Source organism: Muscardinus avellanarius, assembly GCF_963383645.1.
Source record: "Muscardinus avellanarius genome assembly, chromosome: 16".
Lineage (NCBI taxonomy): Eukaryota > Metazoa > Chordata > Mammalia > Rodentia > Gliridae > Muscardinus > Muscardinus avellanarius.
Window position 1 is genome coordinate 51190884 of NC_137802.1, and position 71607 is coordinate 51262490.

A 71607-nucleotide genomic window follows, 5' to 3' on the forward strand; every position below is an offset into this window, starting at 1 on the left:
CTTCTTTGTAGCTCTCATCGCCCCTTGACTTCAGACAGGTGCAATCAAGGTAAGGACTTTGTCTCTTCACTGATGGATCCCCAGCACCCAGGGCAGTGTTTGGTATATAGGAGGTGCACAGTTAATAATTATTAAATGAACAAATGAGAACCTCTGAGAGCAGCTAAGAATGGCAGCCCTTATTGGTCATGGTAATTCAAAGAAATCACTACCTCTACTCAGGCATCCGGGAGATGTGGCCATGAGCAATAGATAACCAGCTGCTCTGAGTCACAACTACTCAGTGCAGACCTACTGGCCTCTTGGCAGGCTTTTCCCCATTGCCACACTCCTGCTCGAGCTGCAGCTTTGTCCTGAGGGTTCAAAAGTCAGCTCCTAAGAGGCTAATTCCAGCCAGAGCAAAAATGACTTAAATATTAGAGTTTGAAACTGGACCAGGGCAGAGTCAAATCTCATACCCTCTCTATAAGCAAGACATACTAATACCAATGACACCAAAGGAAGAAGACACAATTATTCATCTAAAGTGGCTAAAAATAAAAAGACTGACAATATCGAAGATATGGAACAGCTGGAATTCTCAGATGTTGCTGGTTGGAATACACAGTGGTGCAGTTGTTTTGCAAAACAATTAGGTAGGTTTGTATAAATGTAAATATTCATTTATCATTGACCATTTACTTAGCAGTTCAACTCCTAGGTATTTACCCAAAATAAATGAAAACATACATTCACACAAAAACTTTTGCATGAATCTTCATGCCAGTTTTATTCTCAATGGCCAGAAACTCAAAACAACCTAAATGCTCATATACAGGCAAATGCATCTTTAAATGTGGTTTCTTGTGCTGGGATGTAGCTCAGTGGTAAAGTGTTTGCCTTACAAGGGTAATGCCCCGGCTTTGGTTCCCAGTACCAGAAATAAATAATTAGAAATTTAAAAATAAATGTAGTGGCTTTATACAATGGAATACTATTTGATAAAAAGGGATGAACTTGCCAGGCATGGTGGCACATGCTTGTAATCCCAGCATTTGGGAGGCTGAGACGGGAGCATCACATTTCACAGCCAGCCTCAGCTACTTAGTGAGGCCCTCCGCAACTTAGTGAGACCCTGTTTCAAAATAAAGAATAAGTAGGTCATGGGCATGGTGGTGGCACACACTTGTAATCCCAGCATTTGGGAGGCTGAGACAGGAGGATCGCGGTTTGCAGCCAGCCTCAGCTACTTAGTGAGGCCCTTTGCAGTGAGACCCTGTTTCAAAATAAAGAATAAAAAATTAGGGCTGGAGGGTGTAACTCAGAAGTAGAATTCCCCTGAGTTTCATCCCCAGTACTGCAAAAAAAAAAAAAAAAGAATGAACTATTGATATGTGTAACAATAGAGATGAATATCAAAAATATTATACCAAGTGAAAAGTGAATTTACATCATATGATTTCTTTTATATGGAATTCTAAAACTGGCATGGGCTCTAATGACATAAAAATCAGATTAATGATTGCCAAAGGCTGGGGATGAGGAATTAACTAAAAGAGGGAAATGCAGAATTTGAGGGTGATAGAAAGTTTTATATATTAAGTGCAATACTGATAACATAGGTTTGTGGGGCTTTTTGTTTTAGGGCTTTTTTTGTGGGGTACTGGGGATGAACCCAGGGGCATTCTACCTCCAAGCATACTCCCAGTCCTTTTTCATTTTTGAAACAGGGTTTCACTAAGTTACTGAGCCTAACCTCAAACTTGTGATACTTCAGTCCCAGCCTCTCAAGTGCTGGGATTGCAGGCATGTACCACCCGGCTAGCATAAGTATTGTATATAAAGTTGTCAAGTCTCATCAAACTTTATGCTAAAATGGAAGCATTTATTATACGTAAATTATATCTCAACAAAGTCAGCTAATAAAAACGAAACAAAATTCTTAAAAAGCAAAACAGTGGAACCAATTTACTCCATTTTATTTGTAAATATGTTTACTAAAGAACCTGGAAAATTATATATATATATTGTAATAAACCCTGAACATTCAGAATACTATCCTTTCTCTTTTTTATTATATTTTTCATATTTTTAAAAATAATTTCCTGGCTTGCCGGGTGTGGTGGCGCACGCTTGTAATCCCCGCACTTGGGAGGCAGAGACAGGAGGATCGCGCAGGTTCGAAGCCAGCTGCGCTGGCTTAAGAGACCCTGTTTTCAAATAAAAAGTATAAAATAGGTCTGGGAGTGTAGCCTGGAGATAGAAGGGTTTCCAGGAACTCCAGTTCCACCAAAAAAGAAAGAAAGAAAGAAAGAAAGAATTTTCTGGCTTATAATCTGGAAAAATAATGTTTATCTGGTTTTCCAATGAAGTACTGTTTTATAGGAATAAAAATAAACCTTGTTCAGCCGGGTGTGGTGGCACACACTTGTAATCCCAGCATTTGGGAGGCTGAGATAGGAGAATCACAGGTTTGAGACCAGCCTCAGCTACTTAGTGAGGCTCTTTGCAACTTAGTGAGACCCTGTTTCAAAATTAAGAATAAAAAATCAGGCTGAGGATGTAGTTTGAAGGCAGAATGCCCCTGGGTTCCATCCCTAATACCGCAAAAAAAATAAAAATTAAAAATTATAAAATAAACATTGTTCTTCTTCTAAGAGGAGAGCAAAGTTAATTTTATTCTATATGTGACTTAATGACACTTTCAGCAAGAGACTGAATCAACTATCTTTTGGATTTTAACTTTCCAGCTGGGCTCACACTGTTGGGTCGGGCCCCACCTAGCAGGTGTGCACTCCCCAGCAGAAGAAATACAACTGGCTCCAGGTTGAGAAAAACCTAAAAGAGAAAAGTGAGACACAGTCAGAGTGTGAGACTGGGAGGAACTGGGATGCCCAGATCATCCCCAGAGCCTGTGCGTTCACACAGCCTGGCTGCGGGAATCCCTTCCATTCAAAACCAAGCTTGATTCACCAAAGCCTCCTCTGCTGCATTTTCCCTAAAGGTATGCCCTTCTGCAGAACTGTCCCAGGAAGAAGCACCATGAAAGGAAGCCAGACTCCTCCATCAGGAGGCAATTTGGCCAGCATGAGCATTTACTCCCAAGCTTTTAAAAATCCAGGTCCCAGGGCACCATGGGCCTCAGAGCCCATGGATTCATTGTCTAGTGGTGACACCCAAGGATTTATATTCTTAAAAGCCTCCCCAAGCAAATCTCTTGCAGTACATGGAAGCTTCCATCTACATCTATCTGTGCATCTCAGACCTCATTGCAAAAAATCACCTGAAGATCTAGCTAAAAACACAGATCCCCACAGCCAGGCACTATGGAAAATGCCTGCAATCCCAGTACTTGGGAGGCGGAGACATGAGAATTGCAAATTCAAGGCCAATGCATGGTAGCTTAGAAAGACCCTGTTTCAGCCGGGCATGATGGCGCACGCTTGTAATCCCCGCGCTTGGGAGGCGGAGACAGGAGGATCACGCAGGTTCAAAGCCAGCCGCGCGCTGGCTTAGAAGACCCTGTTTCCAAATAAAAATATAAAATAGATCTGGGAGTGTAGCCCGGAGGTAGAAGGGCTTCCAGGAACCCCAGTACCACCAAAAAATAAAATAAAAAAATATTAAAACTATAATAATAGTAAAAAGAGACTGGGGGCATAGTTCAGTGGTAGAATGTCCCTGGATTCAGGTCTCAGTACCACAAAAAATAAATAAATAAAAGATAACAGAAAAAGAGCTTGAGGGTAGAACTAAGAGTTAGACTGTACCTGGGTTTAACCCTCAGGACCAAAATAAATAAATAAAATAAAATTTAAGAGCCAGGCATGGCGGTGCACTTGTGTAATCCTAGTACTTGGGAGGCTGAGACAGAAGGATTGCGTAGGTTCACGGCCATCCCCAACTACTCAGTGAGGCCCTCTGCAACTTAGTGAGAACCTGTTTCAAAATAAAGAATAAAAAACAAGGCTGGGGGTGTAGCTCGGAGATAGAATGTACCTGAGTTCAATCCCTGCTACTGCAAAAAAAAAATAGAAATAAATCCCACAGATCCCCAGGCCACACCCCTGTGGATTCTAATCCTTTTCAGCATGTCCCGGGGAAGGTTCCAGAATCTCAGATTTTAACCAGCCCCCAGGTGATTCCAATGCCAGGGATCCACAGTAGGCATGGCAAAGACCCAATGTGGATGCCAAAGTAAATTTTCCTAACGTAATCCTGAGCAGGGGGTGAAGAACAAGGCAAGAGGACTGATCGCGTTAAGCCAGCACACCAGAATTTATTAAGAGGTTAACAGAGTTCTCTGAGTTTTGTTGTTTGCTTTTTTCCACTCAAAAGCATCAAAAAGCCAGAGAGGAGAATCAGTCCCAAAGACCCCTGGCATAAGAGGAGGGCTCATAGTGACCAGACACTTAACGTCATGCAGATAAAGCGATGGGAAATCGCCCCTTGACCTCGGGGATTGCTTCGCTGGGACCCAGCTTTAATTTCTCGCCAGGATATGGTTCCTGTTCTCGGTGCCTTGAAACACCAGGGCAGACGCTGGAGAACAAATCCTCCTCTACCCATATGAGAGGCAGGACGTCGTCGTGGGGGTGTGGCAGATTCTGGAGATGAAGGGGTCTCGGGCGGGAGCAGATGGAGGCCGTCCCTGGCAGGGCCTCAGTGGTGAGGGGAGAGGTCTTCATTTGGTGTCGCACACAGGTGTGGGCTGGCAGCACACTGGGCCGCAGCACCCCGAGCCGCCGCAGCACCCCGAGCCACAGCAGCTGGAGCCACAGCAGCTGGAGCCACAGCCCCCGCAGCCCCCGGAGCCCCCGCAGCCAGATCCACAGCAAGACGACCCGCAGCAGCCGCCTCCGCAGCCTGAGCCCCCGCAGCCGCAGCAGGAGCCGCAGCAGGAGCCGCAGCAGCCGCAGCAGGCCGGCTGGCAGCAGCACTCCTCACAGCAGTCCTGCTCTTGGGTGCAGCAGTTGAAGCAATCCCCTGGGCAGCACCCCATGGTCCCAGCCGGTCAGCTCGCAGGTCAGTAACGCGGCCGGAGTTCCCCCAGGTATGACAGCGGCCAGGAGGACCGCAGCTTTTATATCCCCTCACCCCGGGGTGTTGGCACGAGAGACAGGATGTTTGCTTTGTTATTATTTGTGCCAGTTTCCATAAGAACGTCTCATTAACTGGCTGTTTATTTTCCAGCCCCGAGTACCTCGACTCATAAAATGTCCCACTCGTCCCAACTACTATTTGTCCAGAGGGTAAAAATACATCTTTGAAAAGACCTGTCATTAGCCCAGGTTGAAGGAGAAGAAGGGGAAGGAAGCTGGCCATAGACTGGGGCTGGGGAGAGGCGGGCTCCTCTCCCACATCTCTGGTGGCCGGTAGACCCCTTCTTCCATGAATGCCAGTCCCGGGAGGCAGAGCAGTGGGCACTGGATGCCCTTGTTTCTTCTGCCACAAGCAGAGGCTTCGGTGGAAGGTCTGCGGTGTGGCTCCTCCCAGGTGGAAACAGCATCCTCACCCCAGCTCAGGTGAGCAAGGCAAATATTTTTGTCTGTGTGTGGTATGTAGAGTGCGCCGCACATTTGTTTGGGCTTGGTCGGCGAGCATCAATCATGAGTAATGAGCAACTTGTGAAATGAAAAAAGACTCGTCATAAAACTGCAGCTGACTGGGGAGGCACATCCTCTCTCATCCGCACTCTGAATTGAACAGGTATGTGTCTCCCTACAGGGGTGAGAAGAGCGGTGGTCAGAGGCCGCTCCCCCTGGACCCAGGCCTTTCCTTGGTGCAAGAAGGAAGAGATGCAGGAAGGAGAAAGGAAGGAAAGGGGGAAGGGAGGGAAAGAAGGGGAAGTGATCACTGAATATCCAAACTCGTGCATTAAAATGGGAATATTGTATGCCTTTTTTTTAAGCATACCAACTTATAGACCACCTGACAGAATTCCAGGTTAACAGGTAAAATACCCAGAGTGCCGTCCCAAGGAATCAGATGATTTTTTAAAAAATTTAAATTGAGCCGGGCGTGGTGGCGCACGCTTGTAATCCCCGCGCTTGGGAGGCAGAGACCGGAGGATTGCGCAGGTTCGAAGCCAGCCGCGCGCGCCGGCTTAGGAGACCCTGTTTCCAAATAAAAATGTAAAAATAGGTCTGGGAGTGTAGCCCGGAGGTAAAAGGGCTTCCAGGAACCCCAGTACCACAAAGAAAAATTTTTTAATTTATTTTATTTTAACTTTTATTAGTGCATTATATTCATACATCATATTGGGATAAAAAACTTGTGTGTACATACATGTACACATCACTGATTTAACCCCTACCCAATTCCCACCCCATTCCCTCCCCGTCCCTCCTTCCCTTGCTTGGCTTAGTGGTTGACTTCGATATGTTTAAGTACATTGTGTGTTTTAGAGATTTTCCTTCTTCTCCCCTCCCATCTCCTCATTTAGGTTGTCTTTTTTAAAAAAAAGACTAGAATCTATGGAGGATTCAGGTTCACAGAAAAATTCTGAGATGGGTCAAAATTTGCCTCCATTTGGGGATTTGCTACATTGTCATTCCCTTGGAATGATAATGGCAGCCCTAGAGCCTAGAGGCTCAGCCCTCCGGAATACAACGCCTGGGAGGGGTGGGGGTGGAGATGGGACTGGAAATCTAGATCAAAGGACACAGCCCTTCCCTTTTCATTTTCCTTTCCTTTTGGGCTGCAAAAATGGTATCCTCTAAGTAGAGCTAGAGGAGAGGGCAAAGATGGCATAAAGGATCGATGAGTTACTCCGATCTGGCACCCACTTCCCACTGGCACAGGATGTGGGATTATAGAGCTGGGAGGAGTTCCTGCATCATCTGGTGGTCCAGCATTTCTAAACCCAGTTTTATATCCAAATTACCTTGGGTAGTAGCATTTTTAAAAACACAGCTCCTCAAATAGGAATTCCAATCTTTATGTTAAATCAGAATATATGCTTATGGGAGTTTGAGAAGTAAAATACTTTAAAGTTTCCAAGGTAAGTTAGACTATCATATTGGTTAGGAAACACTGATATAATTTAATATCTCCATTACCATCCCCCTCCCAGCATTATATCTTATGGAAAATGATACCACAGTCCAGAGAAATAGATAGACCCATAACCAAATGGTCTGTTTCCTGATCCAGTGTTCCTTCCACAGTACAATGTTCATAGATAGACACTCTAGGGATTATAATATAGCAAGTGCTCTAAAGGCATATCCTTTTATTTACTTTTATGATAAGTAATACATCCGGGGTGCTGTGGTTTAGACAGTTTTTGTTGTTGTTGTTGGTGGTGGTGGTGGTGGGTTGTTTGGTTTTTTGGGGTTTTTTTTGTTTTGTTTTTTTTGCAGGTCTGGGAATGGAACCCAGGGGCATTTGACCACGGAGCCACACTCCCTGCCCTATTTTTTATTCTTTATTATTTTGAAACAGGGTCTCACTGAGTTGCAAAGGGCCTCACTAAGTAGCTGAGGCTGTCCGCAAACCGCGATCCTCCAATCTCAGCCACCTCACCCAACAGATTTTGAATGGGTCTCCCAAGGGTTCATGTGTTGGAAGCTTTGCCATGTGAGAGTGGTGACACCTTTAAGAGGTGGAGCCTAGTGGGAGGTTCTTAGGTCATTGGGGTGCTGCCCTCAGAAAGGAATGCTGGTCTCCTGGAGGAAGTCCTCTTGAGAGCTAGTTCTCATAAAAGCCTGAGCGTGCTACTTGAAGTGCTCTCTGGCTTCCTGTGTGGCAATGTGGTCTTTCCCTGTCACTGATTCCCCCGCAGTGTGTGATGCCGTCCAGCCAAAGGCCTTCCCCAGAGCTGCACTGACACTGACATCATGCCTGGAATCTTCAGAACTGTGAGCTAAATACACATATTTTCTTTATAACATCGCCCAATTTTGAGTATATTGTTATATTAGCAATAAATTAATACCTAGGATAAAAGATGCTGTGGAAAAAAATCCTCCTCATCTTTCTGTCCCATTAACAGTTCTCTTGTCTCTTACTCATTTTCTCTGTTCCCACACTTACTTGACCCCCGTGTGCCCCAATTTCCTTGCCTATACACTGGAGATTGTTATTATAATAATAATGCCAATCTCATAGAGCTATTATGATTTGATGAGTGAAGTTATATACTTACAGAACAATGACTGGCCCCGTGTCATCTGATAAACATTAGTATTATAGACATATCAGCAAATAGATACAGGTGTATTTTTCCCTTCCACAAATAGTAGCATAGTATCCATGCTGATTTTTTTTTCCAGAATAGGATTTTTTTAATTTAAGTAATTGCAAATAGGAAATCAGATGGGGAACCCCAGGTTAAGACAAACAATGGCTACCTTTCCCAGAAGCGTGAGGAAGGTGACCCCTGTACGCTAGGTGGTCAGTGTGGGGCACCTTCTTTGCTCTCAGCATCCCAGGGACAGCACCCAGACCCCTTCCCTACAAAGACTGTTGTAAGTGTGGACAGAAGAGGACGGGTAGATGAAGATGGACACTTTGCATTGGTAGCAGCAGGAAGGTCAGATGTCTGAGAATAAAATATTGGGGGGGAAAACAGCACACCTATCCAGGTCTTTTATGAATAGAAGAAAGAACAGAAACTTGGGGGCAAGGGAGTGGGCAGGGCTGGCTCCTCCTCGATATTAGTGCCCCTTGGAGAAAAGCTGAGACAGTCTAGAGTAGAGGCAGGTAGGGCCAGGTGAACTGCCCCCCACCTCAGGTGGCCCCAGGGAACCTGGGCCCTTCAATCTCACCTGATTATAAAAGGCGACTCGGCATCTCCATCAGTGCAATGGAGACTCTTGGGTAAGAGAAAGGTGGGCCAGGCCGCTGTGAAGAGCAGAGAAGAGGCTCCACCCTCTCCTCCCTTCCGGAACCCCAAAGGAGGCTGGCTGTCTAAGAGTAGGAAAGATAGCAAAGGGAGAAAGCACAGGATGAGCCCCACCTGGTGACAGAGATAGAGACGCGGGTTGGCCCCGGCATCTTCCTGACCAAGCAACGCCCTCCACTGGTCACACCTGCAGCTGCCACAGGGGCCAGGGCGTGCCCAAACAGATGAGGCTCTGATGCCTTTTAAGCCTCGAGAAGCCCTGACCCTCATGGAAAGCCAGAGAGAAGAGTGGAGACGCAGAGAAGGTGCCCTAAACCAAAAACCCTACTGCCCAGGGAAGGTGCATGCGCAGGTGGGAGGGGTCGACGGACCTGAGACAGGAAATCCGCTCCCAAAGGGCTGGGGGGCCGGGGGCCCTGGCTGCGCTGCTGGCGCGCTGTGCTGGGGAGGGAGGGCCAGCGCTATGGCCGGCAGGCAGGGCATGGCTCGGGCTCTGTTCCTCCCCCTCCCTCCTCCTGCTCCAGCGCTTTCCCCTGCAGCCGTGGTGGTTTTCTAGGTCTTAGCAGCCCCTGCTCAGGTTTGGTGAGCCCGGCTCGTCAGGTGTCCGCACCTGGGTGGGCTTCTGGTGGCCCTCGCCAGCCTGTCACTTCTCATCGCCGCCATCCTCTCCCCGCCTGGAAGCCAAGGGCTGGCTGGACTTGGAGCTGGACTCCTTACTATCTGCTGTTCTCCCTGGTCCAGCTGGGAGCGCAGGAGACCAGACAGGAGCTAGACCGAGGGGATGCGCGCTGAGTTCTTGTGGTGGCGAAACCTCCGGAGCAAACGCAGATGCTTTTCTTGGAACCCCGCAGGGGGCAGAAAGAACCTGGCTCTGCAACCCGTCAGAGAACCATACACACACACTGCTGGAACGCTGATCCTCCACTCCCGAAGATGTCTCAAGATCGGTACACACCTTCCTTATGAGTACATAAGGAAGTTCTTTATTGTGTCAGTAATTTATATTGTATTTATATTTATTTTGTAAGACCCCCGCCGAGGGGAGACCCTCAATCAGCCTCGGGATAAGCGACGACAGCAAGAACACACGAGAAACTTTAATTTCCTTGATACAAAAGCAAAAGGTAAAAGGTTTATTAAGGAGCCAGTGCACTGGGGCCGACTCGTATAGGAGTTCGGCCCCGAGCCACTGAAACTGAGGGTATTTATAGGGAAAAGACCACTAGTTAGGGGGGATTTGGGCTAAATTGCATGCGTTTACAGAAAATTACAGAATCATTTGAAAAGTACATTCTGTAGTCAAGTGTTAGATAAAATACCAGGTGCAGTCAGTAAGCTCCCGGGTCAAGGCGCTCTGGCCCAGACAGTATAGATAAGATGGGGTGGGCTTATCGCATATTTTACATTCCTAACCTGTAAGCTGCAGTAAAATATACTTTTCTTTTTAACTATTAGCTGGCTGCTAAGGGCTTATGATTTTTTTTTCTAAATGGAGACTTTCATTCCCCACTCCTTTTAGGAAATAGTTCTAATCATAGAACTAAGTTTCTGATTCTATATATTTAAGGTCTTTAGGCTTAACTTTTTGGTACTGTTGGTATAACATTAAAATCTGAACGGCATTAACTCGTTTCTTAACAAAGGCAATTAATCTATTTATTATACAAGGTCCTATGGTAAGCAAAAGCAGCAATAATAAAAGTGGCCCCATAAAAGCAGATACTAATGCAATCATCCAAGGAGACCTTATTGAACTACCCTTTAAACCATCCTTTTTGCAGGTCTCGTTCCCACTATTTATCTTCTACCCGCTTTCTAAATCTTGCCATCGATTCCTGAAATACCCCAGAATGGTTAGCATAAAAACAGCATTTCTCCTAGTAGGAGAAGGTGTAGATAAGCAGTCATTGTTGCCATCACAGGACTTCCTAATGAGGTGCAGCTTCAATGAGTTGGTAAGATGTCGTCTAAGTTCCATTCCTTTGGTCTGTGCTTCTCGCACGGGGGAGGGGGGGGGCTTTCAAAGTTCAATCCCATTAACAGTTCTCTCTATGGTTCAAATGTCCTCGTTATCTGCTCCAGTTATTGCTTGACTCGTGAGCGGTGAATTCAGTGGCATTTTCTTTTATCTTCACTGCAGCCAGGGTGCTACTCAGACCAGGTCACCTGGCTGTGCAACTGGGGTGTTGGGTTGATCTGCTTCACACCAGGTAGTGGGTTTGCTCTTTGACCGTTTGGAGAACCTGTAAGGACCTAGGCACAAGGCTGGCATTTCTCAGTCAGACTCTGTATCTTAAGGGTTCAAACAATATGCTGTAACATCAACAATCTAAATTTTACAGTAGCTGGTACCCCAAAGAGTTAGTTTTCTAGATGCTTACATTTCAATCAGAACTGGCTAGAATAGTAATGTTTTGAACAACCTTGAATAATATAACCTGATTACTGAGTTTCTTTACTCATGAGGCTGTTTTTCTTGGTTACTCACTTTATGTTAGGGTTATAGGCAAATCAGCAGGATCAGACCAGCTAGCATATAAATCTAGGTTAAATTATCTTATAAGCTTAAGATATCATAAATTTCTTTGGCCTTGGAGTGTTATCAACCCCAGATACAAAATAAGTTTCTACTAAATAAAACTCTAAGAGAGACAGAGCGAGCAGAGGACTAAGAACTGTATCTAAAGAAATTTAATATTTTGCCTGTTACCTCAAGAGCTACCCAGGCTTCCTCCAGCTGGTCAGAGGGCTGATCAGAGGGGCCTTGCCGAGCCTTGGGCATCCTTAGTTTTCAGCCTTTGAGCACAGCTGACCTAATTTCCCTTCAGAAGTGAGGACAACATGCTTTTTCCCCCAGGTGCCGACAGATTCTTTGGCCAGTCTTTGACATGACACCCAGGCACCTTTGCCATGCTGGCAGGTATAAGGCCTTTAGCTCCTTCCCTCTCTGTATAAGAAGCCTTTGGTATCTCTGAGGGGGCAAAGACTTATTACCCAATGCAGGGCTGTTAAATGGGCTTGTCTCTGTGTCTGCATCTGTCCATTCTGATGCTTAACTTTGTTTACCCTATTTCTGTTGTTGAGACACTCTAAAGGTCAAACTTAAAAGCTGATTAATGGGAGCCTTCATCCCAGAGACACAGTAGGATATGCATTTCATTTTAGTTATATCAAACATAATAGCCAGATTTTAAATTTATACTGGCCTCGCTCTAGTAGTTCATTGACCTAATTTTATATTGGGCTACATTGGTAACTATAAGTCTATGTGAGCTAACAGTATTGATAAAAATCAGATAGCTCTATTTTTAAATGACAACATTAACAATGAAAATAAATATGTTATTATCAATAATAAAACACTTACTTAATCAGGATAAACAGATTTTTAACCCAGGTCTTAAGGCTAAATCTCTGAATCAAAAGACAAAAATCTTATTGGTTAGTTCACATACAAATATAAAATTCACATACCTTTAACCTTTAACTTTTGATTTCTGAAATTTTTTAGCACATTTAGATAACTCTAGATATAGAATGACATTATGATTTAAATATCTATTACCAGAAAGACAATATGATGGTAGTTGTCTCAGCCTGAAGAAAACAAAGTCTGTTCATCTTTCAGTAACGACCTTAAACATTTAACAGTTTAAGCCACATGAACCAAGGTATCTTTTTATTATTGTTTGTTTTACTCATTTAGCAACATTTAACAAAGTTTTTCTTTAAGAACAAAAAGCTGCTGGGGATTGAGCCAGTAGCAAGAATAAGTCTTCACATGTAGGCCAAATAATAAAATATTTTTCTTTGTCTCTGAGCCATCAGGCTAGAGTTATAATTAACATTGACTTTGGTCAGCCAAAGCTAACCCTTAGTTTAGTTAACACCAAGTGTTAAAACACAAATACCTGTATTTAGAAAAATTATTATATAAATTGTTATAAAAAGCAAGCTATATTAATCCAGTATTAATTACCAATTATACAAAGGAATTTTAATTCAAAGCCTTTATACCGTGTAGGACTATATATCTCTGTATTTTGAAATTTTCATAAACAATTTTTAGCAGACAGATAAAAAATGACCCAAAATTCTTTAAGGACACATGTGGACAGTACATGCTCCAAATTCCAAAGTGGGCATGTACCCTGTGTTATTTGTATTGGTATCCACAACATCTAGGCTCTGACTATATTTTCAATACTGCCACATTAATACATTTTGATGCCTCTTTCCAATACTGGTACATTTTCCTCTCTGTCTAGTAACTTCCTGACACCTGTTAGGACAAAGGTAAACACAGAAAATACATTTTGATGTTTATAATTGTTGTTAACAATCATGAGCCCAATTTTTATTAATTTTTTTATTTTTATCACATACCTGTACCCCTTAGCAAAGGAATAAGGACGCTGACTCAGTCATAAACTGCTTCGAGCTGAACAGGGACAGAGTTGGGGGCCCGGCTTTAGGGTACAGGCATGCAGGTGGGTGGTGAGGGAGTCAGATGGGTGAGTATGTCTCTATGGCAGTCCAAAGGGCTTTGATAGATGTCTGTCAGGTTCTGTCTGTAACACCATCTGATGCAGGAGATAACACTCACAAAATAGTTAGCAGACAGGGCCACAAAGCAACATGACAAGGAAAGAAAAGCAAATTGATTTCCATAACTGCTCTCTGATAAATAACATTGAAGCCAGTTTTAAAGAATTATTTCTCCCCAATGTTCTCTTTGGGAATACACAAGTGGTAGGCTTATTAGAAACCTATTTTTTTTAATAATCTATTTTCATCACATATGCAAATATATTTCAAACATTGTTTTGCAACTTATTACACACCTTTTGCAACGTGCTTTAACCTTTTTGTTTTATTCTGTTTTTTACTTTTCCCATTTGGGACAATCTTGGGATAAAACTTATAACCAAACAAATTTCATCCATGCTTTATATTTTGCTTTAACCCTCTAATCTTTTATCTGGTCCTTTGTTTCCCTTAGGGACAACCTTAGGACAAACCTCACAATATGTTTTCTTAGTCTCACAAAACCTTTTGTTTTTTCTGTATTTACCAACATATAAAGAAATATATCCATACACTTTCTACGTTTATTCTTTTGTTGTTATCTATCAACAAACCCAAAAAGGAGCATACCATTTAATGTTGTTCACATACCAGCAATCAAAAAACCATTTAAAAGACTTAAGTGTTATTTTAAACCTCATGAAGTTAAGAGCATCTTAAAGCATTGCATTTAGCATTTTTTAACTCAATTGAACTATAGATTACATGGAAAATTAAGACATTAGATAAATATCAATAGCACCTTAAAACCTTAATTTTGCAAAAGGAGCAATATTAAAAACACTGTATATTTTATTTGACCACACACCTTAAAAACTGTTGTAAATTACCACAGAAATTTATGACATCATAAAAAAAAACCCTAGTGTTTTAAAACATTGATTTTTTTTCAAAGAAAATAACTATTTAATCACCTCTCACAGGAGTTTAATTGGGCAAATTTTTTGAAGTAACCATTTTAGCTAAGACTAATTGAGATAAAAATATCTTTGAGTAATAACTTTAGTGCAACCAGCAAAAGAAAAAAAAATTTGTTATCAGAGGAGCTGAATTTTCTGGTGTGGCTAAGAACGTAGAAAGGAAGGTCATTTTAAACACCTCTGCAGGCTGAATAAACAGATGGCTCAGGGCTGGCCTGGAAAGACTCCCCACCCTGGCTAAGCTTTTGGTCCTTGGGCTGGGAAAGAAGGACACTGCCTCCGATCTGGCCTCCGAGATTTCACTGTGTGATCGCCTAAGGCTCTTTTAACTCAGGTGGTGGTAATTGGGAGGACTCACTGGGAACATAGGTTTGAGGACCCCGATTCCCTCTGGAACTGGGGGCGCTCAGCCATTTAATGGTTCCCCTTTGCACTGTGAGCCAGGCCTCAGAGGGCCTTTATGGCCTCCTGGTTGAGAGCATTTCCTCCAGAGTTGCGCTTGCTTTTTCACCTTAAATAGACTTGAGCCTAGGCTTTTGCGAGCAGCCAGAATCCTTAAATGGCTTTTGTTCATCTATCTTTCCCTTTTTAAGTTTTTGTCAGACCAAATTGGCACCTGAAGTATTAGTCTGTCTGAGGATGGCCTTCCCCTCTACTGGGGTAAAGAATTAACTAATGATGTCAGCATCTATTCTTTGGAGGTGGTGTTATAGCCTTATATTTAATCCTTATTAACCAATTACATGTGATTTTTTTTTCCAGGCTTGCAGGCAAAACCAATTGGAAACTAATCTGGCAGCACTAAGACCCTGCGGATCCCAGGCTGCTGAAGCTGCACCTGGAATGCCTGACTTTATCATGGCTAGGCTCAAGAACTTTTGCATTTTACAAGTTGTTCCTTCCTAGCAAGGAGCTGGGGTCTACAAGTGGCACTGCCTGTCTCCCCTATAGGAATATTCCGTTTATCATCCAATTCCCCATTTGTGGAGGCCACAAAATATTCATTTCCCAGTGCTCTAGCCTCTTTATATATTCTCTCCCTTTCTATAGAAGTTAGTTTGTTCAAGAAGTAATCTAACATCTCTCTAAGTAAGATCATATAACGAATTGAGTAACTTGAATGACTTGATGTAATGGTCAGGGTCAATAGTATAACTTCCCAAGTTCTTTTTAATTTCTTTCAATTCTACTAGCGAGAAAGGCTAATGGACTCGCTTCAATCCGTTCTTTCCCCCTTTTTCGTTGGACGAGTGAGGAGTGGGATGCTGACAACTTCTCTCTGGGGCTGGAAGAAATCTTCCAGCGGCCGCCCCCAGGGCAGTTTGCTCAGCCTCCCTCCAGCTCACCGTCCAAGGTCTGATTAAAAAGCAAATTAAACATACAAAAGAAATGCACAGTACTGAAAAATCTTTTTCTATGCAATCTAATGCAGAACAGAGGCCGGAAGCTTTCTCCGACCCACACCTCATTTTTTTTTTCTTCAACAGCATATTATAACCACCATACAACTAATAACAAACATCACATTCTATTATCATGGGGTAACTATTTCAACACTATCACTTTAAGCAAAACACTATAAGCACCATAGAAGACAAAACAGTATCATAAAACTTTTACCATACCAAAAAACATGCCATCTCAAACAGAACACAGAACATCATATTTACCTTCCCCCAAGGACAGCCGGGGTTCCTTGCCTCATTGCCAAAATTAAACACAAAAAAGAGAAACCAAACAAATCCACACGCACACCAACTTTTTGACACTAAAGCTTTGTAATCTATTAAATTAAAGCTGTTTATACAACAAATATCTAACAAATTATTAATTACTCTTATTGATAATACTATTACTAGGCTGAAAAGAATTATTTACAACCCAGCTGGTACACGCATTTTAATAAGAAACACAATGGCCATAACAGTCAAGATTAAACACACAAAAAATATCACTTAAACAAACCAGACAAAGAGACACAATTGGCCCTTAACCAAACTCAGAATAAAGCCTCACCTCTCACCAAAAAACTCCCAAAACCAGTCAAAGAAACACAATTAGCACACAAAATGGAGCCCCTCCTCTTTCCAAGAAACTCCTAAGACCAAACACAATTGACCACCTCTGGCAAGTGGCCCCAGATGGCACCCTTCATGCGGGACTCAAACCCACAATCGCTTGGCACCCAGATGGCTGAGAGTGGGACTCTAACCCACAATCCTCAGACCCAGATGGGACGTTTCCAAGCGTCCTCGGAGGTCCCCCAGACTTCCCAGGACGTCTCCCAGGGTAGCAGTCGGTTATCACGGACACATCTGTTGTAACCCTCCTTGCGTATGGGACTCGAACCCACAATCAATCAGACAAGGAGTTCTGCGCCAGCGGGCACCACTGGCACAGACGACTGCAAATACCAGAAATACCAGAAGGCAGCTGCTCACCACTATACCAGAAACCAAACCAAAAATTACAGAAATTAACACAGCCGGCAACAGGAGACGTACAAGACAAACAGAGACAGACAGGTAAAAGTTTTACCTCCAAGGGGTGTCTCGTGGAACTTGGGTGGTCGCGCTTTCCCGGCCAACGCACCAAATGTAAGACCCCCGCCGAGGGGAGACCCTCAATCAGCCTCGGGATAAGCGACGACAGCAAGAACACACGAGAAACTTTAATTTCCTTGATGCAAAAGCAAAAGGTAAAAGGTTTATTAAGGAGCCAGTGCACTGGGGCCGACTCGTATAGGAGTTCGGCCCCGAGCCACTGAAACTGAGGGTATTTATAGGGAAAAGACCACTAGTTAGGGGGGATTTGGGCTAAATTGCATGCGTTTACAGAAAATTACAGAATCATTTGAAAAGTACATTCTGTAGTCAAGTGTTAGATAAAATACCAGGTGTAGTTAGTAAGCTCCCGGGTCAAGGCGCTCTGGCCCAGACAGTATAGATAAGATGGGGTGGGCTTATCGCATATTTTACATTCCTAACCTGTAAGCTGCAGTAAAATATACTTTTCTTTTTAACTATTAGCTGGCTGCTAGGGGCTTATGATTTTTTTTCTAAATGGAGACTTTCAATTTCTATTTATCCAAATCTTCCTTGAAAGATATTTTACGTTGTTGCTCTCATTTCTGATAGTTTTCTCTTTTAGCCATGCTGCAGTGAATAACAGTGTACCTGAGTCATTTCATACATGCATATCTCAGTTGATACACCTCTGCCTTAAGCTCTTAGAAGAGCAGTTGCTGGATTGATGGGTTCTTGCAGTGTTGACAGATGTTGCCAGCTCACTCTGCATAAAGGTTGCACCCGCTTCCACCTCCATCAGCAGTGTGTGAGACTGTATCTTCATGCTTCGCCAACACAGTAAGTTTTCAGAGGATGTGACTTCGCCAATCTGATAGGAGGAAGATACGATCTTGCAGTCGTTTTAATTGGCATTTCTATTATTGTGATATTGAACAATATCTCATATGCTTACATGCCACTTACGTTCCTTCTCTTATAATTATCTTTTCATGTCCTTTGCCCATTTTTCCTCGGGCTGCTGATCTTTTTCCATGATGAGAAGATCAATAGAAAATGAAAGCTTTGTCTCTATTTGTAGGAGTTATAAGTCTTTTCCCAGGTTTCCGTTTGCAATATATATTTATACATATATTATTTATATATTATTATGTATTATTTATATTATATATTATAATATATCTTATAAATTTTATGCATGCTTACTATGGAATTTCTGAAAAATGAAAACATGAAATAAAAAGGAAGACAAAGTCACATATATTCCCACAACAAAGAAATATTGCTGATACTGCTAATATTCTAGATTTCCTATAGTGTTTTATTCTAAGGACCTGAAAATAAATATTTATGAGAATGAATTTATATAATAGACACAAATTTTCAAGTCTATGTTCTAAGGTACATTAAGAATACATAGCCAGGCGTGGTGCCGCACGCTTGTAATCCCCGCGCTTGGGAGGTGGAGACAGGAGGATCGTTCAGGTTCAAAGCCAGCCTCACTGGCTTAAGAGACCCTGTTTCCAAATAAAAATATAAAATATAAATATAAAATATAAATATAAAACAGGAACCCCAGTATCACACACACACACCAAAAAAAAAAATACATAGCTTTATTTTACTGTCTAAAACTGCTTAAACCTATTTCAAACCAGTTCTGCACAAACTCAGAAATCATTTAGGATTTCTCCCCCTGCCCTTTCATCTGGATGTGGTATCTGAGTTTTGGGGGAGCTTGGGTAGCATCGTCGTATTTAAGAGAGCAGCAACGGATTCAGGGTGAGCATCCACTAAAGTGTACGTGGTCCTCTCACTCTTGGTAACACATTCCCAGATGGCATCAGCTGAGATATTGGGGTTTCTTGCTGCTCTCCAATGCCTGAATTCTGCATCTTTCCCTCACCCCATCCAGGAACCCAGGAGGTCACGACCATCCAGCCATCTGACCACCCACTCTCTTCTACCACCCAAGTCTGCTTTGAATTGCCTAAACCAAGCACTGACTTGTGTCTTTCTCTCTGCATGTCTGCAGTGCTAATCTTGCCTTGGGGGTAGTAAATAGAGAAAAGTCTCCACTACTGCCCAAGTCTTCAAGAGCAATGGTTTAAAAAACTGCAGAACAAAAATAACACCAGGGAATCAAGGTCTCCCCCTGACCTATTTTTTCAAAATGAAATCATACATACAGTTGGATTTGTACACTGACTATTGTACTTAACCTGAGAAAATGCTCATGAGTATATTAATTAATATTAAAATTTGAAAACTTATACTTTCAAGTTGATATAAACCTCCTCTACTGTTAAATATGTTGGTTTCAGTTTTTCAATTCTAAAATCAAAAATTTGAAGTCAATTTTTTAAATGTAAAGTATGTATATATATATATTTCCCCAAAATATAATTAAAATGCCTTTCAGCATGTTAATAATTATATGCCATTAATAAATACTTTAAAATAATTCTTCAGAAAAAAATTTCCCCATCTGTATCCATTTCACAGTGCCTTCACAAATTATAGTTTTCAATCTCCTCATCAGTTGGATAGGCCAACCACGAAGTTTCACGTAGCATTTATTTGTATTTATTTAATGATTAGTGCATTTGTTTTACATTGTGATCTGTCCTTTTGTAAACTGCCTGCTGACACTGAGTTTTTCAGATAAGCTACTCATCTTTCCTATTTTACTTATAAAATCTTATTTTATGTGAAGTATAGATTTTCCCGGTGCCAGTCATACATACTGCAAAATTTATATCCCGAGGTATCATTTCAGTTATGTCCACAGCATTTTTGTGCACTGAATTTTCTTTTTATGGGGACAAATTTATCTTTTCTTTTCTGCTGCCTTTATGTTTCAGGAGTTCTTCCGCCATCCCCCAAGTCAGGCAACCGTTCACTTTATTTTTTGTAGGTTTTATGGTTGCATGTTTTACATTTGATGATGTTACCTAACAGCAATTTATTCTAGTATGTGGCAGATGCTGCTTTATTAAAAAGGAAAAGTCTCCGTTTTTCTATTTGGAGAACTTGAGTGCATAGTAAATAAACCGTGCAAGCACAGAAGGCAGAGGTTCTCACAACCTCACTACGCCCTCTGCTCTGGCGGCCTCTAGCGTGCACCCTGTGGCTTTACACATGCAGCTTCTAGACGTTTTAGGGGTTGTTGATTCTGTTGATGATTTTGGTTTGGCGGTTTTATGCGGTACTAGGAATAGAACCCAGGGGCATTCTACCTCCAAGCCATACCTCCAGCCCTATTTTTTTATTTATTTATTTTGAAACAGGATCTGGCTAAGTTGCAGAGGGCTTCACTAAGTAGCTAACACCGGCTGCAAACCTGGGATCTTCCCATCTCAGCCTCCCAAGTACTGGGATTACAAGCGTGCACCGCCAGGCCCAGCTGATAGTGATTTTAAAGACATGCACAGATAGGTCCTGATGCTGACTTCACCAGAAGCAATGCAACAAAAATGTGGTTTGATATGAGAGGTTTATCCTATTTGCATGGCACTGATGTAAATCACGTGTCCAATTAACCATGTCTGAGCAAAGAAGGCACAGTATCAGCCCTTTCCATGTGCCGAGCCCTGTGCTAGGTATTAGATAAGTGTTTTTTGGCTAATGTTCAGGATATCTAAATACAATAAGTATTTTTTTATTTTTTATTGGTGCATTTATTCATATATCTTAATGGTGTACAATTTGGTAGAGGCACACATGCACACACCACTCATTGAGCCCTTCCCCACCCCATTCCCTCCCCCTCTCTCCTTCTCATGTTTGGCTTAGTGACTGACTTTGATACGTTTGTGAATATACATCATGTTCATTATGGAATTTCCCTCTCCCCCTCCCATCCCCTCAGTTAGGTCCCCTTATTTGCTCATCTATAGTTTCTCCTTTTTCCTCTAGAGCTCCTGCTATGACCCATTTTCTTCCTATCTTCTGCATATTAGGGAGAGCATCCGATTTCCTATTTTTTGTGACTGACTAATCTCACTTAGCATAATGTTCTCCAGATCCATCCATTTCCTTGTAAATGATGTAATTTTGTTCTTCTTTATGACTGAGTAAAATTCCATTATGTACATATCCCATAGTTTTGTAATCCATTCAGCATGGTGGCACACACCTCTAATCCCAGTACTTGGGAGGCTGAGAGAAAGGATTGCAGGTTCAAAGCCAGCCTCAGCAACTTAGCAAAATGCCATGTTTCAAAAATGAAAATAAAAATAAAAATGGCTGGGTGTGTATCTCAAAGGTAGAATGCCCCTGCTTTCAATTTCCAGTACCACATACATACACACATACATAAACAAACAAACAGTGTTATTAGGACTAGTGGCTCTTAATATTAATTCTGTATTTGTTCCAAGGGGGTTAAAATCACTTAAAAATAGGATTAAAGATAACATTGAGGATTCCCTCGGCCTCCATACTCAGTCAAATCCCTTTTTCCCAGAGACAAACACAATCCTGAATTTTATACATACAATATGCCAAATGTTATACATTTATATATAAATATCACATATTGCCAGGCGTGATGGCACACGCTTGTAATCCCCACTCTTGGGAGGCAGAGACAGGAGGATCGCACAGGTTCGAAGCCGGTCTCGCTGGCTTAAGAGACCCTGTTTCCAAATAAAAAATATAAAATAGGTCTGAGAGTGTAGCCCGGAGGTAGAAGGGTTTCATCCCCAGTACCACCAAAATAAATAAATAAATATCACAAATGAATATTATACATATCTTCTTATAGCATTTTGTTCTTTTATAAATCTGTGTATGGATCCAAGGTGTTCTTTATATCTGGGCATAAATATGAACTGGTATTTTTCAGTCAACTTCTTTAATCGAATAAGTCTTTCGTGTGAGTGTAAGAGAACTCCTTACTGCCACCAAAAGATTCGCTTTTTTTCACCAGCTCCTTACTTGTTATCAGTTAGTTTAACTTAATACTCACAAAAGAAAATACGGGGGGTGGGGGGGGGATTCTTTAGATACATCCTGATTCAATTAAAATCCAGAACTTTCTAGAATGTATCTATCCCGCGTGATGTTAAACTTGATCAAAAAGCCCCTTGGGCTTTACATCCGGCCAGAGGTGCCCAGGACCCCCTGAGAGAGAAGCAATAAGAACGAGACTAAAGCCGCGTCCCAGGGCAGCGCTGTGCTGGGAACAGGTCGGACAGCTTTCCAGATCTGAGAAGAACTGGAAACATTCTTGGCATGAATGCAATGACTGTGCGGTCGAGTCGCTTGCGCCCTCAATTTCTCTTTTGTGTTGAGCTCAATTCAAACCTTGCTCTCTTTACCCTTGTTCCCGTCACCAGAGTTCTTTCAGAATGAAGTTTTAGGCCTCATCCTGCGCACGTCGAGGTTGTTACAGCATACCACCTTCGAGGCACAAAGAGAAGGGGAAGTACTTCCTCATCAACAGAAAGAGACGCCTGTGCTGCTCGCTTCCTGCTGTTCTTAGAACCCTCTACATGCGTCTTCTGCTGATAAACAGAAACATTTTGGCTGCACGACATTGCTCAAGCAACCTCTCTGTGCTTTACTTCTTCATCTGTCCTAAATGGGTTATTCATTTCAAACCAGTAAGTTGTTATCTGTTGAACACCAGGTGTGTGTCTTTTATGTGTCTGTCTTAAAGACACCACAGGATCAGTTTGGTTGGGGTTTTTTTGTTTTGTTTTGTTTTGTTTTGTTTTGTTTTTGTTTTGTTTTCTTTTTTTTGGGGTCTGGGGATGGAACCCAGGGCGATTCAACCTCCGAGCTACACCTCCTGCCCAATTTTTTTTATCCTTTTTTTTTTGAAACCGGGTCTCACTGAGTTGCGGAGGGCCTCACTAAGTAGCTGAGTCTGTCCACAAACCGCGATCCTCTGGGTCTCAGCCTCCCGAATGCTGGGATTACAAGCGTGCGCCACCACGCCCGGCTACAGGATCAGTTTTTAAAGCATGACAATTCTTCAAAGTTACTTAAACTGCTGACTCAAGGGTCAACCCAGCAGAGCTAGTGAGCTGGATAGAATTCAGGAACTGAGCTTTAAATGGGGTTGCATTTCGGAGCGAGGCTGCCTTCTGCAATCAGGAGCTCGGCAGAGCACAGTACCCAGCTGCATGGCTGCACAGAAGCTGCAGGCTGGCTTATGTGCTGCATCCTAAACCAGGCACCTGTGCGGCTCCATCCACCATGAGGAGCCACCCTCTAAATCACTGATGGCTCCCGCAGTTTCTGCAGACCTGGCTGAGAGACCAAGACCTGCAACAGCTAGAGAAGAGGGGCAACTAGTGTCCTAGGGTACCAAAGGCAGGTGCCAGAAAAGCTGGATCTACTATTAAATCCAAAGGGTAAACATGGAGTAGGAGGTTATGGCAAGGTAGTGGCAGGAAAAGAAGGAACAGGGCCACAAAAACCACGTGATAAAGTAAACTGACAACTTACAATTTATACTTGCAAAAACAATCTCTTTATTTGTTCCTTTTCTTCCTTCTTCCTCTTCCCTCCTTCCCTTCCTCCTCTCTCTCCTCTCTTTGCTCTTCCTCCTCTCTCTCTCTCTTTCCTCTTCCTCCTTCTCTTTCCCCTCTTCCTTTTTCCTTTCTTCCAGTACCAACGCCAGAGCAGAACTGCAAAGCCTCAGTTTTAACCAAGGTGTCAATCAGTGGATCCTTTTAATAAGTCAGACATCCATCCACTTCTGTAAAATCCTTGGCGTCCGAATGCCAAACAGTTCAGCGTATCTCACCTGCAAGATTCTGAATACTTCCGTAGCCCATCTCCCAACTGGCAAATATCCTCCCTCCCACCAGCCCACCTGCACCCCTGCTGCCTCGGGGATGAAGCCAGTGGAACATTTATCAAAAACAGACTTGAAACTCCTCAGTCTTTGTCCTCTCCTCCGCCCTCTCATCAGAGGGACTTCACTCCGGGTAGGTATGGAATCCTGCTTACCCCACAACCCGTAGGAACATCTCCAAGGTGACCCCTGGCCTCCCTGCCTGGCTCTTTCATCCTGGACCACACACAGCTCTGTTCCTGATGTCCAAGACGCTGATAATCAACCTTCTCTCATACTTTTCCAAGTAGTTACAAACCAGACTCCACAACCAACCAACAGTGGGATCAACATGCGCAGATATGAAATTATTATGAGAACTAAATGCAAATATGTTACATTTTGCTCAGGTCCTCAATGATAAACTTCATTTTTGTCATCCTGTGTAGAAAAACAGGCATGAGCGGAACTCAGCTCCCATAAGTGATTAAAATTACTCTGACTTTGATCTGTGGTTAACTTTAATGTTCCCACTTGAAAATTCTGATTGTCACAATCATAAAAAAACATAACTACTAACATAATTGATCATAGTTATCTTTCTCTTAACATAACACATAGTTACACACACACACACACCAGAATTAATTTCTTTCTTTTTTCTAATTTTTAAAATTAATTTCTTTCTGATTCTCAGATCCCTCAGTTTCATGCCCTACCCAGTCTCTTTGTAGCCCTCAGCTCAAGGGAACTTGGGACCAGGCTACTTCAGAGCTTGGTACAGCAAAACTTCTGAATCTCAAGATTGTGGATTCCCTCTAGGGGGCAGTAGGAAATGTAGTCATAACACAGGATTACAATTTCCTTGGGGTCCCTAAAGAAGTAAACAGAACCTCTATTTTCCAAGCACTTCCTATAAATCAGGTGTTTGCTTAGCCTTTACCAACATTTTCTCATTCCAGCTTTTTTAAAAAAAAAAAATAAAGCCACGAAATGGTTATTACTTTTCTATTTTACAGCTTAAGAAACTGAGGCTCATAAAGGCCATAAGGGCTGGGCTCCAGATAGAGATTATAGTTCAGATTGAAATTAAAGCAGTCATTTGTAAACCCCCAATTTTTCTAGGGCTCGGTTTATATCCTTTTCACCTTTAACCATGTTCAGAACTTTAGGCAAACATATCCCAGGTGTCACACCCAAGCTTTTAGCTCATCAGGGCCACCAGCTTCGCTGGTGCTGCCCTGGGAGGTCATCTCGAGTGCACGCCGACAGGTCCCAGCCACTGAGGAACACACGTGTGGATTTCACGTAAACGTGTCATTGACTGAGGAAGCTGTAAATCTTCCGTGATCTTTACATTTCAGACGGCTGCTTGTCCTCACAGGTAATTTAAAAGGGAGAGTGAGAGAAAGCTGCTTCTGCACACCTGCCATGGGCTCGGACAGAAGCCAGCCAGGGGAGGCCGGGCGTGAGTTTCGCAATGACCAGGGGCAGGCCACATCATGATCATATCTTCTTAAAGTTGGAGCAGTTCTTGTGTTAGCTGGCACTGCTTGTCTGGCTTGTCTGTTTCTGCTGAGGACTGTGAGCGGTTGTTAGATGTCAGTCACCCTTCTTTGAAACAAAACAAAACAGTGGGGTGGACTTGTACCTGTCATCCTCTACCCTGAAGCTTTCACAGTGAGTGTTCAGAAAACCTATTACCCGCTCAGTCACCAAGGCGCTCCTTTTAATAAAGGTGTCCATCAATCCATCCTTTTAACTTTTCTAAGGCTTCACTCAAAATAAAACCGCGTCCTCCCCAGAGCAGGTAAGCCCTCACGTCCCCTGGCCTCTGCCCACCCCAGCCTGGCTCCGCTCTCGCCTATCACTGCGGATGCACTGGCCTCTCTCCTCCTGCAAACACGTCAGTTCATTCTCTCCCTTGACTCGCTGCTGCATCTTTCTAAAAAGACTCTTTCCCTCTGGTCTGTTTCTTCTCAATTTTCTGGTCTCAACTCAAGTGGCACTACCAGCCCTGACCTCAGTAATGTCCATCACCCAGACCTTCATCCTTCGAGCATATATCCAGATGGACAAGAGTGGCCAGCAGAGGCTTTCTCTTTGAAAGAAGTTACAGACTGTATATTAGAGTGTGCACTTTTATCTGATGGGAAAACTCTGGTTACTTTTTATTGGCTCAAAAAACACAACCAAGCTGAGCACGGTGATGCAGGCTTGAAATCCAAGTACTTGGGAGACTGAGACAAGCCTCAGCAACTTAGTGAGGCTCTCCACGGCTTAGACCCTGTTTCAAAATAAAAAGTAAAATAGGGCTGGGGGGTATAGCTAAGAGGTAGGATGCCCCTGGGTTTCATCTCCAGTAACACACACACACACACACACACACACACACACACACACACACAGAGAGAGAGAGAGAGAGAGAGAGACAACTAACTTCGGAATTCACAAATAAAACAGATGCTTTTAATTTTCGTGAATAGTAATACGAGTTTATTAGGAGGATTAACAAAGGATTATATTGCATCCCCAAAGACCAAAAGTATGACAAAGAAGACTGAGCCCAGTTATGTTCTGTTTCTCAAGCATGTCTATCAGCAGTTAATGTCATTATTTTCAAATCCCATTTAGATGAGCTTTGCTAAAGCATCACATGTTATGCAAATGGGTCGTTATGACTATAGATATTACTTGATCTGCGGTGGTGTCTCTGTGAGACTCAAAAGACAGGCTTTGCAGTCCCTTGGGCTCTGGGATCGAGCCAGGAGACACAGCGGAGGCTAGCGCTAACCTCTGGATGCTGGTGCTGACCAAGGGTTTCTGACGTTGTCCAGGGCGATCACTGTAGGAGATCTTGGGATGAAGTGGAGCTGAGATGCGACTGAAGCCCTTGTCCTCCTCCTGGCAGCGGGATCTCTAGCGCCCAAAAGCATTGCAGGGCCCACACCGGGCTCGTGTGACACAGGGATTGGAGGCACAGGGCCCAATGGGCTTGTCACATGCGTTGCTTGTGGCACACGGGTTGCAGGGGAGGCTGGAGAAAGAAAACCATGGAAGCAAGTTAGAACAAAATGGGTTAAAGAAATAGGAAGACACTAAGGGCACTTTGTGTCAGAGCATTATTCTTCCTTAAATTGCATCCAATCAAAATCTTTCCCCAGCCCCTTTGGTACTAGTGATTGAACCCAGGGGCACTCTACCTCCAAGCTGCATTTCCAGCCCTTTGTAACATTTGGTTGGTTGGTTGGTTGGTTGGTTTTGAAACAACATCTCAAGAAGTTGCTGAGTGTCTAAGTTGCTGAGGATGGCCTCAAACTTGCAACCCTGCTGTCTCAGCCTCCTAAGTACTGGAATGGCAGGTGTGCGCAGCCACACTCAGCTCCAACCAAAATGGTGAAATGATAAGTCTCTTTCAATCAAGAAAACTTTGTCCCCTCAGAAATCTCATGTGCCCCAAGAAAAAACACCCTTCACCCCAAACTCACTTGCAGTCCTCGCTGTCCAGCAGGCTCCGGTACGTGTTGATCTCACACTCCAGCCGGGCCCGGATGTCCAGCAGCACCTGGTACTCCTGGTTCTGCCGCTCCAGGTCACCCCGGATCTCGGCCAGCTGCGACTCCACGTTGCTGATCATGCACTGCACCTGGGACAGCTGCGAGCTGTAGCGGGCCTCGCTCTCCGTCAGAGTGTTTTCCAGAGAGTTCCTCTGTGGTGGGAAGAATAAAGGATGTCAGGGAGCTGTTCCTTCAAGGAGTTTCTCCATGGGATTTCAAAGAAGTCACAGATTTCAAGAATCAAGAAAGGCATGTGGTCCAAAGGGCATCGTGAAGATTCCGCCTCCCCAACTCCGCACTGCTCAGCAGCAGCCCTGAACAATACGCACCAGGTTGTGCTGGGCCTGCAGCTCGATCTCCAGGGCGTTGACCGTGCGTCTCAGCTCGATGATCTCTGCCTGACAGGACTGCAGCTGCTCCGAGCTGGACACCACCTGCTTGTTCAGCTCCTCAGTCTGCAACACCCCAGGGGAGGAGACAGCATCAGAGCCTGCCTTAAGGGCCCTGGAGGCCTTGAATCCTAAGGGGCCACGAGCTTAGACACCGACCTGTGTGGTGAACCATTCCTCCACTTCCCTGCGGTTGGTGTCCACCAGCGCCTCATACTGACACCTGGTCTCATTGAGCACACGGTTCAGGTCCACGGTGGGCGCGGCGTCCACCTCGATGTTGAGGCGGTCTCCAAGCTGACAGCGCAGGGTGTTGACTTCCTGTTGGAGGAAGGGGAAATTGGAAATATCATAAAGGACCTTGGTGCTCTCCTTGAAAGAAAGTAATTCAGTTTCTGATAATTCATAAGTTTCCAACAAGTTCCACCCTGTGATCCTCTCACCGACCAGGTTCTACATTCAGTGACTAACCTGTATAATCTGCTTCGCAAAGGGCCTTCAAATTCATGACCTTCCCCTGCCTTTCAGTGTGCCATTTGAAAAATGTAACAATTTGACCTCAGAGTTGAGACATGGTTGACCATGATTTAAATTCCGGTCCCCAAAAGCCCAGTTTAATGTTTTTGCTAGAATATCCTTTATCACCTTAAGTTGGATTCTTCTGCATGAGTAATAAAAAGACAAAGTCTGGCTAAAGAAGAACAAAGAATACTCGTTTCAAAATTTTCCACCCTGGGATAGAATGAACTTAACTAGTGATTTGCTGGTCCAGGGTAGATTTTGCTGAAAGAAATAAATATGTGTTCACTTCCTTACTGATCTCTTCACCAAAGAGGGCCACCAAAGCTTGGTACATGGGCTTAGGTGGATGTCAGACAGATCCGATTGTGTCTATCTCTACTCTTCACTATACATCTTTCTAGAAGCTTCTGAAATCCTCAATTTCTTCATCTATGAGACTACCACTGGAGCTCTAAAGGGTTTAGCACGATGTTTGGCATGTACTACACTCTTGTTTAATAAGAACAGTCACTGTATATATTGCTCTGAGACCTAAGGTTTGCAAACGTCTCTTCTTTGTGCAGTTGACTGGCCCATGATGGGGAGAATTTCCCTCCATGTTCTTTCCAAGCAACACTGACTAGCAGAAAGAGCTCTGGTCGAGAGTGAGCAGCACTGTGTTTGTCAGGATTGGCAGCCCTCTCTGCTGGGTGGCCCCGGGCCATCCTGATCTCTCCAGTTACACAGTGAACAACAGCTCCATCGTGGGCCCCTGCCTTGTTGCTGACCTTTCCTCATTACTGGGCTGGCTTCCTTTGTTCTAATTTCTGCCATGGCAGAAAAAAAAATTTAATCTCCTATCATGGTTTTTTAGATTACTCACTCATTCTCGACAAATCCATTTTTGTTTAGAGAGTAGCTTCCTGGGCTAATGAGCCCCAGCCCACAGCTTCTCCTGCAGCCTGTGGCGGTTGGACACAGGCCCTGGCGAGTCCGTTCCTGTCCCGCGGTGGGAAAGCTCACCTGCTCGTGGTTCTGCTTGAGGCACAGCAGCTCCTCCTTCAGGGACTCCACCTGGGCCTCCAAGTCGGACTTGCACAGGGTCAGCTCGTCCAGGATCCTGCGTAGGCCGTTGATGTCTGATTCCACCAGCTGCCGCAGGCCCAGCTCCGTCTCATATCTGTGGTCACAGGAGAATCAGGGACGGGGCTGACCAGGAGCACACCTTACCTTGGCTCTGCTTTGATTTGGGTTTGTCGGGCAACTAAGAGTTAGAGTTGCTCCTTTTTATACCCATCGACACCCACAGGTAGGAGTAAAATGCATTGGTAATTATTTTCTTAAAGAGCCAGTGAAGGTAAGAGGCTAAAACCTCACAAACTGTGAGGTTTCCAGAATAAATACATTTTTCCACATTCTTGTGACTGAGTTCTAGCATGGCAGGACCTCAGAGCACCATGCATCCTACACTGACACAAAGTGCAATTGAAGGGATGTCACTTTACGTAGGAGGAGGAGGAGGAAGAGACAGAAGGAGAGAGGAGGGAAGAAGGAGGAGGAGGGAGGAGGAGATCTTGAGAGGGATCTCTGAGGCCTAAGGAGCTAGATCTCTGAATCTTGGGGAAAAGTTTGGCCAGCGTTTGTCAGGATTAAAAACAGGCTAAGGGGGAGGAGGGGGGGAGGATGAATAAGCAACAGTCGGTTCTCCCACTCACTTGGTCCTGAAGTCATCTGAGGCCAGCTTGGCATTGTCGATCTGCACCACCAGCCTGGCATTCTCAGACTTGCTGCACAGGATCTAGAAGCCCCAGAACATTCTAGAGTGAGCAAGGGCTTGGTCATGTTTTGCCAGTGGCAATTCCTAGTAATCCACTTATACGGAAGGATCAGAATGAGAAACCACAGGGTATCTTATGTAAAGCCATTAAAAGCCATCCGTGTACAACAGGTGCTCAATAAATATTTGAGAAACTGAATTTGAAAACTAAGAACATTGAATTAAGCAAGGAGAATATCAGCAGATTTTAATTAAAAAAAAGCTGCTGATATTTATTTTTCCCCAATAAGCAATACTGAGAAGCTAATAATAATAATAATTCATCTTTATTTAAAACAAAACCCTTTCATGTGGCTGACATGACTCTAGAAGCTGAAAAAGCAAAAATGAATAAGACCCTGGATCTTGTCCTCAAAGAACTGTCCATCGAGTGGGGAAGAAAAATATGTGAAATATAGTGGCAAAGGCCTGGGTCAGGGTAGCAGCTCTGCTGTCCAGGCCACGCAGGATGGCTCAGTACCATTTCCTCCTACATGACTTCCAGTTTTCCTGGGTTTAGTCAATCATCTTATGCCCACTCTGGGCACTGGACACCAGAACAAGTCCAGAGGCATCCAGATGAGGACAGTGGAGTGGGATTAACTGTAAATCCAAGAAAAGAAGACAACCAAAGATCACAGCAGTCAGATGCCCCATGGAGAGAAAGAGAAAATTACCCCATCCACTTGCTCAGCTTCTTTCTTGGGCTCAGCCCTTTTCTCTCACCTCAGGGTAATAACTCCATCAGTTGGCAAATGCACAGAAGCATTCAGAAACAGCCCAGTTAAGAGCTGATTTATCTGAAGAGATAGTCCTTCCACCTAGACTAACTCTATGCCACTATTCAGACCCCAAAGCCTCAAGTCTAAAAGTAGCCGTGCCTTCAAGAGATAAAATAGGACAGTCATCAGCCTTCTTATCACACCATTTTCCTTCTGAATCAGGTCTCAGATTCTCTCCCGATATCTTCCTGCTAGGTCCACTCTCGTGCCCACCCGCTCACCTTCTGCTGGAGCTCCTCGATGGTCCGGAAGTAGGCCTGGTAGGCCGGGCACACCAAGGGATCCTGCTGCTGGCCCCGCTCCTGGATGCGGGCCTCCAGCTCCGCGTTCTCCCTCTCCAGCTGCCGCACCTTCTCCAGGTAGCTGGCCAGGCGGTCGTTCAAGAACTGCATGGTCTCCTTCTCGTTGCCATTGAAGGAGCCCTCGCAGAACCAGTTGCAGTTGCTCACGTTGGCGGGGATGTTGCAGGCCCCGGGCAGGACGCAGCCATGGCAGCTGGGGGGTACGCAGGGCCGGGAGGAGCAGCTGGAGCGGCAGCTCACGTTGGGCAGGGAGCAGTTGTACAGCATGATGCTCGGAGGCGGCAAGGTGCCTGGCTCAAGACAGAGTGCAGGTTCTCCAAGCCGCAGAGCTGTGGGTCTCCGTCCTCTGGTCAGCATTTATACCCCCTCCGCAGAGGGTGTGGACACGTTAGGCAGCCCTTTTTTTTTTTTTCCTGCTCATTTGGTGATTGTCAAAGCCCTTCCCCTCCATTTGTTATGTGTTTCCTCAGAAGAGTCCCTCACCTCATAAAAGACTTTACTTGAGCTTCTCCCTAAGTCAGGACTCCTCTGCCATGCGGTGCGTCATGGAGTAGCAGCTTCATGATGTCGCTTCAAAGAGCTGGACTCATGAAAGCCCCGGCCTTCATTAGTGGGGTGTGGCAGGGCCAGGGCCAGGGCCAGGATTGCTGCTCTGCCTTCCGGCATAAGGGCCCTGACTCTTTGGCAAACCTCCGGCTCACATCAATGATACAGAAAAACATAGCTCTCGCCTGTGTGTCTTCTGCTAGGCCAGATTTCCAAATGCCAAATTCAGGCTTCTTGGAAGGAAGAACACATTCCTTCTGCAATGTCTAAAACAATCGGGTTCCTGGTCATCCTGCTTCCTGATATATCCCTGATAATCCACCAAATAACAGACATCCACCAGGATCCAGTCTAGCGCAGTGTACTGGACACTGAGGAGTAAACACTATGGTAAGAAAGAGGGTATACTTACTGAGAATTGCACAGGCCCTAAGGGACACTGGACACTTTTACAAGCATGATTTTTGTCAGCTCTCACCACAGCCCTTTAAGACAAGTGATGTAATTTCCATTTCACAGATGGTAAGCCAGGGCATGGACAATAAGGGATAATAGTTGTAAAGGTAAGATTCCAACACTGATCTCTGCTCTTTCCATTATATTGTTCTGCTGAAATATAAATGGCCTAACGTCTTCAGGCAGGGCATCCCTCCCTCCTATCCGAAATCTCATTTTACCTTGAGCATGACATTATGGGACTTGTGAGCTTAACTCTCTCTGTTTGAGCCCCCTAAGGCAAGGGCAGGTCTTGGAGTTCCCAGATGTTGGCCCCTGCCACACAGTGAACATTTGACTGGGTCTGTGTTGAATGGATGAAGAGATGAACAGGAAATAATCATCGGAGACAGGAGATGATGAGTGATTGGCTTACATACTGGGGAGAAGAAGCACTGTCAGAATTAGAAGTTCACAAGAATTGGTTTGTGCTGGAACCCAAAGTCTTCTAAGAAGCAGAAGAGAAAAGCTGAAACCACATGTGGGAGGATGATCTATACATGGCAGTAGGGCAGAAAATCCCAGGCATGGTCGAGGGGCTCCAGTGAGTCTAGGTAGAACATTGTAAAGGGAAATGATGGGAAATAGAGCTGTCTATGGAGGTCTTGGTCCTGAGCTAGAGGTCCTCAATGGCAAAGCTAAGGGGCTTGGACATCCCTGGAAGCAGCAGAACTATTATAAGTTACTGAGCTTGAGTGTAGTGTGTCAAAAGCTGTTTTAGGAACTGTCTCAGCAAACAGTTATCAGCTTTAGAAACATGAAGGAAAGGCTGGAGGCACAGAGGCCAGCACTGAGGTTATTACAACAGCCAGGCAGGCAGTAATAAGGAGCTGGAAGGAGTACTAAGACAAGAGTTAATGTAGGATGAGCCAAGGGAGAATACAAAGAAAAGAGCATCGAGGGCCTGAGGGTCAAGCTGTGAGGAATTACAAAGAAATGAGAGATTGGGAGAAACTGTGGAAAGAATGAGGCCATGGCACTACAGAAGGACAGAGAGGAGAGCACTTCAAAGAGGAGGTGAGGTCGGAACTGCCGGGTGCAGCAAAGGGGCCATGTGAGATCAGGACCATGGAGAGGGTCTTGGCTCTGTGCACAGAACGTTGCCAGGACCCTCCCAGGGTTGCACAGGGGCCTGCTGTGTACACCACCTATTTTTTGTTTTGTTTTGTTTTGCTTGTCTGAGTGATGCCCCCAACCCTTTTTTATTTTTATTTTCTTTTTATCTTGGCACAGTCTCATTCACTAAGTTACTCTTCTCTGTCCTACGTACTGGAATCACAGGTTTGGGCCACCACTCCCGGATAGCACCTGTGTAAAGTAATGCCCACAGTGAACTTTGGTGAACTGAGATTTCAAGTATGCAGAGTTGAGATGTTCATTGTTTAGAGAGGTTCTGCCACAATCCATTTGCACCTGATTATAAAGCTTGTAAGCTTTGGTCTAAGAAATCTGACTTCCATACAGTGATTGGTGTGCGCCTGAAATAGTTCACAGATGCTGAGCTTGTTTGAACTTAATGATTCATAATAGTTTGTGAATTAGGAACAATTGTCCAAGGAACACATGATTATATCTGTTTTGTTGTGAGACATGAGATGAACCTTATTTGATCCTAGAGACAATATGGAAAAATAGTGCAATCATGTGCCTGGGAGGCCCACACTGTCCATGGAGGAAGGGGTTCCTCATTGTTCCCACAGCAGAGGACAACACGGAGCTCAGCAATGGCTGCTCCTCAGGGGACCCAAGACACTCAGCTGCAGCTGCAGATCAAAACCCAGATTGCTTTACATTTTACACTGGATTCTTTCTTTCCTTCTTTCCAGCTCCTTATGTAGATAGATTCCAAATGTAAAAGTTCTCAAGAGAGAAAAGGAAGATACTAGATATTTTAACTATAATCTCTCTCTCTCTCTCTCTCTCTCTCTCTCTCTCTCTCTCTCTCTCTCTCTCTCTCTCTCTCTCTCTCCTTACCCCATCATTTTACAAATGAAAAAACTGAGGCTCACAGTGGAGAAATAACTTGCTTAGTATCATATAATTTGCAGATCCCTAGTGCCTTCCCAGCCCCACCAGCGTGCTACAGAAATGTTAAATAATTTCATGGTCAATCTAATCTGCCATTATCTAGAGGCAGAATTCAAAGGGAGCAAGAAAAAAATGTATTCATGTATAATTTTCAGAAATGATTTAATAGAAGAATGACACACTACTAAGTTTAGAATAGTGGTTTCAGAGAGAGGGGGGAGAGTGAGAGAGAGAGGGAGAGAAAGAGAGAGAAGGATTAGTTGAGATGGTGTTTTTCTTAATCTATAACAATATATCTCTTTTTTAAAAAAATGGAAGAGATGCAAATATGCACAATATTGAGACTGCTTAAAGCTTTGTTATGAACCTATAGGTTTCTAAAAACTAAAAACCTTTTAGTTTTCATACTTTTATATTTTTGAATTTTCATAATTGATCATTTAAAATAAGAAATAGAGCAAGGCATGGTGGCACACACCTGTAATTCCAGTACTTGGAAGGCTGAGACAGGAGGATCACAGGTTCAAGGCCAGCCTCAGCAACTTAGCAAGACCACGTATAAAAATTTTTTTAATGGCTGGAGGTGTATCTTGGAGATAGAATATTTCTGGGCTCAATCTCCAGTATAAATAGATATATACACGCATACATACATACATACATACATACATACATGCATACATACACACAGAAAATAAGAAATAGCAGCACTGCCTGCCACGCTAGGTGCCAATCACATATCGTAAGCATACCACAGTGGACTTCAGAGCCGTTGTATAGTGCCAAGTATGTAAGCTGAGTAGTAACACTGAACCCCATCCATATGCCTTAGAAACTAAATTGGCTTTGTCCTGAGAAAAAGTGATTCCCTTGAGACTTCTTTCTTTTCTCCACCAAAGAAAGCACGGTGCAGAGATGAGAACTAAGGACAGCACCCCCTGAGCCCAGTTATCACAACATGACCCCTACAAACATAAAGACAAGGTTTTGTTCAACACTACACACTGAACTTAAGATCACAGTGGGTCACCTTAGTATCCTCTCTTAAATTCTTTTGCAAAGATGCTGAGGATGGGATAGCTGGATCATTTAGTTGCTTCATTCCTAGTCTTTGGAGGAACTTTCACACTTTATCTCCATAGTAGTTGTACTAATTTGAAATTCTGCCAACAGCATATAAGAGTTCCTATTTCCCCATATCCTCACCAGCATTTATTTTTATTTATATTCTTGATGATTACCATTCTAACTGGGGTTGGTTAGTTAGAATCTCATTGTAGTTTTGATTTGCATTTTCCTGATTTCTAATGATACTAAATATTTTTTTCATTTATTAATTAGACATTTGTATTTCTTCTTTTGAGAAATATCTGTTCAGGCCAACTGCTTAGACTGGATTATTTTTTTTAATGTTAAGTGTTCTAAGTTCTTTATTTAATCTAGTTATCAGTCCTCTGTCAGAGGAGTAGCTGGAAATAAACAGTAGTAATACATGCCCAGTCGTGTTTTCAGCAGCACAATTCACAATAACCAAACTACGGAATCAACCTATTATGTCTGTCAACAGACAAATGGATAACAAAAATGTTATGGAACTTTACTTAGCCATAAAGAAGAAAAAAATGATGTCATTTGCAAGAAAAATGGATGAAATTAATGAATATTTGGCCGAGATCAGCTAGTTTCAGAAAGTCCAGGGTAGTATGTTTTCTGTCATATGTGGAAGCTCGATTGGAAGTGGGAAGCAAAAGAGACTATTATGTACGTGAGGAAAAAAAAGAATAGTGGGAGGGGGTGAGAAAGGAGGGTGGAAGGGGGTAAAAGGAGAAATGAAGGAAACAGTTTAAACAACGCTATGACCATGTATGAAGTCTCTCTGATATGTCTGGAGATTAGGGGAAATTAGTTGGATCTTCAGGGAAACACACCAAGTGCTGTGTGCATGTATGTTTGCATGGCTTTGAACCTCGCTGTGATGAATAATTATAATGCAGCAGTAAACATGTTTTTATAAAAAGATCACACTATAATTTACCACATTGATAAATTTGAATGCTCACTCACAAGGCATAGAACAGGGTCCTTAGGAGGCACCTGTCCCTGATAAAGGCAACCACAAGTTCACTGGACAGTGGTCCTAGCACAGAGTAGAACTGATGGGCAAACTTAACAAAAATGACTTCTGTGTGGCGCAGAGGTGACTCCTGGGAATGAAATTGCCCCGAGGGAAGAGAGGCTGGAGCCCGCAAACTGGATCTAGGACATTCTGAGCACAGCTTGGAGTGCCATTCAGGTGATCTTCCAAGGGAGGGCCCGTGCCTGAGGTCTAATAACATCAACAACAAAAGAACACCAGCATCAAAAGAACTAGAATATGAGAGCCTAAGAATTTAAGACCAGCAGCAGAGCCAGCATCATCCCGGCACAGGAGATGATGTAACTAAGCAGGTTGGTCAATCTGGGGCAGTGTCCTCGGCACAGACCCCAGCACGCGTAGTGATGGGCGCCATAACCTTGGCTAGCCACCATGGGCACCAGTAGGAGAGACCACGGTATGTCTGCCACCTTTGGCACTCACAGACACTAGAGGCTTAGTAGTTTGGGGGATGGTGCCGAAATTTAAATATAGATTCAGTGGACTAAAAAAAAATATTCAGGTGGGAAAAACACTTTAAAAATCTGTTGGGTATTACTCAAACCCAAAGGGTAGGCCTTTTTACTACCATCAGTTGTTCAGTATTTCCCAGAGAAGCGTTTCAGAGATGTTTTGAGCAGTAATAGCGCCATGTTTCCCCAGAAAGATGTATAAACTCTGGGTGCTTGTTTGACATCAGTTTAAATTCTTTCATAGTCACAGCCTCAGTACCAAACAGAAGGGAACTTTGTGTTCAGCCCTCATTTCTCCTTCCTCGCCATGTAAATAAGAGAAAAAACAAGTAGCAGAGCTCCTGGTGCTTGGCAGGTGTTCAGTAAATGCTAGCTCCTGTCCTCCCCTTGAAGAAACATGAAACTTTTCATAAATGTAAACCACTGCACTTTACTGAGCAAGGTTCCATACCGAACATGCACACTGTATTTGGCTGAGGTCTCTCTCCTCCGTGCTCCTGTTGGTTTTATACCAGTCTGCATGGATGCTGGCGCCCTCGTGCTTAGTGAATGTTAATGAATCATGATGAAGACCTCCTAGGAGAGGGTTAAACTATAAAGTCCTCTTCTGCTTTCAAGTGGCTTCATAAGAAGCACACAGAGAGCAAACACTTTGAAAAGAATGAATACAAATGAGAACTATGTCTGTTTGCAAGAGGAAAGTTTATTAGGAGATTCGGGGAACTGCAAAAAAGTTAGAAGCAGCAGAGAGAACCACAAAACACAGCCCCTTCGTAGCTCAGACCATCAGGACAACGTGCGGGGAGACCAAGGCCCTGGATGAGGAGTTCCAGGGGTCTGGGCTCAGAGCCAGGCCACGGCACTGGGCATCTGTTCTCCTCCTATGCCATGACTCATGGTGATGCTGGGTGCGGAGTTAGAGAGGCTGAGCTGGTCCATCCATGGTCTTTCTATCTTCATGCAATCCTCCTGCTGGACTTGGGGCCTCTAACAAGGCCCGCAGCGGGAGCGTGAAATACAAGGATTGGTGGCACAGGGTCCAATGGGCTTGTCACAGGCGTTGGTGGTGGCACAGGGGTTGCAGGGAAGACTAGGACATAGAATTATGAGATCATTGGCATGTAAAGGATAATTTTAGAAAGGGAGGGCTCAACACAAAGAGACACAGAAAAAAGCTGAACCCATCCCCTCCTGTCTCAGGAAGCTGAGTCTGGTTCAGATCACTCCTCCCAGAAAGCTTAGAGACAGTGGCAGGAAAAAAAGCAAAGAATACTTGAGGTGGAATTCCAACCTTCACCCTAGAACCCCAGAGACATGCTGAAATCAGTCCACCCCTAGAAACCTCAGCCTCCCACCTGTAAGATGAGACTGGTAATATCTATCAGACACAAAAAAATAAATTCCAAAAATTGTGTTCATAAGTACACCGTGTTAACCAGTAAGTGGTATGCCCTATTTGTTACTGAGTCTTCATCCCTTCTGAAACCGAAATGTTCATCTAGAAGAGGGTGATAAGAATTCAACACTCTGCCTGACTCAACTAATTCTAACAATACAATCATGGATTCGGAACTTTCGTCTAAATCAGAAAGGCCGATGATTGTTAGTTTTGCCTCCTCCTTTGAATGTTAGAATTTTCTATCCCTGAAGATGTAAAGCATTATTTACCCACCAGAAGCCAAAGGACCACCAATGGGAGAAACGGTCGACTCATAACTTTTTTTTGAAACAATAAAATGCCTTTAGTTCAGGTAATGCTGGCAACAAATACCCTACACTTCTCGTGGGTGTATATAAAGCCCTGGTCCCTACAGACACGTTGGTATCTGCAACTTCATCTGCAAAGTTCCTGTCTTATTCTTGGGCAGAATTATGCTTCTGCTTCTCAGAGGTTCATCTGAATGTACTCACTTGCAGTCCTCGCTGTCGAGCAGGCTCCGGTATGTGTTGATCTCACACTCCAGCCGGGCCCGGATGTCCAGCAGCACCTGGTACTCCTGGTTCTGCCGCTCCAGGTCACCCCGGATCTCGGCCAGCTGCGACTCCACGTTGCTGATCATGCACTGCACCTGGGACAGCTGCGAGCTGTAGCGGGCCTCGCTCTCCGTCAGAGTGTTTTCCAGAGAGTTCCTCTGTGGTGGGAAGAATAAAGGATGTCAGGGAACTCTTCCTTCAAGGAGTTTCTCCATGGGATTTCAAAGAAGTCACAGATTTCAAGAACCAAGAAAGGTATGTGATCCAAAGGGCATCGTGAAGACTCTGCCTCCCCAGCCCCGCGCTGCTCACCAGTAGTTCTGAACAATACACACCAGGTTGTGCTGGGCCTGCAGCTCGATCTCCAGGGCGTTGACCGTGCGTCTCAGCTCGATGATCTCCGCCTGGCAGGACTGCAGCTGCTCCGAGCTGGACACCACCTGCTTGTTCAGCTCCTCGGTCTGCAACATCCCAGGGGAAGAGACAGCATCAGAGCCTGCCTTAAGGGCCCTGGGGACCTTGAATCCTGGGGGGCCACGAGCTTAGACACCGACCTGTGTGGTGAACCATTCCTCCACTTCCCTGCGGTTGGTGTCCACCAGCGCCTCATACTGACACCTGGTCTCATTGAGCACACGGTTCAGGTCCACGGTGGGCGCGGCATCCACCTCGATGTTGAGGCGGTCTCCAAGCTGGCAGCGCAGGGTGTTGACCTCCTGTTGGGGAAGGGGAAAGGGTGAGCCCACAGAATGAAGTCAATAAGCAACCTCTCTTAAAGGGAATCCGGTGTGGTGGGAAAAGATTTACACTGAAATTAGGAAATGTAAAAGTCCAGTTCATGAGATCTAGGTAATTGCCTCTGGTGACTCCAGCCTCCTCTCTGAATCTTTTCCTCATCTATAGCACGAGGTATTTTGATTAAATTATTGCTGATATTTCTTCTGACTCCAGGATTTTATCATTTCCTTCTGATTTCCCTTTGTCCAGCAATAGCTTGGCATAACAATAGGTTTATGACTGTTGTTGCTTAAATACAGAGAAACCAGTTTAACTTCTTTCCTTCATTTTATGTCTTCTACCTACATATAAGCTGTCTTTTAGAGCTTGTTTGTTCCTCATGAAAACATCTAATGTTTGAGATGTGCATCTAATCTCTTAATATTGCAGGCAACCATGAGGTCTGAACCAACCGTTGACTCCCTCATTTTCCCCATGCATTTATGCATCCATCTATCTATCCATCCATCCATGCATCCATCCATTCATTCATCCATCCTTCTATCTATCCATCTATTTATCCAGCTTTGGTTCTAGTTATCTAGGTGACACAGAGGATAAGAAAATTTGCTGTCTTCTTCCAGTCTTGGTCATTAATTTGATGCCTATTCAGAAAATAATAGACCTCATCAAACAGTAGACTGGATTATTAAGAACTTTGTGTGGGGTTGTGGACACACATCTAGCCTAAGATAGATACAGGTTAGCTGATCACACTCCTTTATGTAGAAGAGGTCAGCTTGAGATCTAGTCCTGAGCACACCCCAAGTATGTTTTGAGCATCTGGAAAAATGTTGTATTACATATAGGGTGCTTAGCAAATCAAAACCCACCTCACCCTGCTCTGGAGAGCCATGAAGCTGTCAGTATTGAGATATTGGGGGCTGAGACTTTCTTACCTGCTCGTGGTTCTGCTTAAGGCAGAGCAGCTCCTCCTTCAGGGACTCCACCTGGGCCTCCAGGTCCGACTTGCACAGGGTCAGCTCGTCCAGGATCCTGCGCAGGCCGTTGATATCGGATTCCACCAGCTGACGCAGACCCAGCTCGGTCTCGTACCTGCACACACAATCAAAGGTCTAAGGAAGTCGAAGAACAAAACTCTGTTTCCTCAGCTTTACTTGGTTGATCTAATAAAAATTATTATATTTTGAAAAGAAAATTTTTTAAGTTTTCTAAAAGGAAAAACACCAGTGTTCTGGGTCAGCTCTATTTCCTCCCTGAGGACCACTGAGAAGGCACTGATGAGATGCCTGTGTATATATTAGAACAAATGTAGTTAATGATAGTTGGTATAGCTATCATTAGAATAAATGGACTCATGAATGGGATTCTTAGAACAAATGTGGTTAATGATAGTTGGTCCAAATGTAGTTAATGATAGTTGACCCAACTATCATTAACTACTTTTGTTCTAAGAATCCCATTCACAAGTTGCTCTAAATGAAGCCCTACCCTCTTTGCCCTCTTGAGTCTCTGCTCTTGGTAATTCTGCTATAGATTATTTCACCATCTTTTCCAACCAACCCGAGAAGAAATCTAGTATTGTGAGAGAAGCAGTGAGTTAGAAGTCAGTGAAATCCATCTGGCCATTAAATTGCTGTGGATAGAGTCTTTCACCTCTCTGGGCCTTGGTTTCCTTGTCTGTGAAATGGACATAAACTAACAATAGGGTTGGACTGAAGATAAATAGGAGGTAAAATCACATTGTGAATCTGATATCCCATAAAAAATGCAAGAAATTCTTAAATGATTGCAATGATCAGGCCAAAATAACAGTGATTGATTCCCTGGGTGGGGGGGGATGGATTTTGCCTCATATATTTTGGTTTCATAACTTCTTTTTGATGGACTGACAGTAGCTAATCTATATTAAGAGACCAGAGTTAAATTCACTTTTAAATTTGGTCCAGTTGTTGAGTTGAAAAGGATAAAGAGTGAGTGGTTTCTTACTCTCTTTCAAACTAAACTTAGAATCTTGGCACTAAGTAAAAAGATTGACTTTTAACCTAACTCTAATCCAGTGCACAAACCCTCCTGGTATCATCCAGAAACTTATCCTAGAATATTCCCAGAGCATAGACCACATCACTTTGTGATTCCACCTGCCTGTCACCAGATTGTTATGATCACTAGAAAGCCTTACTTGGTCCTGAAGTCATCCGCAGCCAGCTTGGCATTGTCGATCTTTGACACCAGCCTGGCGTTCTCTGCCTTGCTGCACAGGATCTGGGCATGGGATTCATTGTGACATGAGTTATACCAAGAAGGAATTTCTTGGGCCTCAAAGCTATTTCTTTCAGCCACCATCATCCTTCCCTACAGCTTTGTGTCCTTTCAGATTTTCAATCTGAAGATACAAGGAAGATTCCTTCATAGAAGTGATCATTTCAACAGAACAGTCAAGGTGAAATGTGCCCTTTACCATGAACTCCACTCTTCTTGGCCTGCCTCGAGTTTCCTGTAGGAACTGGGCTAATTGGATAGCCAAGCCTCAGGTAGGGTGACAGACCATCCTAATTTTCTTGGGACTAAGGAGATTCCTGGAATGCTAAAATTGAAAAGCCCCAGTAAGCCAGGACATGTTGATTATCCTACCCTAACAACCACCTTTGCTCCATCCCTGCTGACCGCTCCACTCTCCTTGTTGTGTGTTTGGCTGTGCTTTGCATGAAGTTTCTTCCTTTATCTGGAATGCCCTTAGATGTCTTTGTCTACCTAGCAGGACCCCCCATGCAATTCAAATCGTTCCCACTTTCCCCGGCCCCTCTAGATGGCCACTTCTTCCAAATACTTTGCGCATCTCTGGTAGCCCTTCTTATAGTCATTTGTGTCTACAGATCTCTCCCCTATTAGACTGCAAGCTCCTAAAAAGACAAGCCTAGTACTTTGTTCCCCACCCTAGCACTGTGCCTAACACTTACCAACTATGGGTAAAAGAATACATGATATTCACGTCACACAGTCCTTCCGCCGTTCATTTTGCCAGGCCTATGGGACAGTGGACAGACGATTCCATCCAAGAATCAAGGGCACGTGCAATTGGATATAAACTCATGCTCATGCTTCAAACCCTACTCAAATACTGGATCTTCTGGGAAGTACTCCAAGTTCCAGCTCTATGAGGACTCTTTGCTTATACCCATTTCTACTTCTGCATTTGTGGCCCTGAATTGCCATTTGTATGCCTGCCTGTTCTAGTGCATGGCGTGTGTGTGTGTGTGTGTGTGTGTGTGTGTGTGTGTGTGTGTGTGTTTTATTATATACATATACATATGTGTATATTTTAATATACATATATTAATATATATTTAGTATATTAGTCGGGATTATAAAGCCAGTGGGTTTCCTGCTTTACTAAAGACACTGTCTTTGACTACAGCTTTGAAAGTGTTTAAATGTTTGAGATTGCACATTTAAATGTTTGAAAATTTTGCACATTTAAATGTGTAACTATTTTAGCAATACTTTATGACTAAAGATTGAATTTGGAGGCAATAAAAAGATAATTTATAAAAAATAAAGAAATCCCTAGCCCAAGAAACTAATTCAGGAGCACATTATTTTTTGATGCTATAATTTTCTGAAAGCAAGATCAGGATAGCATGATAGAACTAAAAACATAAGCTCTTTAGGTTTTAGGTAAGAAGCAATATACTGATTAATTTGGGGCTTATGTCTTACCCCATTCTCATTCTATCCTTCCCTTGTGCTGATTCTAAAGTAGATTTTCAAAGACTGTTTTATGTCCTCTAATCCAGTCAATTCTATGTTGTTATCACTCTCAGCATTAGCAGTAAACAGCCTCAGATCCATTCAGTTAATATGTAAAATTTGAATAAACAGTTCATTAAATTGGCACTGTCGTGCCCACCCGCTCACCTTCTGCTGGAGCTCCTCGATGGTCCGGAAGTAGGCCTGGTAGCTGGAGCACACCAAAGGATCCTGCTGCTGGGCCCGCTCCTGGATGCGGGTCTCCAGCTCCGCGTTCTCCCTCTCCAGCTGCCGCACCTTCTCCAGGTAGCTGGCCAAGCGGTCGTTCAGGAACTGCATGGTCTCCTTCTCACTGCCATTGAAGGAGCCCTCGCAGAACCAGTTGCAGTTGCTCACGTTGGCGGGGATGTTGCAGGCCCCGGGCAGGACGCAGCCATGGCAGCTGGGGGGTACGCAGGGCCGGGAGGAGCAGCTAGAGCGGCAGCTCACGTTGGGCAGGCAGCAGTTGTAAGGCATGGTGCTGGGAGGGAGCAGAGCTCTGAAAGTCAGTTTCAAAACCTGATTTCTTCTCTCTGGTATAAGCCCTGGTCCTCCACAGAGCTTTATATTCTGTCAGTAGTGGGCGTGGTAACCACATTAAACGTTACCCACATTTTTCCTTCTTCACTATTTTTCCATTTGTTATTTAGCCACCGCACGAGTCCTTTACCTCATAAAATGCTTTACTCTGGCTTCTTGCTAAGTCAGGACTCCTCAACAATCATGCTGGGTAGTTAAGTAAGAGCTTCATGGTTTAGCTTCAAAGTAACCAATTTTGCCAATAGCAGCACTTATTTATAGGGCATTAAGTTAGAATGGCAGCTATACCCTATTCTCCAGAGCTGGGGGCACTTCTGTACCTTTTCTTTTCAACAAAGAAATATTTGTGCCTTACCTAGCTCATACTTGGGTAAGGTTCTGTGGGAAAGACGGTTTTTAAAGAAGGCCCTCTGGAAACAAGACGATTTAGTATTGAATCCTGAAAGCTAAAATCAGAAAATACTTTCAAGGCCATCCAACTCAATGTCCTCTTGCCATTCCATCCAAGGAGTTGAAAATAACTCTACCCTCTACCTATGGGGCTGCAGGAAGCTCCCAGACTTCATTTCTACTATTTGGTCTTTACAAGAACATTTTAAAAACTTAACATTTTAGGTGCACTTACTATACATGAAGATACTCTGCACCTACACACAGTGTGAGTCTGGTCCGTGATGCCTCCTTCTTGCTGAGCACCCACTGTGCTAGGCATCTTGTTCACATTATCTCTTCAGGCTTCACAAAACCCTGAAAGCATTTGTAGGGCTGCCTCTGAGAGGATGCCCAAGGTCACAGAGCTCCTATGTGGTGGATCCAGGATTCAAATTCCTAATTCCAAGGGCCATAATCTTTCCATCTCATTGCACCGTCCTTTCCAATCTTCTCACTATGAGATGCAATAACATGGCACTGTATTAAACTATATTCTATCTTTCCATCTTTATAATAATAAACTTGCTTTCAAAAAAGGAATAAACAGTATTTTGTAGACTGGCACATATGCCCATGAAGATTTGTATAACCATTGCTAAATAATACACCCTCCTAAAGTAGAATGAACCAAGAAATATTATCTGTTCTTCTCTATGAAAGAACCAAAAGTCATTTCTATTCTACTGGAGGTTAACTAAACAGGAATGTATCAGATTCACTAGAAGCTTAAAAAAAGGAAATACCTGGCTAATCTGAGGTTGAAATATCTCCTGTATCCCAGTACTCAGGAGGCTGAGACAGAAGGGTCACAAGCCTCAGCAACCTAGCAAGACCCTTCAGCAACTTAGTGAGACCCTGTTTTGAACTAAAAAATAAAAATAGGGCTGGGGATGTAGCTCGAAGGTAGATGCCCCTGGTTTCCATCCCAATTCCACATGAAAAAAAAGAGAAATATGTGAGTCAGGCTCCCCAAAGGCTATGATCCTGCAAAGCCACCATGTTTAGATGAAATTTCATTACCATCAGTAGGTTTGTGTGTGTGTGTGTGTGTGTGTGTGTGTGTGTGTGTGTGTGTGTGTGGTACTGGGGTTCCTGGAAGCCCTTCTACCTCCGGGCTACACTCCCAGACCTATTTTTACATTTTTATTTGGAAACAGGGTATCCTAAGGCAGCGCGTGCGGCTGGCTTCGAACCTGCGCGATCCTCCTGTCTCTGCTTCCCAAGCACGGGGATTACAAGAGTGCGCCACCACGCCCGGCTCATCAGTATGTTTTGACAAACAGATGTTCGACCCCCTGGATCTTCCAGATGGAGGTAGTAACTGCAAGGACTTTTTGACTAATCTTTCAAATATATATATATATATATATATATATATATATATATATATATATATATATATATATACAATTCTTAAAGTTGTTCCTTTTGGAAGCTACATGCTATTTCCTCCTCGATAGTCATCACTCAGATTACCTTTTCTTCAAACTTGACTTTGCAGGCTAGGACACATTCTTTTGGTTATTCTCATGGGAATGAAAAACTTCATCTTCTAAGGGTTTGTTTATTTTTGGAATCAGCCAGATGTCATTTGGAAGCAAGCCTGGTGAGTAAGGTAAACGATGAGGCTAAGTAGCACCTTAAATGGGTCAGAAACAAGTTGTGACTGTAAAATAGTAATGTGCATTTTCTTGGATGATTCTCGGAGTCTTTACAAGAAGGACCTTCAAGTGTGTTTTTATAAAGGACAGAAGCATTGGATCAAATGTGGGGTCTCCAGAGCAATGCATCAGAAGCATTGGTACTCTTCCCCGTATTCCCAACCCACAGCACGCTGCCTCTCCCGCCTGAATCTCTGCCTGTTAAGTGTTCCTCCCTCTGTGAGATATGGAATGGGTGGGTTAATTTAAAATTATGTTTATAGGGCCGGGCGTGGTGGCGCACACTTGTAATCCCCGCGCTTGGGAGGCAGAGACAGGAGGATCGCGCAGGTTCAAAGCCAGCCGCGCGCGCTGGTTTAGGAGACCCTGTTTCCAAAATGAAAATGTAAAAAATAGGTCTGGGAGTGTAGCCCGGAGGTAGAAGGGCTTCCAGGAACCCCAGTACCACCAAAAAAATAAATAAATAAATAAATAAATAAATAAATAAATAAATAAATAAAATAAAATAAAATTATGTTTATAGCAGCACAATTCACAAATAGCCAAGTAATGGAACCAGCCCAAGTAATGGAACCAGCCCAAGTATTCATCAGCAGGTGAATAGATTACAAAACTGTGGTATATATACACAATAAAATTTTACTCGGCCATAAAGAAGAACAAAATATGTCACTTGCAGGAAAATGGATGAAACTAGACAATATTATGCTAAGTAAGATTAGCCAATCTCAGAAAGTGAATAGCTGATATTTTTTTCTCTTATGTGAAAGCTAGAGAGAAATTGGATAACAAAAGATATCTCAGATGAAGCAGTAGAGATTCTGATGGAGCAATGGGGGGGGTTAGGGTGGTAGGAGGAGGTAAGGAGACATGCTAAAGGTAAAAATTTAAATAATGCTATATACATATGCAAAATTGTCAATGACATGTATGGGGAAGGGAATGAAGTAGGATGGAGTCCTGAAGAAAACACACAAAATGTTGTGTGCATGTATATTTCTACCACATTCTATTTTATTATGATGTATAATTACAATGCACCAACAAAGGAATATTTTAAGAAACATGATTTGACATAAAAATAAAATAAAATCGGTGTCAAACTGGATGAGATCAAAAAGCATAAAGAAAATAGAGAGCAGAATTTAGAAAACACAGCAACGATTCCCATGTCTTAAGTAAAAATAACCATGGTAGCTGTATGGCGACGTGACCATTAGATCGTGATAGTTGAGAGAACTTGGGTCTACTGAGAAAAGACACAGGATTCAATTTACTTCCTTGGGATTCTTGGAGACAAATGCTTTTTAGTTATTTCTCTTGCCATGTGCTATGAATTCCTACCTTTACAAAGTGATGATAATGTCTCTGGCCACTGAACCTTCAATAAACATGATGAGCAAATCAAACCCTAACAACCAGAAAGGTTTTACAACTTCCCAGGTAATTCTGTCAGACGCTGTGGTTGAGGCTTCTGGTCTCAAGATGTGAGAAAAGTATATTTGAGGTTTAAGGATACAATTTATTATGGAAGCCAAGGCTATTTTCATGTGAGAGATCACATGCAGCTCATCAGTAGTACTTAACCATGGAGTGGAGCCAGGACAGATCTTTCGCTAAGGCCACCCTCCCTGTGACAAGTCTTCAAAGTCATCAGAAAGCCTAACCCTAACCCTCCTCCTCCCCTAAACCCTCGACCATGATGACCAGGTTCTGAGGCTTGAAAGTCTCATCATGAGAAATATAAAATGTATTCTTTTGGAAATGCAAAGTAATTAATTGGGCTAGTCACAGATTAATGTATGTTAATGTATACAAATGACCAGGAAGGGCCAGGAATAGTATTATTGGGTTCACACAAAAACAAAAATAATATCTCAGAAAGAGATGTAAAAAGCAGAAACACCGCCCAACATCAACACCAGCCCACTGTGCCGGAAGAACCTGTTAGAGCTGCCAGTAAGCACAGGATATAGGGCTTTGTCAGGCTGTTTCATAAAGGTGGCTGTTGGCATCTTATCAATTCCCTGGTCTCACTGCATTGAGGAAAGAAATATTGGTGGTAATCCAGGCTCTACTCAATAGGACTTCCAGTGGTGGACCAGCAGGAGAGGAGCTGGAGAACAAATCAGTAGTAAGATGATGTGGCTGTTAGATTCTTATTACTATTATAAAATATCTGAGATAGTCAACTTATAAAAAGAAAAGGTTTATTTTGGCTTACAATGTTGACAGATCAGTTGGCCCCATTGCTTCAGGCCTATGATGAGCAAGACTCATGGCAGAGCAAACCTGATCATCGCATGGCCAAGAAGAGAGAACAAAGGAGACATTGAGGTAGCACAAGCCCCTTCCGGGAATGCTCCAGATATCCTAAAACCTCCCACCAGGACCCTCCTCTAAAAGATTCTATCCCTTCCAATAGCACCATCATGGGGATCAATTCTTTAACACATGGGCTTTTGGAGGATATTTAAGATCCAAACTATAGCCAGGCATGGTGGCGCACGCTTGTAATCCCCGCTTGGGAGGCAGAGACAGGAGGATCGCGCAGGTTCGAAGCCAGCCGCGTGGGCTGGCTTAGGAGACCCTGTTTCCAAATAAAAAATGTAAAAATAGGTCTGGGAGTGTAGCCCGGAGGTAGAAGGGCTTCCAGGAACCCCAGTACCACCAAAAAAAAAAAAAAGCCAAACTATACCAGATGGCCTGAGCAAAGATATGTTTACCTCAAAACGAGAATCAGGGGCTAGTTCCACAAACCCTCTTCAGAGCTTCCCCTGTTTTTCTTACATACAGTCCAGGACTTTCAACAGGAATGGAGTTTGGGGGGGGTTCAGGGACCAAGCCAAGTCAGAAAAATGCAAAGTTTGTCAATGCTATGTTTTTAACTCTACTCAGTCAGGAATAAAAGAGAAGAACATGAAGCAATCCAGGGCTATGTAATTTAATAGAGCTGGTCTTCCTGGGAAAGTTGGATCCAGGGACCACTCAGAGGAGGAATGAAGACTTGTTTACATAGACTGCTGTGGAGATCCAGGGAAAGAGCTGAGATGAAAACATTTATAGCAGTATACAGAGGATAAAGTAAAGAAATCTCATGCTTAATATGAATGTGTTGTGCTGAACTTTTGTATTAAGCTCACTTTCGAGTTGGGAATTTGAGACAGACATGAAAAGTTACTAAAATGTGGCTTCTTCTTCCAGCATCCCACATAAACTATATATTTGGGGTCACCAAGGATCTTCCCTATTGCTATATACAAAAAGATTTTTCTCTCGTCACATGTAGAATTGGCTCATGCAATTATAGAGACTGACAAATCCTGCGATGTGCTATTTGCAAGTTGGTGGCCCAAGAACCCCAGGGAAGCTTTGACTTCTGACTTTTGTGTCACTTCAACTGCTTCTCCATTTCCCTCTCCAATTGCTATAACCAGATGTCACCTCTACCCTCCAGAAACCTGGCAAAACCATGGATCTGCATCATGCAAGAGCCTTTGGGAGTCCCAGGTCAGTTTTGTCATTTCTAATAGTGGTCCCCAAATTTCTTCTGTAGTCAACCATCTTCCTTTCAACAGTCTTAATTCCTACAGTTCTAACTACCGTCTTTCCTTAGGTAACTCTAACATCTCTTTCAAATCCAGTCATTTTTTCCAAGCTCTCTGTCCTAGAGATCCACCATTGTTTCTGTTTCTGAGCCTCAAAGACTTCAGCACCATCGTAGATGTTTGCAATGGTTCCTTTTACATGCTCAATTGACTGAACTAAGGCATGCCTAGATATCTGGGAAATATTATTTCTGGGTGTATTTGTGAGGGTGTTTCTGGAAGAACATCCATTTGAAGATCTTCTTCACCAATGTGGGTGGGCCTCATATAATCTATTGGGGGCCCAAGTGGAACAAAACTGTATAAAAGGTTGAATTCACTCTCTCCTCTTGAGCTGGGATCTGCATCTTCTGCCCTCAGACATGATGCCTGCAAACTCTGACAGATTTATTCTATTGGCTCCTGTGGTTCTCAGGCCTTTGGGCTTGAAATAAAACTATACTACCAGCTTCACTGGTCCACCAACTTGCAAACAGAACATTGTGGGATTACTCAGCTTTTGTAATATCATGAGCCAATTCTACATAATAACTTTCTTCCTATATATCTACAGATAGATAGCTAGATGATAGATTAGATACATAGATAGATAGATAGATGATAGATAGATAGATAGATAGATAGATAATAGATAGAGAGTCTATAGGTTTACTTTCTCTGGAGAACCATGACTAATATAGTGTCTGATCAATTACTGATGCCTTCTTTTTCCTCTCCATTGTTCTTCTACTTCCAATCAGCTTCCAGGCTATGCCTCCAAAATCCACACACCTCCATCCATCTCAATCCTTGCTGTCTCTCTCAGTTGGTCTTTCTATTCCACCCAACTCTACCAACTTCTAGGACCCTTCACAACTCAACTTATACAGAGCTGCCAGGTGTAGTATATGGCAACAATTCTACAAGAAAATCTCATGGGCAACCATTCAAAGCACTCTCCTACATAGCTACCTTGCAGTTTCATCTTCTACTGCCATATTTATTTTCTGTTCTGAAGTAGAAACTGGACTATCAAGCCCTAAATAGATAGTCTGATTCCTCACCTCCTGACCAGGTAAAATTCATGTTTGGGAAACCTTTTCTTCTTCTCAGACCTGCACACACTCATCTATCCAAACATATTTCAGCAAACTTTATTCTAGGATTAAGCTAATATCATTGACTGAGAGTCAATTGAAGTTGAAACTATGGGATATATATAAAGTTTTAGCATCCTTTATCATGAATCCTCATTAGTGATACTTTTTTTTATTTATTCCACTTATTCTATGCTTACACTAGGCTTTAATTAGGTGATAGTATCTCTTTTGATGGGCCTATAGTCAACAAGGCAGGCAGACAAATCTTCTGTGAACTGAGCACTTGGGCTTTCAAATCCCTAGTTGAGTGAGTGCTGCCTCCTGGAGCCTCTCCTTACCACATTCCCACACCTCTCAAATTCGTAATTCTTTATTTATACCTTCCTTGTTACACCTTCCATAAGCCACCCCGATGGCTGCCCATGATGATATCTCTTTGTATTCACCATTCTAGGTTGCAAACATGCTGTGGGCCAGGCCCAAGGTTTACTGCTTTGTGTTTCTCATTACCCCACACAGCAGCTGGCACACACAAGGTATAATTGGTTTTGTCAATCAGAGGGAGTTAAATTGAGATCATTGATATTGTGTTCTGTAGACTTGACAGCTTTACCAATTCAAAGATGAGGCAAGTGGGGGAATACATGAAAGTTTAAGTTTGTTGGGGGATATTTAGTGAACATTGGCCTTTCTTGGAATTTATGAAATTAAATGATAAAGAGGTTATGGAAGATCATTATAGATATGAGCCAAGACCTCTATAGGAAGCAATAAACTTGAAGATGGGAAAATCAAGGGGATAATGTTGAGTGCATTTAAAGGTTTATTTTTTAATATACTTCTATTGGTGCATTGTAATCACACATCATAATGAAGTTCAGAGGGATAGGGACATACATGCACACAACACTTACTGAGCTTACCCCGGCTCCCTTCTCACTCCTTCCCCAGATATGACATTGAGATTGACATTAATAACTTCATATGTGACAACTTCATAGTGTCAACTGAAGTGTTTTCTTCATCAACTCTCCTTTCAACATACATACACACACACACACACACACACACACACACACACACCCCTCCTTTAGACCATCCCCTATCACTCTACTGGGGTTTCTTCTCCTTTATCTGGAGGCCCTCTTGAATTCTAATTCCTCCCTAGCTTCCAGATATGAGAGAAAAAATATGACCCTTCACTTTCTGTGACTAGCCAATCTCCCTTAGCATAATATTTTCTAGTTCCATCCATTTGAAGGGTTTGCTTTAGAGGACAATGTCTTAGGTGCAAATAGATAAGAAGATGAACCAGTTTGGTAAAGATAAGTCTTAGTCCAATTAAACATAATGGGATAGACAGATACCAAGTGAAACTGCCTTACAGGGAACTAAACACCTGGAACTTGAGCTGAGGTGAGCTAGAGACTGGGGAGTCATCAACATAGAGAAGCTGTAGGAGGAGACAACATGGGCTGAGGATCGAAGTATTCCCTTCACTTGGGACAAAAAAGGAAGGAAGATAGTGAATCAGAAGACAGAGCACGGATAATTGGAGATACAACAAGAGAAACCTGGGTATGCAGGGTTATGGAAATTAATGGAGGTAGATTTCAGAGTATCTCTATCAGTAACACAAGTGTAGCAGAGAGGTGAGAGGAAAGGATTGCTGTTGTTTGAGCAGTTCTTACAGACATTAGTGTTCAGGTGGCATAGGAAAAAAGAAGAAAATTCCAGGGAAGTTTAGAGAAGACTGTCAGAATGGATAAGGACCCTATTTCAAAGGCAAAACAGGCATGAGTATTAAAGGCTATATTTTCTGTTTGGCCTACTCTTGCTGAGAGCCCTCCAGGAAGAATTCCACTCTCTGCATCAGTAATTCCACTGGAGCAAAATAGGTGGGGTCAGTCATTCAATCTATTTCATCCTCCTTATGTATTTTTATGAAAGTCATGATGAGTAGTTTGCAACACATGAATATGAATGAGAAACACCTTTACTATGCCAGAAAAATAAAGTTTATTGGGAAGTAAATGAAACAGCCTCCTTGCATTCCAGAGAATACCAGAAAAGAAAGGAAAGCAGGAAATGGCAGAATGCACAGGAAACGCCCTACAGTAATACCTGGAGCTCAGCTTACAGGGAGCTGAACTTCTTCAGAAACAAAGAAGCACAGCCCTCAACAAGAAGGAATTTTCCAGACATCAGAAGTTGATGATGTATGTCTTTGCTGAATCTACAGAGCATGTTAGCGCCTAGAAATCTCAGTTGGCATGACAAGGCTTCTTAATGGCAACTGAGCCCTGGCAACGGAAGTCATCGAGAATCATTCCTGTGCTTGACCTAAATGGCTTCATTGATGTCTTCGAAGAGGATAGCGGTTACTCAATTAACAGCCACACTTCTGAGAGCTGCCACAGGGTCCACAGCAGCCGCCACTAGCATTGGTGGTGGCACATGGGTTGCAGGGGAGGCTGGAGGGACAGAGAGGTTTGGAATGCATTAGGGAGAAGAGAGAACCCCAAGATGCACACACCCCTCATGCTTCCTAAGACAACCTGTGAATTCCCAGTGGTCGGAATTAAATTTTTTTTGTTGTTGTTGTTATCAAACCCTTCTTCCTCTTCCAGGATACTATGTACAGTTAGAAAACTGAACTTTTGAAAAATATTATCTCATGCTCTTGAGCTTTCATGGAATTTAACATAATCTGCTTTGCCCAAATAGATAGTATTGAACTGACAATCTCCCTAACACTATGTCTCCATTGATAGCCCCAGAGGCAACCCAAACTCACTTGCAGTCCTCGCTGTCGAGCAGGCTTCGGTATGTGTTGATCTCACACTCCAGCCGGGCCCGGACATCCAGCAGCACCTGGTACTCCTGGTTCTGCCGCTCCAGGTCACCCCGGATCTCGGCCAGCTGCGACTCCACGTTGCTGATCATGCACTGCACCTGGGACAGCTGTGAGCTGTAGCGGGCCTCGCTCTCCGTCAGAGTGTTTTCCAGAGAGTTCCTCTGTGGTGGGAAGAATAAAGGATGTCAGGGAGCTGTTCCTTCAAGGAGTTTCTCCATGGGATTTCAAAGAAGTCACAAATTTTAAGAGCTAAGGATAATGTGTGACCCAAAGGACATCATGAAGTCTCTGCCTCCCCAGCCCCGCGCTGCTCACCAGTAGTTCTGAACAATACACACCAGGTTGTGCTGGGCCTGCAGCTCGATCTCCAGGGCGTTGACCGTGCGTCTCAGCTCGATGATCTCTGCCTGGCAGGACTGCAGCTGCTCTGAGCTGGACACCACCTGCTTGTTCAGCTCCTCGGTCTGCAACACCCCAGGGGAGGAGACAGCATCAGAGCCTGCCTTAAGGGCCCTGGGGACCTTGAATCCTAGGGGACCATGAGCTTAGACACCGACCTGTGTGGTGAACCATTCCTCCACTTCCCTGCGGTTGGTGTCCACCAGCGCCTCATACTGACACCTGGTCTCATTGAGCACACGGTTCAGGTCCACGGTGGGCGCGGCGTCCACCTCGATGTTGAGGCGGTCTCCAAGCTGGCAGCGCAGGGTGTTGACCTCCTGTTGGGGAAGGGGAAAGGGTGAGCCCACAGAAACTATTGTGCTATCTTCCTGCTGTAGGTAAGTTAAGTGAGTGAAACCTGCACGTATGTTTTTCAAAAGCACTAAACAACATGTCCTGATCATTCCAAAGATTGACATATACCTTATATAGTAATAGACTCCCACGGGGATCACACAAATTCTTTCCCAAAAAACTGAAAAAACACATTTCCTACAAGTCCAGTTTCTGGGCATGTATACAAGTCCTTCCTCATTTCCCATCACATCCTTATAGGTACTCTATGCCTAGCCATACTCAAAGATATGCTCAGTCCCTTCTTTGTCTTTGCTCACCCTCTCCCCTCAGGTCAGAGTATTGGAGTCTTGCACTTGGGAAGAGCTTCCTGTCTCCTCTCTGGCTGGCGGCTTACTCAAGTTGTATGTGTTTCATAAAGCATTCATTTCACTCTGCCTTGTATTGCATCTCTCTGTTAACGTGGCTGTCTCTCCACACTAGGCTGCAAGCTCTTTGAAGGGAGAAGCCATGACTGACTGACTGACTTTTACCTACACACCCACCAAATCCAGGACCTGATTGTGACCAGGAGAGCAGGACTTAATCAATGGCTGTCTGTCCTTCTCCTGCCCAACCCTCAGCTGGATGCATGAGAGTGAGCAGCTCATTTGATCATCACTAACTTTGAGTTCTTCAGAGAAGGGTCCTGTGCCAGGGACCCTGACAGCTACTGCCTTCTGATTCCCAATGCTACAGGATTAGCTCTGAAGCCTTCTTTTTTAAAATTTTCTTCATACCTCCTCATGGTTCCTCTTGAGGGACAGCAGCTCCTCCCTCAGGGACTCCACCTGGGCCTCCAGGTCAGACTTGCACAGGGTCAGCTCATCCAGGATCCTCCTCAGGCTGTTGATGTCTGACTCCACCAGCTGCCTCAGACCCAGCTCTGTCTCATACCTGCAGGCATAGATCAGAACGGCAGGGGGGGGGGGGGTAGCCAGGAAAGAAGCCTGCCTTGCTCTCTGGTTTCTTATTTGGATATGATTGGCTAAGAAATGTTGGCACTTTCATAATTCTCTGCCTCTTCTCTTTCATGTTTCTCTCATGCTAGGCATGAATAGGCTAGAAGGGTCCTTCATTTACCCTAACACCAGAAAGCACACACAGTGACTCATAAGAGTCTGCTCCCTCTGTTCAATTTTTATTGATATATATATATATATATATATATATATATATATATATATATATATCCAAATCAATCCATTAATTCTAACCTCTGAACCTGGGGGTTTAAGAAATCTCAGAAAGGCCAATACTAGCTGAGCATTCCTAATCAGAAAATCCAAAATCTGAAATGTGCAAAGGTCTAAAACCCTTTCAGTACTGATGTGACACCAGAGTGGAAGATCTCACACCTGATCTCATGTGATAAATCATTCAAGACCAAATGCACTAAACAGATTCCATAAAGTTACCTCAGGCTGTGTATATAAGACGCGTTTGAAAGATACATGACTTTTGCGTTGACTTGGGTCCAAACCCAAGATGTCTCATTATGTATATGCAAATATTCCAAAATGAAGAAAAAAAAAAACTTAAAACATGAAACACTTCTCATTCAAAGCATTTCAGATAAGGGAAACTCAACCGGTAACAACTGAAGGATAGACAGCCCTTGAGTCTGGATCCCTATTTGAAACTGATTTTCTATATAACCCCACATAGGAGGGAAAATAAAAAGGGGGCGAAGGAAACATCAGGCTCATAGGGCCATGAAATTGCAGAGGTCATCTAGCCCAAAAGGCTCAACATACTTGGTTCTGAAGTCATCCGCAGCCAGCTTGGCATTATCGACCTGCACCACAATCCTGGCATTCTCAGACTTGGCACACAGAATCTGAAAAAGTGGTTCTAATGTGAGATTCATTTGAACTGGAGAATATCTCGTTTTCCAAAGAGAGGCAGCTGCTTCAGGACCCCCACAAAGCCCACCCGCTCACCTTCTGCTGGAGCTCCTCGATGGTCCGGAAGTAGGCCTGGTAGGCCGGGCACACCAAGGGATCCTGCTGCTGGGCCCGCTCCTGGATGCGGGTCTCCAGCTCCGCGTTCTCCCTCTCCAGCTGCCGCACCTTCTCCAGGTAGCTGGCCAGGCGGTCGTTCAGGGACTGCATGGTCTCCTTCTCACTGCCGTTGAAGGAGCCCTCGCAGAACCAGTTGCAGTTGCTCACGTTGGCGGGGATGTTGCAGGCCCCGGGCAGGACGCAGCCATGGCAGCTGGGGGGTACGCAGGGCCGGGAGGAGCAGCTGGAGCGGCAGCTCACGTTGGGCAGGGAGCATTCGTAAGGCATAGTGCTGGGAACAGTGATGGGAGAGCAGTGAGCTGCTGGAGGTAGATGCGGGTGAGGTTTGAGCCTCTTCTTCCATCAAGGTCCTTTTATACCCGGAATGGTGGGTGGGGGCTTGTCAAATAGCATAGTTCCCTTTCCTAATGCTTCAGCTGATTTTTCTTCAAAATATGTTAGTTAGTTACCTCCAAAGAGTCCCCCCTCATCCTATAAAAGTATTCCATTTGACTTGTGTCACACCAGGCTCTTCCTGGGTGTTGGTGGTTGATGAAATCAGAGTTTCATCACATGGCTTCAAAAGAGACAGAATCATTCCAGCCCCAAAAGGCTCACTCCATTACTCAGAGGGCAGGACAGCCAGGGACGTGGGGCGGAGTTGTTTGGGAATTGGGGATTCCTCTCTTGTGAGGTTCTGCCACTATACTCCCTGGAATGAGAACTTTGGGTGAACACTCTCCCAGGTAGAACATCTCCTTCCAAATCGACCCACCTTTCGGCACTTAGAAGTGTCCTTGTAGCAGAAACTTGCCCTGTATTCACTGCAAGGATTCTGGGTCTCACTATTAGTTGAGATGTTGGGAATTTGTCAATACATGGGAGATGAGTTGGGAAATAGGAAAGTAAAATGGAAACTGACTTGATGAATGGGAATGGTACTAAAATGAGGGTTGGCCAATTCAGCCCTCAAGCTGTACAGGGTTTGGTCCTTAGAGTTACACTGTTGGGAGACTATGGAGCCTTAAAGGGATGTGGCCATCAGGTGAGTTCTCTGATATTGGGATATAGCTTGAGAGAAACTATATATATATATATATATATATATATATATATATATATATGCATGCTAAGTTCAGACTGGTGCACGCGCGTGCATGTGTGCGTGTGTGCGTGTGTGTGTGTGTGTGTGTGTGTGTGTGTGTGTGTGACGTTTCAAAGGAACACAGTCATGCCCATATTGTCTATGGCTGCTTTTGTACTACTAAGACAGAAATAAGTAGTTGTAACAGAGACCCTAGGGGTCAGGAAAGCCTAAAGTACTTACTATTTGGCCCTATAACAGGAAAAAGGTTGCCAACCTTCACACACACACACAAAAAAAAAGCCTTTCTAAAATTGAGGGGAAAAAACAGAAATATGTAGAAGAAACATGATGGTCGGGATAGTCCAAGAGAGTGAGTCCAGGTGGAAGTGTTGAGTATAAATATGAAGCATAATATTTTAGATTCATCAGGAAAGGATGAATCTAAACCAGAATGAGGTGTTCAGAGCCATGTATGATGGCCTTCCCGGAAAGTGTCTGGAAATTTCTTTTGCCTGATTCCTAGACTTACACCTCCTTAGGGAGGCATTAGCACAGCCAGAGGAGAGACGATGCTGATACCACCTGAGATGCTTCGGGGTCACGTTGCCCATGAAGGCAGCCACACTCTCCTCGACTCTGTCCTCCAGACTGTCTCTGGAAAGTGGGCTCCTTTAGGTCGCCTCTGGGATCACGGCCCACCATTCTTCCACAGAATCTCCTCTTGCCAATGAATTTTAGCAGAGAGGCCTTCCACAGCTCCCTATCTATTCCCTTTACCATGTCTTTCCTTTGTTCTCTATAGAAACAAAGTCACAATTCAGAAAGAATTATTCATGGGAAAAAATATAAATCCTTTAAAGAAGTACTTTAAAGAAGTACTTTAAAGAAGTACTTGTCCAGAGTTCAAGCTCATTATGAGAGGAGCAGAAAAGCATATCTTGACTTCATTATTTAAGTCTTCACTTTTATTTTCCATTAGTCTGGCTAAAAGGCCTACGAATTTATTATCTTTTCAAAAAGTCAAGCCAGGCGTGGTGGCGCACGCTTGTAATCTCAGCATTCGGGAGGCTGAGACAGGAGGATCGCGGTTCGAAGACAGCCTCAGCTACTTAGTGAGGCCCTTTGCACCTCAGTGAGACCCTGTTTCAAAATAAAGAATAAAAAATTGGGCTGGGAGTGTAGCTCGAAGGTAAAATGCCTCTGGGTTCCATCCCCAGTACCACACACACACAAAAAAAGGTCAACTCTTCCTTCCTATGTTAGCTTTCTGTTACGGTAATGAAATGTCTGAGATACCTGCTTATAAATATAAAGTTTGGTCTTGGTTCACAGTGTTGGAAGTTCTAGTCCACGATCGGGTGGCCCCATTGTTTGGAACCTATGGTGAGACAACATTTTATAGTGGGTGCACATGGGAAAGCCAAACCACTTACATTTTATCCAGGGAACAAAAAAAGAGAAGAAAAGGAGGCCAGTGTCCCACAGTGCTGCTCTGAAGGCCCAGCCCCACTGACCTAAAGATGTCCCACGAGGCCCCACCTATTAAAGGTCCCACCATCTCCCAATAATGTCACAAGCCTTTAATACATGGGCCTTTGGGTGACATTCAAGATACACACTACAGCATTTTTATTATTTTAATTGCTTTTTTATTTTCTATTTTTCTTTATTTCTTCTCTAATTTCTATTATTTTTTTATAAACTGTTATTTGTTTATAAAAACAAATATTTGTTTTTTTCTAGTTCCTTGAGATAATAAATTATATTGTTTCTTAGAGCCCTTTCCCTCCTTCTCCTCCTCCTCCTCCTCCTCCTCCCCCTCCTCCTCCTCCTCCCCCTCTTCCTCTTCCTTCTTTTGTGGCACTGATAATTGAACACCTAAGAGTGTTTGACTTCTGAGCTACACCTCCAGCCCTATTTTATCTTTTATTTTAAAACAGTCTTTCTAAGTTGCTGAGGACCTCACTAAGTTGCCGAGGCTATCCTCGAACCCCTGCAATTCTCTTTTCTCAGCCTCCCAAGTACTAGAATTACAGACATAAGCCACCAGCTGCTGCTGCTTCTTCTTCTTCTTCTTCTTCTTCTTCTTCTTCTTCTTCTTCTTCTTCTTCTTTTCTTCCTCCTCCTCCTCCTCTTCTTCCTCTTTTTTTCTTTTTAGCAGTACTGGGAGATGGAACCCAGGAGCATTCTAGCTCTGAGCTACACCCCCAGCCCCATTTTTTATTCTTTATTTTGAAATAGGGTCTCAATAAGTTGCAGAGGGCCTCACTAAGTAGCTGAGGCTGGCCATGAACCACGATCCTCCTGTCCCAGCCTCCCAAGTACTGGGATTGCAGGTGTGCACCACCCCGCCCGGCGTCTTCTTTCTTAATGTAAATACTTATCACTATAAACTTCCCTCTTAGTACTGCTTTTACTGCATCTCATAAGTTTGGATATGTTGTGTTTTCATCTGTATTTGTATCAGAGCCCTTTTTAGTTTTCTTTTTTATTTATTCTTTGACCTGTTGGCTATTCAAGGGCATGTTGTTTAATCCTCACATATTTGTAGATTTTCCATATTTCCTTCTGCAATTAATTTCTAATTTCATTCCATTGTGGTTAGAAATGATACTTGGTATGATTTCAATCTTAAATTTGTTAAGACTTGTTTTGTGACCTAACATGTGGTATATGCTGGGAATTTTCTGTCTGTATACACTTGAGAAGAATGTATTTTCTGTTCCTATTAGGTGGACTGTGTGTGTGTGTGTGTGTGTGTGTGTGTGTGTGTGTGTGTGTGTGTTAGTTCCATTTTTTTCTATAGTGTTGTTGGAATCCATTGTTTTCTTATTGTTTTTCTGATTGTTCTACCCATTATTGATAGTGAGATTTTTAAAATATTCTACTATTATTGAATTTTTGTCAATTTCTCCCTAATCCTGTTTATGCTTGCTTTATATTTAGGTTCTCTGATTTTGGTTGGTGCATGTATACTTATAAGTGTTTTATCTTCCTGGTAACATCATTATATAATATGTTTGTCTTTTGTAAAATGATAAAATGTTTAACTTAATGTCTGTTTATCTGATTTCAATATAGCTACTCTGTATGCATGTTTCTCTCTCTCTCTCTCTCTCTCTCTCTCTCTCTCTCTCTCTCTCTCTCTCTCTCTTTGTACTGGATATTAAATCCAGGGGCATTCTACCTCTGACTATACCCCAGCCTCCCCCTTTTTTGCAGTACTGGAGATGGAACCCAGGGGCATTCTATCTCTGAGCTATACCCCCGGCCCTATTTTTTATTCTTTATTTTAGAAACAAGGTCTCACTAAGTTGCAGAGGGTCTTACTAAGTACCTGAGGCTGACCACAAACCTGCAATCCTCCTGTCTCAGCCTTCCAAGTACTGAGATTACAATTGTGTGTCACCATGCCTTGCTACCCCCAGAAAAACTATGGGATATGTGTACACAATGTAATTTTACTCAGCCATAAAAAAAACAAAATTATGCCATTTATGGGGAAATGGGTGGAACTGGATAACATTATACAGATGGTGTCTCTGCACAAAGCATGTATAGCGCCTCCAATGTCTGTCAATGTCTGTCTCGTGCGTGCATGCGTGCGTGTGTCTGTGTCTATGTCTGTGTGTCTGTGTTTTACTGGGGATTGAAACCAGAGCCATTCTACCTCTGAGCTACACCCTCAACTCTATTTTATTTTGTTTTATTTTACTTTGAAACAGGGTCTAAGTTGTCAAGGCTAGCCCTGAACCTGCGAGCCTCCCATTTCTGCCTCCAGAGTACTAGAATTACAGACGTGTATTACTACCTTTGGTTTCTATCTTCGTAATACCCACTTTGCTGATGACGAACCTTTGAGAGCGTTGAGGGTGGGCTTGACTTCTTTTTTTTTTTTTTTTTTTTTTTGCTTCCATTCAAAGAGAAGCCTTGAAAATAATTAGAACAAGTTAGGTAATTAAAAACAAACTCCAAGCCAGGCGTGGTAGCGCATGCTTGTAATCCCAGCATTTGGGAGGCTGAGACCGGAGGATCGTGGTTCACAGACAGCCTCAGCTTATTGGTAAGGCCCTCACCAACTTAATGAGACACTGTTTCAAAATAAAGAATAAAAAAATAGTGCAGGGGGTGTAGCTCGGAGGTCGAGTGCCCCTGGGTTCCATCCCCAGACCCGCAAAAAAAAATTTTTTTAATAAAAAGACAAACCCCATATAATTATGATTTATCAACTTTAAAGTCAATTCCTAAAGAGATTTGCCAAATATTAGGAATTTGTAAACGGTAGAAATCTGTGCATATGGGGACAACTTTGAAAAAACGTTATTGACCTGGATATATTTATTCACTCCTCTCTGCTTTTCTTAAATCATTCTTCAAACTTACATTGATCTATAGATAAGGTATAACCTGGTTGAAATGCCTTAACTGCTAATAACCAAATGTGGTTTTAAGCAAGTTTCTAAAGTTCCCTTCCCTCATCTTTAAAGGGGATTTAGTCTCTAGGATTATTATAAAACATATGCATCAAATGAGAGGGGATGGGGTCTCTGAGACCTAGAGCCAGGCAGGCAGGTAGAGCCAAAGCCCAGGCTGATAACCACCTACATACACTCACAAGGAAAGGAGGAGGCGCTGGGGATGGCGGGGAAAGTCAGAGGGTCCCCTAGCAGGGTGCACCTGCTAGGGGACCCTCAATATCCCAGGTCGGGCCCATCAATATCCCAGAATCATACAGCACTGGACCCAAAACTCCTGCTGAGAACAGTTTCCAGGGCCTCTTCTAGCCTCCAGTTCATGCTCCTTGGTTCAGATTTGGATACAGCAACTTTGAAAAATGTCCCAAGTCAAGAGAAAAAAATTCCAGGAGTGGAGAAGGGCAGATAGGGCAGCAGCGTTGTGGCCACCGCGCCCTTCTTCCTGCTGGTCTCTGCCTCACCCATGGGTCCAGCCATCTGCCTGTCAGGCCTGGGACAGTCCTCCTCTCCCAGAGTCGGGCCATCAGAGGGCCTTTCAAGTGGCTTTTTTTTTTTTTTTATAGAGTTCTCAAATGACGACCACATAGCAGCAAATGAATACCAATGAGCAAGGCGTCTGCTTTGCCAGAAAATCTGCCTTTATTAGATTGCAGTAAGCACCCTGGAACCGCAGGGAATTCCCTGCGCAAGCAAAATAAGAAACACACCCTGCTGAAGGCAAGGGCAGGCAGGGAAAGGCCTGAAGCAGGCCGGGTAGATGGAGGCTTCAGTTGCGCATCCTCGTTGCCCCACGGGGGCTGCTCCAGCCTTACAATGTGTGTCTTCAGGCCCTGTCTGTGGACCAAACCAGAGCTGGGTCAAAGCCCTGGAGCCCTGGGCCCCGTGTCCTAGCTCCTTTGGCACGCCCCTGGGTCCTAGCGCACGAAGGAATTGCAGGGTCCACACCGGGGACGCGGGACGCACGGCGTGCAGGGGGGCGGGGGCGCACAAGGAGCGCAGGGATTGGTGGCGCAGGGGCCGATGGGCTTGCCGCACGCGTTGCTTGTGGCACAGGGGTTGCAGGGCAGTCTGGAGACAAAAGAGGTGCGGAAAATGAGTTAAAATATCAGAGAGACCCCCAGAGTGGAATGCTTCAGGACTCAAATCTAGAGCCTAGAAAGGAAAATACCCCCCAGCTCCCCCGGCTGCAAAACATTCATTACTAATGCTCTCTGTATCACTAAACAAAATCTCAGAAAGTGTGACTTCTATCCACAATCTCTCCATTCCTATCTGGTGACCTTGTACAACTTACCTTCTCCAAGGTCAAGTTTGCACACCTATAGATGGGGAGAATACTGATCCAGCCTGCCTGGAGTTAATTATAAAGCCAGATAAGGTGGTATATGGAAGTGTAGCCTCTACACAATACAGTATTGTAAAAATAAGCCATGCATTTGATTGCATATAATGCAGTCATACACATCATCATGGTAGAAGACAAAGAATTGGTTGACCCAACTTCAGTTTGTACTTCAAACAGTTCTTGCTACCAAACTATTTGATGTTTTTAATGATGGCCATAATGTGTTCTGAGTTCTGTTTGAGCATGTCTGGGGTGAAGTCATGATTTCCTTTCCAAGGTATGCAATCTGGTCATTGTATCTGGGAGTACACTTGTGTGTGTGCCTCTGTCAGACACCTCCAGCCCGCTCTGCACTCACTTGCAGTCCTCGCTCTCCAGCAGGCCCCGGTACGTGTTGATCTCACACTCCAGCCGGGCCCGGACGTCCAGCAGCACCTGGTACTCCTGGTTCTGCCGCTCCAGGTCACCCCGGATCTCGGCCAGCTGCGACTCCACGTTGGTGATCATGCACTGCAACTGGGACAGCTGCGAGCTGTAGCGGGCCTCGCTCTCTGTCAGTGTGTTTTCCAGAGAGTTCCTCTGTGGTGGAGAAGACAAAGAATGTCAGGAAGCTGCCCCTTTAAGGCAGCTTCCAAAAGAGACACAAATTTCAAGAGCTAAGGATGATGTGTGACCCAAAGGGCATCATGAAGATTCCGCCTCCCCAGCCCCGCGCTGATCAGCAGCAGCCCTGAACAATACGCACCAGGTTGTGCTGGGCCTGCAGCTCGATCTCCAGGGCGTTGACCGTGCGTCTCAGCTCGATGATTTCTGCCTGGTAAGACTGCAGCTGCTCGGAGCTGGACACCACCTGCTTGTTCAGCTCCTCAGTCTGCAATACCCCAGGGGAGAAGACAGCATCAGAGTCTGCCTTAAGGGCCCTGGGGGCCTTGAATCCTGGGGGCCATGAGCTTAGACACCCACCTGTGTGGTGAACCATTCCTCCACTTCCCTGCGGTTGGTGTCCACCAGCGCCTCATACTGACACCTGGTCTCATTGAGCACACGGTTCAGGTCCACGGTGGGCGCGGCGTCCACCTCGATGTTGAGGCGGTCTCCAAGCTGGCAGCGCAGGGTGTTGACTTCCTGTGGGTGCCAAAGTACAAGAGTTGCAGTCCTCAATGGAGAATGGACTCTCAGAGAGGGCATTGCTTGTTGAAACCCTGTTCGTCTGTTTCCTCAAAAAATAAAATTTTGAGTAGCTCGGTCTGCAACTGCTCAAGGCAAAATGGCCTGTCTCCATGTGGCACAGTGTCCACCTCACCAGTGCTGCGCCAGGGTGCCGGCTTTGAAAAGAATTCCCAAGGATCCACTTGGATGCCACTGAAGGAAAAACTGATTCATGCACGACTTTCCCACGTGGTAGACTGGCTGTGAGGACCTCAGAATGCAAAACCGTGGGGTGCGATTTCAGATTGCCTGGCAAACAATTCTTGCCACCAAGTAAAGAGTCATGGCCCTTCCAAGGAGAGAAGAGTCCCCGGTTATTCTTCACCAAGATGTTGAGAGAGTGGAGAACATTCATCAACCTTGACTAGGTTTTTTTGTTTGTTTGTTTTTGTTTTTGCAGTAGTAGGGATGGAACCCAGGGGCATTCTACTTCTGAGCTACAGCCTCAGCTCTATTTTTTATTCCTTATTTTGAAACAGTGTCTCACTGAGTTTCAAAGGGCCTCCTTAAGTAGCTGAGGCTGTCCACAAACTGCCATCCTCCTGTCTCAGCCTCCCAAATGCTGGGATTACAAGCATGCACCACCACACCCAGCTGACCTTGACTAGTTTTAACCATTGAAGGAGGGAAAAAATGGCTTTTCATAGTCACTGATGGAACACTGCTGGGAATCATTCTCCAACTCAGTGACCAGTCACCAGCAAGTGGAGGTGTTCTGGGAAACCAGTGGTGCACAGGTTTTGAGTGAAAGCTATATCCCGTCTGGGAACATGGATAGGTTTTTGTCTCTCAATTTATTCTTTCATCATAAGATTTTGGTAGAGTTTATGTTGATGATGGTGGTGAGTTTTTTGTTTGTTTTGTTTTTATTTGTTTGTTCAGAGGGGTAGGTACTGGGAATTGGACCCAGGTCTACTCTGAGGCAGACCCCTACCCCTAGTTTATTTTTTAGTTTGAAGCAGGTTCTCACTAAGTTGCTAAGGGTCTCACTAAATTGCTGAATCAAGCTTCAAATCTGTGATCCTCCTTTCTCAACCTCCCAAATACTGGGATTATATAGGTGCACCATCATACCCAGCAGTTTTGGTGTTTTTAAAGAAAATTCATAGAGACATCTTTAGTTCTCTACTTGTACCCCTAGCTCTGCTGTTTCAAATCCCTAAGGCCACCCTCAGCTGGAGGCTGAGCCAGGATTCTAGGCCTGACGTTTCTGGCCTCACCTCCTCATGGTTCCTCTTGAGGCAGAGCAGCTCCTCCTTCAGGGACTCCACCTGGGCCTCCAGGTCGGACTTGCACAGGGTCAGCTCGTCCAGGATCCTGCGCAGGCCATTGATGTCGGCCTCCACCAGCTGCCGCAGGCCCAGCTCCGTCTCGTACCTGCACCAGAACAGGGTCAGATCAGCAGCAGGCATTTCTTCAAGACTCACAAGAAAAAATCCTTGATAACCTCATTTGCCTTGTCTTCCCACTTCTGGAAATGAGTAGACCCCAGAGACAGAAGTTTCTAGAACCTCCCGGGCCTAATATTGTCCTCTCAGTTTTAGGGATGCCTCTGCTTGGTTCCCCCAAGTCTTCTGGCAAACCCTCACAGCTGATGGACTGACCTGTTGTCCAGTAAAGGCTGTAAAAATCCCTTCTCTTTACTAGAGGGTTAAATAAAAGAAAAGGACAATAGTGTGACGTCCACATAACTCACTTGGTCCTGAAGTCATCCGCGGCCAGCTTGGCATTGTCGATCTGTACCACCAGCCTGGCATTCTCAGACTTGGTGCACAGGATCTGGGGAGGAAGAAGTTACTTAGTAAGGACAGAAAGTAAATATAAAACCATCAACTTCCTTAAGATAGCTCTGTATGCCCTTTTAAAAGTTAAAAGGGGAGGAAAAAACTTGTGACAGCTCAGAAAGCAAGAATTACTTCTCCCCTCCAGATTGAGAGCCATAGTAAGACAGAGATGGTGGCAGGACTCCTCACCTTCTGCTGGAGCTCCTCGATGGTCCGGAAGTAGGCCTGGTAGGCCGGGCACACCAAGGGATCCTGCTGCTGGCCCCGCTCCTGGATGCGGGCCTCCAGCTCCGCGTTCTCCCTCTCCAGCTGCCGCACCTTCTCCAGGTAGCTGGCCAGGCGGTCGTTCAAGAACTGCATGGTCTCCTTCTCGTTGCCGTTGAAGGAGCCCTCGCAGAACCAGTTGCAGTTGCTCACGTTGGCGGGGATGTTGCAGGCCCCGGGCAGGACGCAGCCATGGCAGCTGGGGGGTACGCAGGGCCGGGAGGAGCAGCTGGAGCGGCAGCTCACGTTGGGCAGGGAGCAGTTGTACAGCATGATGCTCGGAGGCGGCAAGGTGCCTGGCTCAAGACAGAGTGCAGGTTCTCCAAGCCGCAGAGCTGTGGGTCTCTGTCCTCTGGTCAGCATTTATACCCCCTCCGCAGAGGGTGTGGACACCATATGCCATGCCTCTTTCTTTGTACTTCTTCACTGGTGTTCAGACGCCCTTCTTTTTCCATCTCTTATTTTCTTTCCTCAGAAGAGTCCCTTGTCCCATAAAATTATTTACTTGAGCTTCTTGCTAAGTCAGGACTCTTCTTTAGGCAGTACACCCATGAGATCAGAGTCCTGAGGTAGGTCTTCAAAGACGCCACACGGTCCAGCCCTCGTTAATTGGGTGTTGGTCCCTCTGATGACACTCCTGTGCCATGTGATCCTGCAGGCCCATCATCAACCTCACGTCCCTGGCCCACCTAGCACTTCTTGGGAGAGACACGGATTGAGTTGAAAAAGAAGTGGCATTGTCAGCAGTAGATTCAACTTGCCTCTGATTTAAGAGAACCATCTTCAAATGATGTAGCATCTCAGGCTGAGGATATATGATTAAGGTGGAGGAGAAGAATTGATTAGGACCATGGTTTAAGAGGCTAGACAGCTGTTTGTGTGTCTTCCAGAGCCATATAATGCCCCACTGTTATGACTTAAGAGAATTGCAAAGGAGAGAATTTTATAAGTAGACTTTATAATTAATTGCTAAACAGGGAAGTTTCTGGAGAAAGCGATAGTTTTGGAAGAGGGCTGAAGAATACAAGTTGAGAGATTCGTGTAAATTCATTTAAACTAGCTAGAGAAGGTATCTGGAGGCAGAAGTAAAAGGAATAAGGAAATGGTCATCAAACTTCCCCAGTGGGTAACTATTGCTTCAGAATACAGTAAGTGGACACATTAGGACTGTCTAGAGAAAGCCTAAAGGGGTTTCTCCACAGGTATGGAATCCCTTGATCTTAAAGCTTCACATGAATTGACCTTATGTCCTGTAATATATCCACATTGGCTTTAACACTAAAAATCACTTTTCAATTTTCAGTTAAGCCAGGCATGGTGGCGCATACCTGTAACCCCAATACTTGCAAGGCTGAGACAGGAAGATCACAGGTTCTAGGTCAGTCTCGGCAGCTTAGCCTTCAGCAACTCAGCAGTACCCTGTTTCAAAATAAAAAAGGGCTGGGTGTGTATCTTGGAAGTAGAATGCCTCTGGTTTCAATCCCCAGTACATAAAAATATCCAGTTAAACTTTCTGACATTTTGCCCAATTCTCTAAGTGATGCAGATATAACCAGAAGATGCAACATGGTCCATCCTCAGCATCCCATCCCCAGCCTTACTGGTTTAAACAACAATACCCTGCTTTAAGAAACAAAGTATAAAAGTACCCAAGGAAGTATGTGGTGGTGTCATTGGAATCCGAGGTCTGGGTACCAGAAAAGAAATCACAGGGACACACCAGAAGGAGGAGACTTAGGAAGAAAGCTGGAGTTATTTGTAGTGGATTTGGGAGATGGACGTAAGCCCCAGGAGATCTGAGGAAGAGGTGGTCAAAGCTGGGAACATAGAAAGGTTGCTTAATTATAGGCACAACCAGGTGCCACCTGCATCTCAGGAGCAGCACCCCAGCTTCCCTGTGGCAGTATTCATGTGGCGCTCACTTGAGTCTCAGATAAAAGGTCCCTCATCTGGACTTTCCATGACCATTATCACCACTTATTATAATGACATTAAGATGAAAAGCCCCAGGCACTACAAAGAAGTCCTAGACTTATATAATAAAATTGGACCTTTTTTTCTTCCAAGGCAATGAAAGGGGGAAAAATAAGCGGGTACCACTGAGACTTTCCAGAGGAAGGACGCCAGGCCAGGCAGTAGCAGTCAGCACAAAGCTTCTGCCTCTTTTCATGTGGACTTGGAAGGCATGGAGAGGTGACCACAGCCAAAGATGAGCAATCTCTGCTCAGGACCAGCACAGGCCTCCTGCTTCCCAGCTTATATCAGCCCAGTCCAAAGCCTGGCTGCCCAGCAGGAGCTCTTTCTTGACTTTTTCTTCTTCCCCGTCCAGGGAGGCTTTACCCGAGCACAGATCAGATGTCAGCAGCATTCTGTAACCTCTCTAGTCTTAACCACTGGTTGGCCAATGTGATTTCCTGGAGACTTTTTTCAGGGGAGAATATTTAGGTCTAAATATGAGAAGATGCAAGGATTGGGTTAACCAAAAAAAAAAAAAAAGCAAAAATAGAATTTCAAACAATGCAGAAAAATTGGAGACAGGAAGAGTTGAAGACAAGAAGCAATTTGTGCAATAAAAAAAAAAGATAACATAAAGAAGGAGAAAAAAAAAAAAAACAAGAAGAAAACCTGAAAGGAATCCTCAGAACCATGCGAGACCATGCGAATCAGACAAAGCTAGCCCTTCTTCAGAGGGGCTAACCTGGAGACTGCAGAGGTGAGAAGTAGCCAAGGCAGGCTAAATTGGTGGACAGAAGAGCATCCCACCCTGCGGAATGTCCTACGAGATATAAATGGAGATGTTTCACCAATGATGTGCAGACACAGGACCACAGCTTCTGAGGCCGCTGAACAAAGGGCCATCACTTCAAGCTGCCAGAGCAGATCATCATCTCTATGATCCTGTGTGAGATTTGTTTCTGGTAGAGAACGGCACCGTTGTTTGCACACAGGTGATGTCAAGTCAAAAAATGAGCATCACTGCCTGTTCCAGAGAGGAGAAAAGGGAAAGGCGCAGGGGTAGTAAGGCCCAGGCTGGCTTCAGGTCACAGCACACCGGCAGCCACACTGAAGATGCAGGGAAGAACAGGTTAGTCCTGTAGCCTGCCGCTTAACTTCTAGACCTTCTTTGTGTTCCTGCTGGCTGCCCCGCAGAAGATGAAATGGCACGAGGGTTTAGGATGGAGACCACAGACAGACTGGCTGGTGAGTAAATACAAGACTGTCATTCCTTGTCGATCTAACCTCTTCCTTGCAGTGTTTACAAAATGTACAAAGGCTTAGTGAATTTGCTTCTTGAATTGGCAGGGTAAATGGGACCCCGAGGTTGTAAGGTCTCCATGACCTTACGCAGATTAGAAATGGACTTTGTGTACTTTCTTGATTTCTCAATTGAAATACCGGCATGTCTTCCTTGTTCCCTCCCCGCCAAAAAAAACAGAGCAGTCAGTGGATTGTCAAGCCCACATTTTTCTATCTCGTGCGATTTAACTCAAAATGCATTCATTAGGTACTTTCTGTATACTGGGCACAGAACTAAATCGAAACAGGAGAATAATAGTTTCAGTGAATACTTATCTGTCTATGAATAATTCAGGTCAGTAGGAGTCCCCAAAATAAACGAGAGATGGGCGGAAGGCAAGGAGATGAGGTATTTCAAAGGGGTGAGATGGGCATTTGAACATATGTTTGTATTTAATGTAATTAGAAAAATGCACATTGGTATTATGGTCGGCAATGACTTATTAAACATCCACTGTGTGTTGGTACAGTTTTAGGGTCAAGGAACATGCTGGGGAGGGGGTATGACATGCCCCTGACCTCCAGGGGCTCTCAGACCTGCTGAGTAGACAGACAGGTCCACAATTAACATCCTATATCTAATTGAGCCCTTCTCCTTCACCAAAAAATTTTCTTCTCCTACCTCCCTGACTCCTTCCCACACCTGCTCCCGTTCCAAACTTCAGCCAGGCCCTTACAATGCAGTTCATGATTCTCTGCCATGGGGTGACAGGATAGAGCCGTTTCAGATCATTTGTCTGAATTTCAAGGAAGATTTATTTGCGCTCTACTCTCCAGGTGATTCATAGGCAGGACCAAAGAACTGATCTCATTAGAAGCCTAATCCCTTTAAGAAATGTTTCTTCAACCAGGCCTGGTAATTAGCTGTTTTGATATTTGATTCTTGTTGCTGTGGAGACCATGAGATGGGCCATGGCGGTGGCCAGGCACCAGCCCTGAGGCTTCCCCGTAGGTAAGGTCTTAAGAAGTGAAAGAGGTTTTTGGCAGGTGCAAGGTGAGAAACCATTCCAGGGGTGTGGTATTGGTTCAAAGAAAGAAAAGACACAGTGTAAGTCAAGCACAGACAAGAGAGAAAATAGAAAGTGACTAAGACCAGTGGAGGGAAACGGAGGCAGCAGATGGACCTGCTGGTGAGGAGGCACAACTCTGCCCCCTGGAGGCCAGAGATACCTCCTGCAGATGGAGCGCCTCAGAGAACAATGCATGGGCTATAGAGAACTCCCAAAAACCAGGAGGAGAGAGAAAGGAGGCGGGGGGGATTTGAGCACAATAACCAGCACAAAGGCTGAAGGAGGCCAGGAGGTAGCCAAGGGTCAGAAGTTCAGCCTGAATATTGAGTTTGAGTGGAGAGCAGAAGAAGACCCAGAAAGATCATCCCCAATAGGAGCCCAGGCCCTGGGATGCCTTTCCTCATGGAATTCATCATCCCAGCATTTGAGAGTGGTCTGGATATGAGGTTTTCCCCAGCTCTACCTTCACCGAGGCCCTGAGCGACAGGGTGTAGGGAAAGAGCAATGGACCAGGGGCGCGAAGACTTGGGCTCAGTGCCTGGTTCTGTCCTTCCCCTGCTGAGAGAATGTGGAGGTGGGCATGGCTTCACCTCCCTGAGCCTGAACCTAGCCCACCGCAGTGGGGACCCTGGTGCCTGTACTGACTCCCAAGCTCATTTGGGGCTTGAAGTGAATGATGTGATGCTCTGTATATGGTACATTATAAACATTTACAAAGCATCTGGACTCTTGTCTCTTCCTCAATAGGTAAAGTGGTTCAGGTAATGGCAGAGAGTGGATTAAGCTTCTTTGATGATTTCCGATCATTAGAACTGCCAAGGGCCTCAAGTTTCAAGTTACTTAGAGATGCTTAGAGAATGTTCATTCCCCACACCTTCCTCGGGTGACATAGATTCTCAGAAACAGTTCCAGTAACAGAAACATTCTCATTTCCTTCAAGGATAGGAGCCAAAACAATGGAGTAGTTGTGGCTCTCTCATCCTGCTCACAAAACCCCGAGCCTTGGCTT

The 71607-nt window shown here is 44.2% G+C and overlaps 5 protein-coding genes across 5 annotated transcripts; all 5 read right to left on the minus strand.

Annotated features, from left to right (window-relative positions):
* Positions 1-4663: 4663 nt before the first annotated feature.
* KRTAP17-1 (keratin associated protein 17-1) lies at positions 4664-4981 on the minus strand (the record flags this gene model as incomplete). Its single annotated transcript, XM_080713810.1, has 1 exon — positions 4664-4981. The coding sequence occupies one exon, from the start codon at positions 4979-4981 to the stop codon at positions 4664-4666; it is 318 nt and encodes a 105-aa protein (XP_080569936.1).
* A 21587-nt stretch (positions 4982-26568) lies between these two features.
* Positions 26569-31308, minus strand: LOC308275493 (keratin, type I cuticular Ha3-I; the record flags this gene model as incomplete). Its single annotated transcript, XM_080713803.1, has 7 exons — positions 30916-31308; positions 29812-29894; positions 29120-29276; positions 27755-27916; positions 27536-27661; positions 27138-27358; positions 26569-26686 (listed from the first exon to the last, which is right to left on the minus strand). Exons 1-7 carry the CDS (start codon positions 31261-31263, stop codon positions 26569-26571), a joined length of 1215 nt encoding a protein of 404 aa, XP_080569929.1. The 5' UTR covers positions 31264-31308.
* Positions 31309-37659: 6351 nt separating this feature from the next.
* LOC308275486 (keratin, type I cuticular Ha3-I-like) lies at positions 37660-43650 on the minus strand (the record flags this gene model as incomplete). Its single annotated transcript, XM_080713796.1, has 7 exons — positions 37660-37762; positions 38584-38804; positions 38982-39107; positions 39201-39362; positions 40323-40479; positions 41567-41649; positions 43303-43650. 7 exons carry the CDS (start codon positions 43648-43650, stop codon positions 37660-37662), a joined length of 1200 nt encoding a protein of 399 aa, XP_080569922.1.
* Positions 43651-52882: 9232 nt separating this feature from the next.
* LOC308275482 (keratin, type I cuticular Ha4-like) lies at positions 52883-56541 on the minus strand (the record flags this gene model as incomplete). The annotated part of the gene is given in 8 exon segments (XM_080713791.1): positions 52883-52967; positions 53291-53511; positions 53689-53814; positions 53908-54069; positions 54865-55021; positions 55882-55964; positions 56068-56490; positions 56494-56541. Coding segments are annotated over 8 exon segments (1305 nt in total).
* Positions 56542-62603: 6062 nt separating this feature from the next.
* On the minus strand, positions 62604-66609 carry LOC308275490 (keratin, type I cuticular Ha1; the record flags this gene model as incomplete). The annotated part of the gene is made up of 7 exons (XM_080713800.1): positions 66217-66609; positions 65940-66022; positions 65464-65620; positions 63998-64159; positions 63780-63905; positions 63393-63613; positions 62604-62757 (listed from the first exon to the last, which is right to left on the minus strand). The coding sequence occupies exons 1-7, from the start codon at positions 66562-66564 to the stop codon at positions 62604-62606; spliced, it is 1251 nt and encodes a 416-aa protein (XP_080569926.1). The 5' UTR covers positions 66565-66609.
* Positions 66610-71607: the final 4998 nt, after the last annotated feature.